This window comes from Telopea speciosissima, chromosome 2 (genome assembly GCF_018873765.1).
Source record: "Telopea speciosissima isolate NSW1024214 ecotype Mountain lineage chromosome 2, Tspe_v1, whole genome shotgun sequence".
NCBI classification, from domain to species: Eukaryota; Viridiplantae; Streptophyta; class Magnoliopsida; order Proteales; family Proteaceae; genus Telopea; species Telopea speciosissima.
This window is the reverse complement of record NC_057917.1, coordinates 31437106-31509194: the sequence shown is the minus strand read 5'-3', so window position 1 is coordinate 31509194 and position 72089 is coordinate 31437106. Positions and strand designations below refer to the sequence as shown.

The following is a 72089-nucleotide window of genomic DNA, read 5'->3' as shown; positions in this document are numbered from 1 at the left end:
AGTCGCTACGCAAGGGGGGCAAAAGAGTCTCTCTGGTGGTGGTGAGAGCATGCAAGCTCAAAATTCTTCAACTGCGGGTGTTGTCCTTACTTCTCCAAATCTGAAAACATGCAGTTTTGGATCCCAACATTGGTACGCTTGTCAAAGCATGTCGTGATGAATCTCCATGCACATAATCCTTCCTAGGACTGGTAATTGGACGTCTTCCAGAAGAGTTGGATCATCAGAATTCATGTTAAGAGTCCACTTTCGTAATATCTCATCGAGGGAGGTTGCCTTCTGTGGATGATGCATTTTACCTGCACACAATCAAAGAACTTCCTTAATAAACTGGACCAAGTCTCTTTTTTTTCTTTTTTTCTTTTTTTCTTTTTAGACTCAGGGAATAGTCAGCTCCTATTTGAAACACATGGGAGGATGCCAAATGGTAGATTTGTTTTTTATATAACAAATAGAAGTGTCAAGTGGCAAAACTAACAGAAGGGTTCTTGAATGACAGAAATGTTGGGTGGCAGAATTGGAAGAATGTCCCTGGTGGGGACTAGCTGTTGTGACCGCACTTGAGCATGCCAAGTTGCATGCATATCCTTTGGAAAGGAATCAGGTCAAACGTAGTTCATGTAAACCAAATGGCTATACGAAATAATTTTTAAGTTGATCCATATTGACAAGGCCCTTTAGGTCCTCTCCATCCAAGCCAGTGATACAAATTGCTTGCCCACCCAAGATTTCCTTCACATAATAAGGTCCGCTACAATTAGGCCTGAACTTGCCTCTTAGGTCATGAACTGGTGCTCTTTGTTCTCGAAGTACCAAACCTCCTTCTTTGATGTTGCGTGGGAGGACTCCTTTATTGGATGCCCTTGCCATTCCTATGCTGGTATTTCTTGAAGTGATCCATAGCTTTCATCCTCTTTTCATCAAGGAAGATAAGCTCATCATGTCTTGCTTGCAGCCATTCTCCTTCAAGCAACTTGCTTTCCATCAATACTTTGAGAGACGACAGGATTTCTACGGGTTATACTGCCTCCATCCCATAGACCAAGGAAAAAGGGGTTGCCAGTAGAGGTTCGAATTGAGGTTCGATGAGCCCATAATGTGTATGGGAGCTTATCTGCCCAATCCTTATGGGTATCAGCCATTTTCTGCAATATGACTTTGACATTCTTGTTAGCTGCTTTCATTGCCCCATTAGTCTGTGGTCTATAAGTCGTAGACCGATGCCTTTGGATACCATATTTGGTGCAGAACTTATCCACTTTTCCCCATAAATGTGCCCCTTGATCGGATATGAGGGCATGTGGCACTCCATATCTATGTATAATGTTCTCTTTGATGAACTTTGCTAACTTCACAGCTGTCAAGACAGCATAAGACTGCGCCTCCATCCATTTGGTGAAATAGTCAATGCCCACAAGGATGAACTAATGTCCATTGGATGCCTTTCACGTGACTTTCCCATTTATATCAATGCCCCATGTTGAAAATGGCTAAGGAGCATTTAACGAAGGGAGCTCTGTTGGAGGAATGTGAATGATATTGGCAAATATCTGGCATTTGTGACATATCCGCATGAATGACGCGCAGTCAAGTTCCATGGTTGTCTAATAATATCCCATTCTGAGGATTTTCTTGGTGAGCATCTTGGCATTCATGTGCGGCCCATAGATTCCCTGGTGGATTTCTTCCATGATGATATGGGTTGTTCCTCATCTACGTATAGTAGTTGTATACCATTGGAGGACCTTTTGTATAGTAGGTAGCCTTGAAGTACAAACTGCGTGGCGTGCTTTTGCAACCTCTTCTCTTCATAGACTGTGGAATTCGGAGGATATTTCCTTTCTCTAATGAAGTCAATGATGGGTGCAGACCATGACTTCCCATCAGTTGTCAGAACATTTACTGACTCTTCATATGCTGATCCATGCCTTCTATCGACCAAGAATGGACGAACTTGAGTATTTGGAGTGCATTCAACCATTGAAGCCAAAGTAGCTAGGGCATCGGCAAATCTGTTATTGTCCCTCGGCAAATATTCGAAGGTGATTTCATCAAAGCTCTTGACCAAGTCCTCCAAATGTTCTTGGTAAGGTTTCAGCTTTTCGTTCTTTGTCTTCCACTTCCCTTGAGTTTGACAAATCATGATCAACGAGTCCCCATAGACTCTCAGCTTCTTGATCTCTAATGCCACGGCTTGAGACCGATTGCACATGCTTCATACTCTGCAATGTTGTTGGTGCAAGGAAAATCTAGCTTGAATACAAACGACAGATAGAGATCATCTGGGGTTATCAACAATATTCCTGCCCTATATCCTCTCTGATTGGCTGTACCATCAAAGCACAATTGCCACCAGTCTTCATAGTCTTCTTCCTCCACATATACCAAATCTTCATCTGGGAATGAGTCTTCTAACAGCTGTGAATCCAACCCGGTCAACTATGCAACTAGATAGTCTGACATTGATCATCCTTTTATTGATTTCTGGTTAACATATGTTGTGTCAAATTCTGACAATATCAACAACCATCTGGCCATCCTTCCTGTCAATGCTGGCTTCTCAAAGAGATACTTAATCAGGTCCATCCTTGAGATGAGCTGAATTTTATGTGCGATCATGCAATGTCTCAGCCTCTTGGTTGCCCAAACCAAACCAGTGCATGTCTTTTCCAATGGGGTATAGCAAGTTTCATACTCCAACAATTTTTTGCTTAAGTAGTAAACCGCGTGTTATTCCTCACTCTTCTATTCTTGTTGCGCCATCATAGATCCCATTGATGTTTCACTGGCAGATAAGTACAATATCAGTGGTTCTCCCAATACTGCCGGAACAAGGATGGGTGGATTCATCAACTATTCTTTTATCCATTCGAACGCCTCCTGACACTTATCATTCCATTGCTTTGGTTCTTCTTTCTTTAGGAGCTTGAAGATAGGTTCACATATGATGATTAGCCGGGCTATGAACCGACTTATGTACTGAATTCGTCCTAAGAAACCCTAGATTTCTTTTTCTATTTTTGGTGTTGCCATTTTTATTATGGTCTTTATCTTGTCGGGATCCACTTCTATCCCTCTCTCGCTGACGAGAAATCCTAAGAGTTTTCCCGCTATTGCTCTGAACACGCACTTTTGAGGGTCAACCTTAGCTTGTACTCTTTAATTCATTCAAAAAATTTTCTCAATGCCGTAAAATGCCCCTATCGAGTGATTGACTTAACAATCATGTCACCCACATACACCTCCACTTTTTTATGTATCATGTCATAGAGAATGGCCATTGCCGCCCTTTGATATGTTGCTCATGTTGGGAATAAACCCGATGCGCAACAGAATTTGGATCGGGTCAATACTTGTAGTTCATGATCAAGAGTAGGAAAGAAACAATTTTAAAATAACATTCATGAGAGTCGCAAGTGAAACTCCTCCTATAGATAATAGGTCTTCTAACTTGTGCAAACTTGGAGATTGAAAAATTGTTCTACACTTTGAAGCTTGATCAATCATTGCAACCTTATAGAAAAACACAAAATCACCAAGGCCTCTTGAGTTCTCTAACTCAAGTCTCACACACACCACAACAAGAGAAGGGAGAGAGAGAGAAATCGTGGGAGGAGGAGAGAGCACTGCCAAAATCGTGGGAAGGCTCCTCCCTCTCCCTCTTTTATAATTTTAGAGATCCTTGGATCTCAAGTAATCCCCTTCCATCTCGGCCTTGGCTCAATCTTTCATTTTGGTGTTTTGTGAATCTTCTAATTTTTTGCAACTACAATTTGCAACTAAAGTGAAGACATAGAATCTTAAAAGGGATACAATCTTTCTAAACTATGGTTCATGAGATATTCTCATAATATCTCTTCCCATAATATAAAAAGATATTTAACCATAAATATTTTATTCTCCTATATAATGCCATGTGTCCAATAAACTCTTTTATTACATATAAGCCCTTCCACTTTCCTAATATCCCATAATGAATTATAGGGTATGTACTTTTATGCTACTAATCCTCAAATCATCATGTACGTTGATCGAGAGAATATGTGATTGCGATCGGATGGCTATAAAACTTTGAAATAAAATTCAATATATTATATATTAATTTTATATATTAAAAATAAATTTATAAAACATTTTGAATAAACACTGGATCCAGATTTCAGTCTGACCAATCACAAACTTTCTCTCTCCTACATATTCCCTGTAAACGGGTACTGGATTCCATGTTGAGAAACCCTTTGCTTACAATGCAGGATCACGAATCTAGTGTACCGGTTTATAGTCTAATTGGACATCAACCATTGGCTTACCAAAATCCGTAATGTCACACTGTAATAAATGGAATCTCTCAGGTCAAAGGGCTATCGAGTAGCGGGTAAGTATATCACATACACAACTAGTAGCAGTACATAAGATATACTTACCAGATTATCATCTATACACGTTCTCGACGTGTACCCACATCCTTGCACCGAAATCTTCATTTCTCGTGACATGCGATATGGAAATAATATAAACAGGATGTCCAATCCCATTCCTAGTTCAGACAAGTTTTAGGTAAAGACCTATGAAACATTCTTATAAGCCCAAATAAAATAATAAAATGTAAAAATTAAATTCAATAATTTAATAATTCGGATTTGATGGACACACAATTTCAACAATCTCCCACTTGTACATCAATGTCAATTGCCAACAAAAGTTACACCCATGCTCTCAATATGTTTTTCAAACACTATAGGAGCTAATCCTTTCGTCATCGCATCTGACACATTGTCAGCAATGCCAACTTTGGAAGCAGCTACATCACCTTGCTGGATTATCTCTCTAATTAGGTGATACTTCTGCTGCACATGTTTGTTCCTCTTATGAGCCCTAGGCTCCTTGGACTGTGCAATCGCCCCTATGTTATCACACAATAAAGGTATGGGGTTCTTGACTAACTCTGGAACAACCTCCAAGTCGGTAAGAAATTTCTTGAGCCAGACACCTTCCTTGGCTGCATTACCAGCTGCCAGGTACTCTACCTCGGTAGTAGAATCGGCTGTAGATTTCTGTTTGGCGCTTCTCCACACAATCGCTCCACCACCCATAAGGTAAACCATACTGGATGTAGACTTTCTATCATCCTTGTCAGTTATGAAATCTAAATCCGTATATCCAACTACTGATAACTCATCACGCCCATACACTAGAAAATAATCTTTGGTCTTTCTCAAATACTTGAGAATATTCTTGACCACAGTCAAATGCTCTTTTCCTAGATTGGATTGAAACCGACTCACTATCCCTACAGCATAGCAGATATCTGGCCTTGTACACAACATAGCGTACATCAGACTTTCCACTGCAGAGGCATAGGAAACTCTCTTCATCTCTTCAATGTCCTCTAGAGTCTTGGGGCATTGAGATTTGGAAAGTGAAATTCCATGGCGAAAAGGGACATTTCTTTTTTTGGAATTTTTCATGTTAAACCTTGCCAGTATCTTTTCTATGTATGTGGATTGTGACAAGCCTAGCGTCCTTTTCTGACGATCTCTAATAAGCTTGATCCCAAGGATATAGCTAACTTCACCTAAGTCCTTCATCAAAAAAGTGGTAGACAACCACACCTTTACGGATGAAAGAAACCCAACATCGTTCCCTATGTCATCTGCATACAATACGAGAAAACAAATCGCACTTCCACTGAACTTTTTGTAAACGCAGGGTTCATCAATGTTCTGTTCAAAGCCAAATGATTTGACTACTTGATCAAAATGGATGTTCCAACTCCTGGAAGCTTGCTTGAGTCCATAAATGGATCTCAACAACTTGCACACTTTGTTCTCTTCAACTTTTGAAGTGAACCCCTCTAGCTGTTGCATGTAGATTTCTTCATCAAGAAATCTATTTAGAAATACAGTTTGCACATCCATTTGTCAGATTTCATAATTATAGTGTGCAGCTAATGCCAACAAAATCCTGATGGATTTCATCATAGCTACTGGCAAAAAAGTCTCCTCATAGTCTATACCTTCTTGTTGAGTATAACCTTTTGCTACTAGTCTTGCCTTGAATCTCTCAACCTTTCCATCTACGCCTCTCTTCCTCTTGAAGATCCACTTACATCCAATGGGCTTTATGCCTTCTGGTGGATCCTTCAGAGTCCAGACATTATTGGAATATATTGAGTCAATTTTAAAGCACATGGCTTCCTCCTATTTGGGTGCATCTACATCTTGAAGAGCTTGTTTATATGTATCCGGATCATTATCCGATTCAGTGGTAACCATGTAGAATTCTTCTATGGTCTTAGCTTCTTCAGTAAGAAGTGTATAACGTGTGGGTGATCTTATGGTCCTCCCATTACGTCGCTGCTCCAGAACTATATCAGGTTCGATGGGGTCGATAGTTGGTTCAATTGATGGATTAGTCATTTCAGGTATAGAAGACATCTCTTTTATAACAACAGAGTTGCTTCTCTTGGCAATCAAATCTTCTTCAATGAAAGTAACATGCTTACTAACAATGACTTTCTGATTTGCGGGGTCATTGAAATTGTAACCTATTGTACCTTTTGGGTATCCCAAGAATAAGCATCTAAAAGAACGTGGCTCCAACTTACTATCTGTTTGTTGCTTGCGTACATACGCAGGACAACCCCAAACCCTGAAGTGTTTTACGCTGGGCTTACGCCCATACCTTAATTCAAATGGGGTTTTGGGTACAGTTTTAGTAGGAACCCTATTCAATATATAGATCGCAGTCTCTAGGGCATACCCCCAGAAGGATAAGGGCAACTCACTAAAGGTGAGCATAGTTCGAACCATGTCTAACAAAGTCTGGTTGCATCTCTCAGATACACCATTTTGTTGAGGTGTACCAGGATTTGATAATTGTGACATAATCCCCTCGGTCGTGAGATATGCTTTGAATTCGTCTGATAAATATTCCCCTCCTCGATCTGATCGAATGGACTTGATGCGTTTATCTAACTATTTTTCAACCTCAGCTTGAAACTCCTTGAACTTTTCAAAAGTCTCTGACTTCTAACGCATTAAGTAGATACTACCGAATCTAGAATAGTCATCAGTGAATGTCACAAAGTACTCATAACCATACCTAGCTTGGATGCTAATGGACCCACACACGTCAGTGTGAATTAATTCCAACAAATCGTCAACTCTCCTGCCTTTATTGGGAAAGGGCTTCTTAGTCATCTTTCCTTGTAGGCATAGCTCACAGGTTGGGAATGGTTTGACCTTTAGACTTTCTAACGGCCCATCCTTCACCAGCCTATTAATCCTATTTACATTGCTGTGACCTAATCTAAGATGCCATAGGTAAGTAGGACTCACTGGAGCTCTCTTTCGTTTCAAATCGATATTTGAAACCTCATTCGTTATCAAGGGTTGTTCTAGAAAATACAAATCATTTTGTAAAAATTCAGAAGCAACAAAAATATTATTATAACGAATTAAAAGTCTAGTACCAAAAGTAAATACATAACCGTCTAAAACTAACTTTGAAACGGAAATTATATTTCTTTTAAAAGAAGAAACATAGTAGCAATTCTTTAAAACTAAATATGCATAATCAAATTCTATACTATAGGTTCCAACTGCCAACACCTTGGCCTCTGCTCCAGTGCCCATCTTGAGACACACTTCATTCTTGTCTAGTCTTTTTGTCTCCTTAAACCCCTGGAACATATTGCAGACATGGACCGTAGATCCGGTATCCACAAGCCATGAGTTAGATGGTCCAATAGACATATTAGTTTCGAAAAGGATAAAAATATTTAAATTATCTTCTGAAGAGGTATCCTTGTCATCCGACTTCTTTTTCAAGGAAGCCAGGTATGCACGACAACTACGTTTCCAATGCCCCTCTTTCCCACAAAAGAAACACTTTCCTTCCTTGGGAGATTTCTTCTTATGAATTTTCTCGCTTTTTCCTTTATGGGTCTTACCCTTCTTTTTCTTTCCTTTGTTCTTGGAAGAACTTTGTTTCACCTCGGTGAGGTGCACTTCTGCCTTTTTCTTTTTAATCGCTCTCTCGGCTTCTTGTAATATATTACCCAGCTCGGTCAACTGAACATCTAACTTATTCATATTGAAGTTGAAAATAAAGGAGCTGAATAAGCCGGGATGAGATTTAAAAATGACGCTCCTCTTATACTTCAAGGAGAACTTTTCAGAACCTAAACCCTCCAATTGTTCGAACAAGTTTTGAATTTTCATCACGTGGTCCAAGACCGAAGTTCTAGGTTCCATCTTGAGACTGTGGGTCTTATCCACCAGCTCGTACTCTATGTGGGTGTCTTGTTGGCTATACAACTCCTTGATTTTAGCCATCATGTCACCCGCAGAAGATATTCCCTTGACAGACTCGACAATCGATTTGTCAATGGAATTCAAAATATATAGTTGGGTCTTTGAATCCCTTTGATGGTAGGATTTGAAGATGCCCACCCTTTCCTTTAGGTGTTCCGCGGTAAATTCAGTAGTGCCCTCAGTTCCATCCATATCAGCGGATGGTATAGTGGGAGACTCTTCTGTTAGGACAGAGTCAAGTCTCTCAACCTTGAGAAGGAGCATAATGTTACGATGCCAATCCTCATAATTTGGTCCGATCAATTTTGATTGGGTGATAAGTGACATAAGGGTGTTGTTTGTTGGGGCAGCCATGTCGAAAAGATCTATACATGTACAAGTAAGAACACAATAAATATCGTGACCATTGAATTTTGATTTTGGGCTAATTAAAACAATGATCCTTCATCTTTTTCATATCCCTCCATAATGAAAAAAAATGTATTGGAACTCACCAATCTTTGCATGTAAAATTGACCCTATCAGGGATCATCCCACATACGGTGATTGGGTGGACTATTCTGTCCGCCTCCTAGGCTTCCAATGTAATTAGCCACTTGAGTGTGATTTTCATATCCTATCGGCTGACACACACTCAAGTCATGTGTATTCCTAATGATTCGGAATCAATCATGGCATCATGAGAGATGACCCACTAACGCAGTGCCCTCCCACTATCCATGTCCATTTCCTATCCAATGGGAGAAGGTGTAGACCGTATGGTAGTGAGATCCTCATAATGTCTTATCGGCTCTACTGTGGGGACCTCATTACCTACCTCTACATCCATCATCAAAAGGGGACCATGAACAAAGATCTACCGGTTAAGACCTATCCATATCACACATGCTTTCATATTTGGAGGGTAAATGATCGCGCACAAAATACGACGCCATATATAGGAAATACAACGCATAAGGTAATATATATATAAATTGTGGTTATGGGATGGTAGGTTTAGTGAGAATAATAACGTACTATTATTCCTACTAAATCAATAATTATTTAATTAAATTTAATGTAAAAAGAACTATGCATCCAATGCATCAAGTGATGCACAATAATTAGTGCTTGCTCCATCATTTGGTATCTCTATACTTTGTTTCTATCTCCTTCTATCATCATATATTGGCCTCCATCTTTCTTTAAGATCTTCAATTCTCCATCGGTTGAACTTATATAAAATAAATAAAATTATAACCTAGTTCTTTATACACTTTCCTTGAGGAAGAAACCCCCTTGGTAAACACAACCCACCATTGGATTGTCCAAGGGGTGGAGTACATAATTTTATCAAAAAGAAAGGGGGGAGAGAGATAGAGGGGAAAAAGAGCACAACGCACATCATATTTCACATTCCACATTCCATAATTAAATACTACCATTCACATAGATTTATAAATTAAATCCATTCCCATAACCACTAGCATAAAATAAAAAACTCTCCATGATCTAGTCCAATAAGGTAATGATGCATGTGACCCCACATCAACATGTGACAAATATGGGTGAATGCAAATCACCTACTTAACCATTTAAGTGTGAGTGCATCCAAAAAACAAATTTTGAACTAAGAAAAAGTCCAATAAAATACCCAAAAAAAAAAATTTCAATTTCAAAATGGAAATAAAAATTTTTTTTTATTTAAATTTAAAAAAAAAATAAAAAACTATTTTATTTTTCTTCCCTTTTCATATCAATGATATTGTGATCAAATCAAAACATACATCATCTTATTGAAAAAATAACAACTTTATTCTAAGAACATAGAGAACCCTATTCTATCAAAATCATACTCCAACCATGAATGTACAAATAACGCTCTGATACCAATTGTTGAAAATAAATCCGATGCGCAGCAGAATTTGGATCGGGTCAATACTTGTAGTTCATGATCAAGAGTAGGGAAGAAATAATTTTAAAATAACATTCATGGTTACCTAAGAGTCGCAATTGAAACTCCTCCTATAGATAATAGATTTTCCAACTTGTGTAAACTTGGAGATTGAAAAATTGTTCAACACTTTGAAGTTTGATCAATCATTGCAACCTTTTAGAGAATACAAAAGTCACTAAGGCTTCTTGAGTTCTCTAACTCAAGTCTCACACACACCATTACAAGAGAAGGGAGAGAGAGAAATTGTGGGAGGAGGAGAGAGCACTGCCTAAATCGTGGAGAGGCTCCTCTCTCTCCCTCTTTTATAATTTTAGAGATCCTTGGACCTCAAGTAATCCCCTTCCATCTTGGCCTTGGCTCAATCTTCCATTTTAGTGTTTTGTGAATCTTCTAATTTTTTGCAACTCTAATTTGCTACTAAAGTGAAGATATAGAATCTCAAAAGGGATACAATCTTTCCAAACTATGGTTCATGAGATATTCTCATAATATCTCTTGCCATAATATAAAAAGATATTCAACCATAAATATTTTATTCTCCCATATAATGCCATGTGTCCAATAAAATCTTTTATTACACATAAACCCTTCCACTTTCCTAATATTCCATAATGAATTATAAGGTATGTACTTTAATGCTACTAATCCCCAATTCATCATGTACGTTGATCGAGACAATATGTGATTGAGTTCGGATGGCCATAAAACTTTGAAATAAAATTCAATATATTATATATTAATTTTATATATTGAAAATAAATTTATAAAATATTTTGAATAAACATTGGATCCAGATTTCTGTCCTACCAATCACAAACTCTCTCTCTCCTAGATATTCTCCGTAAACGGGTAGTAGATTCCATATTGAGAAACTCTTTGCTTACAATGCAAGATCACGAATCCAGTGTACCGGTTTATAGTTCGATTGGACATCAACCATTGGCTTACCAAAATCCGTAATGTCACACTGCAACAAATGGAATCTCTCAGGTCAAAGGGCTATCGAGTGGCGGGTAAGTATATCACACACACAACCAGTAGTAGTACATAAGATATACATACTAGTTTCTCATCTACACACGTTCTCGACGTGTACCCACATCCATGCACCGAAATCTCCATTTCTCGTGACATACGATATGGAAACCATATAAATAGAATGTCCAGTCCCATTCCCAGTTCAGACAAGTTTTAGGTAAAGACCTATGGAACATTCTTATAAGCCCAAATAAAATAATAGAATGCAAAAATTAAATTCAATAATTTAATAATTCAGGTTTGATGGACACACAATTCCAACAGCTCCAACATTCTTCTAACCAAAGGGCATAACCTTATAACAGTCAGTTCCCTATGGTGTGGTAAATGCTGTTTTTTCTCTATCCTTTGGACACATGCTGATTTGATTGTATTCGGAGAACCCATCCATGAATGATAACAAGGTGTGTTTCGCCGTGTTGTCGACCAATATGTCAATATACGGCAAAGGAAAGTCGTCTTTGGGACTGACTTTGTTGAGGTCTCGAAAATCCATGCACATTCTCACTTTCTCATCTTTCTTGGGAACGGAGACAACATTAGACAACCACTGAGGGTACTGTGTCACTTGTAGGAATCCTACATTCCATTGCTTTATGACTTCTTCCCTGATCTTCTCACTCCATGCAGGTCGCATCCTTCTGGGCTTTTGCTTGACTGGCCGTGTATCTGGATAAGTAGGTAGCTGGTGTTGCACTGTCTTCGTATGACCAAGTGAACACTTCTTGAAATTCCTTCAGCAGGGCTATCATCTAACCAATTTCCTCTTTGCTGAGCGAGGCATCAATTTTAACCATTCGGGGGCATTGTTCAGTTCCCAAATTTATAGGGCATACATCCTCTCAGACACGTTGGGCTTTTCTTTGTTTTAATTGCTTTATTAAATGATGATGTTTGAGGATATCCTCTTCATCAGAAGAAGAATAAAAAAAAATCAGATGGAGAGGAGACATACTCGGAATGGTTGATTTCATTCATGATAAGAGCAGGAATACAAGCAGACTCGACAGGCTGGAAGCTACTACCCTCCTTAATAACAACAGACTCATCGATAGACAGGACTAACTCGGAGCTAACCACTCCCTGAGACTCTATCTTACTCAACCTTTTAGAGACACTAATCTAGTTCACGATTGGCTCTTAGACAAGGTGAATTAATAGATAAGGTTTTAGCCCTTTTTCCTCCCCCGCAGAGATCACAACTATTTCAAATTGTCCTCCGATGTTCAGTTCTTCTTCAGTAGCTTTCAGTTTCATCTGTTTTACTTCGAGGTTGATCTAGTCGATGTCCTCTTGAAAGAAGACTGCAAAACCTGGCTTGAGATTTCCACTGTCGTGATCGAACCAAGGCTCAATATTTTCGCAATAAGGAAATTTGTCACCTTCTTTGACAAAATATCCATTCAAAGTCTTGAAGTTGGAGATGGTTTCTTGGCCTTCTAGCATTCTTGGCTCATGTGCTTAGGATAACTTCCTTTCTTTGGTGCTTTGTATTCTAGCCCCTGATGGTTAGTGTTGGTCGGAAAGTCCAGGAATTGTGGAATCCCTTATTAGTTCCTTCCTAATCCAAGTCCCAGAAAATATCCCATGTTGTTCATCATCTTCAGAATTATTCTGCTCCATGCGGATGGGTAACTGGATGGAATTATCTCCTTCATTTCTGAGGCCATCACACTGATTGCCCCAATCTCAAATCCTCCCATCTAGAAATCTATAGGAGCTTCCCCACCCACTTCGATGCCTGCCAAGATGTGGACAATCTCTGGATCGCAAAAGATAGTGATCATTTTTCTTTCATCGATGAATTTCATTTTTTGATACAGGCTTGAGGCTATTACTTCTACTAAATGCAGCCAAGGCCATCCCAACAGCATGTTGAATGATGCTTGGATGTCAATCACTTGACATTCCATAGTGAACAAAGTAGGTCCGACTTAGAATGCCCAGTACTTTCCTTCTTGTGTTATCATATGCTCGAATTGTCTGAGCAGAGGGCTTCATTTGGGTTAGATCCAACCCTATACAACTTGTAGTCTTGAGTGGTATGACATTGAGAGCTGACACGTTGTCAATTAGAACTTGAGGGACTCGATTCCCATTGCACTCTATTGTGTTGTACAAAGCTCGATTATGGTCCTTTCCTCCAGGCGGGAGATCATTTTTTGAGAAGCAGAGGGACTGCATAGCGTAGGTAGCCCTTACAATGTATGAGAGTTCTTCTGGACCCAGTTCTATGGGTACTTGAACCTTATTGAGTGCTTTCAGAACTGCTTCCCGATGCAACGGGGAGGCTATCAATAATCCCCAAATAGAGATGTTAGCTTATACTTTTTTCAGCTGACTCAACACCTGATTTTCTAGCTCGTGCTTGACTTGATTGGGAGCAGGCGCATAGGGCTTTTCTACAATCAATCCTTTATCTTTAAAATTCTTTCTACTTCGGGTTTTTGAAGCCTCGGGCTCTTTTCCCTTTGTGATGAGCTCGATTGGGCATAGGTCTTCATCTTCCAAGTCATTTTCAGTTATCACAAGGGTTCCCACCATGGGACTCCTCCTTCTTAGGCTAGTGACTTCAGATTCTCCTTTCAAGGCAGCAATGGTCTTTCAGGCCTTCTGTAAGATTTTGGACAAGGCTTCTTGCTTTTCTTAGAGGTGCTTGATGAGCTGGTCATGGTCTGGCCTTCGCAGTCCTACTGGTATCATCTTTTTGATCATTTCAAAGACCTCGCTAGCTGATTTTTGGAATCTCATTGCTTCGGAGAAAGATCCAAAATGCTCTTCCTCTTCTGATGAACTCTCTTCATCACTGGATATGACTAGGTGAATGTTCTCCGTGGGATCTTTCATTGGCTCTTCCATATTGATATTATAGAGGTAGAACCTATCGTGCGCTCGTGCCCATTCATGATACTCCTCACTTCCACGGTCTGGAGAAGCTGGAGGACTTCCACTCAAATCTTTTGTCAAGGTAAACACGAGTGTGACAGCATCTTCCAATTCCTTCATGACTTGAGGCAATGGCCATTTTTTATTTACTGGTTGTTGTCTCCGTAGTTCTTTTCGGTACCTTTTGTCTGAAGGCACTACTTCAAAAAGCATTTGATGAATCTTATCGACCATTCTGAGGATCCCTCTTGCTTCGAAATTAGGGACCAAGCCCTTGGTCCATTAATTTCCTTATATTGGTTGGCAGGATGTTCTACCTCCATTTCAGATGCTTCACTGGATAATTCATCGCCTGTGTCTTCATCCATTACTTCCTCTTTTAGATTTTTGTTGGACGCTTCCTCATTACTTGAATCATCTCCTTCTTCTCCACTGCTATCGACAAGGTAAATTCCCTCCATTGGGACAAAGTACGGATCTCTGGTATTGATGTTATAGATCCAAGTTTCCCATTCTTCTATCATCGTCGGGGGCCTAGAATATGGCCAGTTGTCTGAGTACAATATGGGATCTTGAGGAGGATTCCCAAAGAAATCTTTTACCAAAGCGAGATTTAACCAAGTCATGTTCCTTAACTCATGTAATGTTCTTTGGAGAAAGTCTTCTTCTGTTGGCAGCTCTATGTTCTCGCATTGTGCCGCGAAGTGTTCGTACACCATGTTTGGGAAGTGGGAAGTAGCCTTATACAGGATATCATAAGTTGTGGACATTACCTCAAGGATGTCTTGCACTTGATAGAAGATGCTCATATTCCATTTGTCAAAGTCTTCTCCTTTGACGCACCACACCCTTCTTCGATTTACTGGAGACCCTACTTCTTTGTCGCCACTTCTTCCTTCGTCTTCTTGAGGGATAGGCTGAATGAAGTTTGTTGGATCTGCTTCATCATCAACTCCGATTCTATTTATCCACTATAGGGTTCCAACGGAGATTTCATCTTCAGATTATGGCTCAAAGTCTTCTTCTTCACTATCGTCGATCCCAGCTCCCATCTGGATAAGGAAAGTGTCTCCAGATAGAGTTTCACCAATGGCTAATGCAGATACAACTTGGATCAAACTTGGTGTGACCTCTTCAATTGTTCTCATGCTGTCTTCAGACGGCCCTTCCTCAATGGGTTGAATGTGAACTGTGAAATCCTCTTCATCTCTCAAATTCTCCATATATGCTATGTGACTAATCTCATAGTCATTGAACCCAAATGCTCTCAGTTGTGCATTAGGTCCGAGGCTATCAAGTCCATTCTCTAGAAACTCAAGATCATCCGATGGTCCGAGGCTAGACCTTTCCCTCGATCAGCGTTGTTCGCCTCCTTTAAACTTTCCATTGTAGTTTGTCCTTGCACAGTAAACACATATTATCATTCTTTTCGCTCTCCTTTTCTGAGCGTGCATGCTCCGGCCACGAAATGACGTTGGCTAACTTTTGATCATCTTTTCTTTGTACATTTCCTTTAGGAAATTGCTTGTATTGGTCCTTATTTCTGCAGGGAGATCCATCTGCCATATAAGGCAGACTTTGTCCCTCCATACTATTCTCAATTCCCTTAAAGGTGCCTTCACAGGCTAGATTAGAGTGGTTGGGTCCAAGCCCATTGTCCCTTCTTCCAAAGCATTCACAGATCCCAAGACAATCTTGGGGAGTCGAGTTCATCTTCATCAAGCGAACCATTCAGGGTGGAAAATGTTTCCAGTATCTCATGCCGCTGAGGGTATAGATACTCATGAAATACTCCGTGTAGATTCTCTAGGATTATCTCCACTTTCTCTTCCTCTTTAAGAGGGGTGTGAATCCTTTCGGCTTCTTTACGGAACCTTCTGATGAAGTCGGAGAACCCTTCACTTGGCTCTTGATTTAGTGCCTCCAATTCTTTTCTTTTCTTCTTACTCTCCTCAATTTGGGCTATTAGGATAGCCCTATTGATTCGAGCGTCCATCAACTTTCGCTCTTGCTTCATAGGTTGAATCACCGTCGGGTCCTTAAAGAGAACATCCACTTGTAACATGTTTACTCCATGATCTGGTAGAGGGTTGGTAGTCACATTGGGCTGTTGACCTGTCTTCAGTTCAATTTTCCCCGCATCTATCAAGTCTTGGATTGCATGCTTGAGGTGTATGCATCTATCTGTCTGATAACCCTTTTGATTGTGGTACTAACAGTGCCACTCTAACTTACATCCTGGAGGTGGATTGGTCATGTTCATGGGTCGCAGTGATACGACATCCAACATCCCTTCCCTCTTGAGTTTGAAGAAAAGGTGAGTGGTGTCATACTACCGAAGGTAAACTATCTAGGAGGGGTTGATTGTTCAGCCTGGATTACCAAATAAGGAGCAACTATTGGTGAGATTTGCTTCTCGATGTACTGAACGGTGGTAACTGCATTCACTTCGAGGTCTTTCCCTCTTCCTTCTCTGTTTCTTTTGCTAGAATAAGATCCAAAAACTTCTTTGGTTGAAGTCTGGGCTTGTTTTCCTTTGAAGAGCTTGTCCTTAATGCGCTTCCCAATGGCTGAGTACTTTGAAGGTCTTGATATGTTGACAGTAGAGGCGATCATGGTACTCTCCATATAGGTTTTCCAATATGATTTCCACTTGTTTTGATTCATTCAGGTGATTACACATCTTGGACACCTTTTCACAGAACCTCATGATGAAGTTCGAAAATCCCTCGTCGGTTCCTTGCCTCAGGGTTTCCAACTCACGCCGGGTGATGTCCACTTTGGTGTTGTAAGAGTACTGTTTGGTGAATGCCTTCATAATTGCCGACCAAGTTTGAGTCTGGGTTTGGTCCAATTGGGTCAGCCACCTCAGAGCTGATCCTGCTAATGAGTAAAGGAATACTTGTCCCATTTGATTTTCTGTGAGATTCCATGTCACACCCCAAACCACCCCCTAGGAGGATTAGGTAGGTGACCCAAATTGCATAACGGCAATTCGCCAAATCCCACGGATTTAGAAGCAGTTAATCCATTCACAGACACACATCCATAGTATTACAACATATAACTCAGAGTGCTGCAGAGAAACTATATATACATTGAGAAATAAAAGAAGCGTAGCAGTACAGGAAATGATGTTATATACAATAGTAAGTTGAATCATTCCCTCACTCACCCCCACAAATAGAACAGTAAAAGCTAATATATGCATCAACTGAAATAAAAGAAAATATACATAGGACGAGGTAACTCGAGCCCCAAAAGAAAGTAAAAGACTAAAAGCAGGAACGGGGATAAACTCCTGTCAAAGACAAAAAGGAGTCCCCAAGATAAAAAGCATGAAGAGCACCCTTCACGGATCATCTTCAGTAGCCACTGAGAATACTCGCATCAACGACACAACCTCCGTCGGGGTCCATACCAATATCATCATAACCACCATGGCTCTCCTCCGGGTAATAAGCCTTCCCACCATAGTGACATCGACCTGCAGAATCATCTAATAGAGAAACATATATAACAGAGTGTGAGCCCCACTGAGCCCATGAATGAAACATATCATCATGCATGCATATGCAACCACAATCCATATGATCCTACATGATATGCAGATCCAATTATTTATTAGCCACCTATCAACACAACTAAGGCAAGTTAGTGCTACTACAATCCCCAATACATGTATCCCTGGTGCAGGCTTTTAACCCCTTCCCACGATACACCCATTGAGTTGTCGGAGAGGACCAGTCAGCTCTCGCATTCTTTCACCAAGGTCAACCCGACCAGCCCTCTATGATTAACCTGTGAGGCATCCGTCCCTTTTTTTCTTTTCTTTTCTTTTCTGACTTATAGCCCGGTATATAGCCCATAATCACATTTCTTTTCTTTTTCTTTTTCTCATATATATACGGTCACTCTCACAGGCATCCAACATCTTAACCCCTGTTGGTAAGGGTGCGTAGCATGGGTGATGAAACTCTAATCCCATGTCTATATGACATCGTATGAGTCAGGCGGTGTCAATCGTATCCCATTCTACAGGTTACCACAGGCCTCATTTCCAAGCCGGCTACAGCATCTAGTCTAGCATTCACAATCAGCATAGAATATTCAAACAGAATTGTCCAACAGTCAACACAGTGTTGTAATGAATTTATAAGATTTGAATTAAACATGTATCATAATATTATTATTATAAGAATTTAAATTCAGCATATTATTCATGTTACATCTACATACGCGATGACATTCCACTCACCTTGGTCTGGTCCTACAGGTTCAGTTGTTGTTTCAGTCCCGGTCAGTGTACCTCGAGCGCTGGATCAAATCCTATAGTATAAATCAGAATTGTGTTATTTAATATTCCAAACTGTTTTTGGATGTCCTAGTATTAATCTTGGCTCACTGGTCTGACTCGGTGCTCAGTATAGTATCACTTGGAATTCTCTGGGCCTTGCACTGGGCTTTAGGTCTATGTCCCGGTGCATCATCCGGAGAATGTGGTTTAGGGTTAGGTATGGTATTTTACTAGTGTAATACTTTGTACATGGTCCCGACAGTCCCACAATTCAGTCCTTTGGTCAGTAGCGTTGCTGGACCAACACAGGCAGGGTTTCCAAGCCCTGTGGGGCCCACTTGGGTACCCAAGGTGTACATAATTATGGATAGATGTGAGGAGGGGTATTTTGGTCATTTACCACCTCCTTATACTGTTCATGGTCCATTGGTGGAAGCACCCCATGGTCAGATCTGCATATCAGCCCATTTTAATTTTCTGGGCGATTCACTGGGTGATATGTGCATCGCCCAGAGCCTGTTTAGAACGTGAACAGGCTCCAGATCTTGGGTTTTGCACCACAGGCAGTGCCATGGTCGATCCCTTATGCATGTTAGGTCATTGTGGACCCCATGAGGAGTGGTTTGCAGTGGTCCACATGGATCATGACCTAGGCCTACCACTTGGCAGCCAGGAGCTGTCCAGTCTGCACAGAGAACAGTTGTCCAGCTTCAAGCCACGATTTAGGCTGCATGCATGGACAGATTTATGTGCCAAATCATGGCAGCAAGCTGTCCCTACCAAGATCCAGGCAGGAACTTGCTTGCATGCACAGATCCAAGCCCAGACTGCCTGTTCTTGGTGCAACAGTGCAGTGCAGTCTGGCACAGAGACAAGTTTCAGTCTCAGATGAACAACAGCAGTAAAAACTTCATTACAAAGCTCAGATCTTCCATGCAATTGGTTTGCATGTTGGATCTGAAGCAGTACATGGCAGCCCCCTGGTGTTCTGGGTTGTTCATGACCAGAAATGCTTCCAAACAGCAGAGATCTAAGGCGAATAACAGTGAACCAGCAAAGGCAGCAAGTAAGGACATGGCTTTTTATACCTGAACTGGTCTGAGGTTGCTGCTAGAGCTGATCTGGAGACAAGGTATGCTCTCCCCCTTCTTCTCCTTCTTCTCCTTCCTTTCTTCTTCTTTTTCCCTCTCTTTTCTTTCTTCTTTCTCTCCCACGATTTGAACAGTAGTAAGGGTCCTAAAATGAGGCTGAGACCCTCCTATTTATAGACTTTCCAAAACTAAGGCTTGTTTAGCAGCCTAGGCCCATTCCAAGAATGCATTTTTTAATCAAATTCTTGGTCATTCTGGGCATTCTGGTGGGGTCCACAAGGGTCCAAGGGTATGTGGTGGTTCCCAAGACTCCCTTCTACCTCTGGAGGATGTCCATGACCAGTATGGGTGGTCCCCACACTTCTGCTGATTAAAATACTCATTTTTACCACTCTGGGTTATTCACTAGGTGATGTGTGCATCACTTAGTGCATCACCCAGAGAATACAGCAAGACTGTATCTCACTATGCTTGCACAGGGGTTTGGCCCAAGGTTTAGGCCTTACACCTACACCTCACCCAGGGTCAAATGCACCTATTTTTAGGTGTGGGCCCCACATTTACGAGGAGAGAGATTACCTGGAGTTTATGCAGTACATTATGCTATGGGCAGTGCAACTGCAAGGGTCTGCAATCCATCTTCTGACAGGTATGTGGGAGGACATCGTCAAGGTTCTCCATTAAATTCAATCACTGGAGTGATACTCCACAGTGTGCTTGGATGCCATGTCAGGGGTTTCTGTCCTTCATTCAAATTCCCAACCAGTTAGGGGTAGGTTTGACATTCCACCACTTGGCTACTATAATAAAAATCTTCAAGTGAGCTCGGGGATCTCCTGTCCCATCGAACTTGTCAAGATTCCATTTGAAATCTTCAGGTATTCTTTCTCCAGCGAAGCAGACCATAACTTCTTCTGGTTTCTCAACACCCTTTCCTTTCATTGCCACTTCGAGCTTCTCAACTTTCTCCCTCATCTGCTTCTCCCTTTCCATTTCTGGTGGGTCCTAGTAAGAATTGATGGCTACATCCTCTTCTTCTATTATGATCCTGGGGTACACCCTAGACATTGTTGGGGTAATCCTTGGCTCTCCAGGGGTTGGTGCATTATTTGCTCGAGATTGACCTTGCATTGACTTGACCAACTACGTAACTAGCTGTTTCATCTCTGTCATGTCCCTGCTCATGCTAACCATTTACTGACTTAGTGCTTCTTCTGAAGAATTGGCCACTGGCGGATCCATGGTACTCATAATAGGGGGTAACCATGTTAGACTTTGTGTCGAGGGACTAGAAGTCAAGGGAGGTGAACCAACTAGCTTAGAAGGTGAGAATTGGTGGAGAATGGCCCAGTTCAATCAACCGCCATGATGGTTCCACACGGGTAACGAGGATTTTCTTTATTGCGAAACTATGCCTTGCAAAGGTAAAAGGGGACAAATTTAGGACTCAAGTGATTCATTATCTTTTTTTATATTTTATATTCTTTTTTGTTTACAAATAAATATATACACGCATATATATATATGTATATACAAACAAAGTGACAATTCACTTTCACTCTCCTGATTCTATTTTACTCGGGTAGTCGATGGTAAAGTTTGCACCTACGTTCAAGACTTCCCGGGAATATCCGTTGCGATCTTGTGATATGATGCAAGCTTGCCATAGATCCTTCATCGTTTAATAGTTCTCGAAGATCAAGTTTGAATTATCACAAGGAGATCTAATTGAGGACTTCTCAACGACCTACATTTTCCTAATACAGAGCACCTCTCATCAGAATTCTATCATTGTCGCATTATTTAGACAGTGTATCCTTTTTCGAGGGACAATTGAGGCTACATTTTTTGAATTACTGATCTAAATGGATATGCAACGTGCATCGAGGGACATTCAAGGGACATTCGAGGGGCATTCAAGGGACAATCGAGGGACAAATAGAATTCTTCCCCTGATCGATATTTTGCATTAAGAGAAAGTATGCTGATGGGATTTCCACTTTCGATCTCGAAAAGCTATGAGGTTAGTTTGTGGCATATCCTAGTCGTATATGGTCTAATTTCTTACATGATGCATGCAATAGGTAGGCTGATAGGACAAAACAAGGTCACCCTTGACAAGACCGATATACCTTTCGCTCGTGATAGCGAATTGCGGGTATGTGGTTCTTTTGGTATACCTGGGGAATAGATCACACGATCTCAAAGTAATCAAACTAGTGCCCTTTTTTAGTAGCAAAGTACCCCACGGCACACTAGAGAATACCATCGTCGGTAATTCTAGACCCGTACAATAAATATCAAGGGTTGTGGCTTCGACCGTGAATTACCCATGACTACACATGAGGTTCAGCGACTAACCATGGGGCTGTGTGTTCCCATAAAGTATTGTCTGTGCATAATAGTGGTGCAGGAAGCGGGTATCATCCGATCTCAGAGTACTTAGTATGATGTGCCCCACCTCCCAGGGGGTAGAGGCACAACAGGGAGTACCCTCGTCCTCTGATTTCACCTCGAACACGATGCATGATGCAGTTAGTACAACAAAAGGAGTTAGCCAAACATGTTTCAATCAATATAGTATAAAATCTTGACCATCATTCACCAATAGAGTCGCCACTGTGAGGATCCGGTCCCTTCCCTGGCGCTTGGTAGCACACGAAGGGTTTTTGATTGCTCCTCTTTTTGGGGAGGAGAAGGAATCTGTCTTCTCGGGAGTATGGTCCAATTTATCAGGGGATGGGGGTCATACAATAAAATGAAATGGAGTCGCCACCTAGGGTTAGGACCTAGGACCCATTGGTGTAGCCCTAGAAGGGCTACAAGACTTTGGTTGGTCTGGTCAGAGATTCGGGGTAAGTGGTCAGGTTACGAGAGTGGGAAGGTGTTAGGCACCCACCTCCCCCGAATAGACCGGCCTTTCTACTAGATGCTTAGTTTCGAATATTCTCCCTTATTGAATGTTCTATTCCCACATGAATGGCTAAATAATGATGGACAAATTATTTAATTAAATTAAACCATGTTGTACACTACACGAGAGTACTTGAAAGGACTACATTATACTGAAATTAAAAGTTAAAGGAAGGAACGTATACCTGTATGCTTTAAATAAATGTAATTATGCAAAACGGATGGCGTCCCCCAGCTCAGGTGGAGACAAAAGACTGACTTTGTCACTTCGTCAGATAGAGTAACGGCTTTCGGGTGTCGAATCTTACGATCTCGGATAGAATAACCGCGTTCACGGCTTTGGAAACTAGGGGCTAAAAGGCCGAACAAAGTGGCTATGCCACGGGGGGCTTCCCAAACTTGGGCAAGAAAGGGTCGTGGAAGCCGGACTTGAATAGCCCTGGACAGAGGGATGAGGCTCGAAGGCTCGAAATCGGATTGGGGAAGAGCCCCGAAACAAGGAAACAAGGAAAAATTGGAAAATTAGAGCTCTGGGGGTACTCCCTCTCCCCAAAACTTCGATCTTTCAAATGAGGGGGGTGACCCACTTTTTATAGGCAAATTTTGGGCTCGACAGTGCCACGGAAAACATGCAGGACCGCGGTAGAGCAAAAATGGGAAAAATATCGAATTTTGGGCGCCTGCAGGGCCACACGGCAAGGCCGCGGGTGTGCAGCGCCTCGTGGCAGGGCCGCAGCGCGCATGCGAGGCACTGCCAGCACCACGCGGCAGGGCCACGCTGGCCACTATGACACACTGCATCGCATAGCAGGGCCACGCACGCAGCATTGCATGGTAGGGCCACGTAGAGCCGCACAATGCAGGGTGTTGCCTTGCGGGGCTACGACCATGACGCTGTCTCATGGGAGTTGCGCGGGCAATCTAGGGCTATCTGGGGGGTTGTGCGCACGATTATACGCTTTATGGGACAAGTGGAGATGTTTTCCGATACAGTATCGATTTTGGGGACATTTCCAGTCATCTGCGTCAGATCATCGTCATCGCTTGGGGGGTGACAAAATTCAGCCTCTACACATTCACATACAACCTTGTATTCTTGAAGACATAAGGAAGGGCAGGAACAACATGTTTCTGGACCACTGCCCGACACAAGTACAATAATCACAAGTACGACCCAAATCGTGTTCCATAAGCTCTGGGTGGTATTGGTCTAGCTCGCCAGCATCAGCACAGGATAAAATGTGCACCTATTTCCACCATAACACATGTATTCATAGCTAAAAGAGTATGTACACGAGGGGTGAGCTTCACTAAGCTCAATGAGGAATGAGAACATACAAGCATACACAAACATAATGATGTGGTGCATGAATTCAAGTTCCTTTATTATCCTACACAATACAACTAAGTCATGGTTTAGGTTCTATTGCGACATATTAGATTGTATCCTCGGTCCCCTAATGATTACAATCCTAGTTACGAAGGGAGCTTGCCGATCCCCAAATGCGACCTTGGGTCACCGAGCAAACCTTAAATAAATCCCGCCGGTCCTAAAACAACCTCAATCACCCGACTCCGCACCGCCTTTGGCAATAATCACATCGTACCTCGGATGTGACATTCAAGAAAATCATCATCTAACATACCACGAAGGGCCAACCAACATGTAACCCCCAATTGGCTAGGGATTGTAGCAATCGGGTTAGTTATATATATACTAGTAAAGTTGCACGTGCAAATGCACCTGTGATCATATGTGGATGGAGAGAAGAGATGTTAGACGGCGAGGGTAGCTTGTGGAGAAATTAATTTGTAAATATGGTAAGAGGCTTCCACATGAAATAACAACACAAACGTGGTCATTCAAAAATGGACATGATTTCATAACTCTTGAATAGACTTCCTATAATAAATCATATTTTCTTCTCCCACAAGAGCGTTACAATTTAACCCTGGCGATATGGGTCTATTAATCAAATATATTAATAAAAAAAATATAAAAAAAAGATCAAATAGTAAAAAAAATATAAAGGGCAAGAGATCGTTGCTTGATTGTGTAGCACTAGCGCCACTGAGAGCACACATAAGGGCATCAACATGGTCGAGATTTTTTATTTCAGGAGGGGTTGAGCGGTAATTCCATGTGCACTCTTGTGTCTGGGGCAAGAGCCATGACCAAGCAACATTTTTTTTCCAAAATTTAAATACGATACAAACTACAAAGTCAATACAATTTAATTTGGGTATAGAAAAATGCCCCTCCCTTTTTTTAATTGATTTATAGGAAAATTTATCTAAGCATGTCTAGAAAGGAATCTCCAAGCAAATACTTCATTTATGTTACACGGAAGAGTGATATTTAGATTCTTATAATTGGATATCTAGATGAAAAGACAACGGCTAGCGCAGTTTGTTGGGACCTTGTGCCTTAAACAAAGCCTTCCTCTTCTGTAACGGATGAAAATATCCGTCCCTATGTAGTCCTTTTATGATTACGCTAGGTGCTACCTCATTTGGTTCTCGTTTCTTCTTCAGCCTTGTTGGGTGACCTGTCAAAGGCATAACCTTTGAAGCATATTGATTCGTTGTATTCTTTCGGTCTTCTATGCTTCTTATTGCTTCCCTATCTCCCTCTTTAATTCCATATTCTTGCTCAATAGACCATACACTTGTATGTGATTGCTGATGTGATTTCCCCTACAGTGGTTTCTGACCTGTACTGGCAGTTTCTCTTCAAAGGATACTATTCTTGGTTGGGTGATCCAACAATCGCTTGTGACTTCGATATGTATTCTCATAATTTAGAGGTAGTGTTACAAGACATGTGTTTAGTGGTGTCATTGAGGGGCTTCATTGATTCCTCTTGTGTATTTTGGTGTAGTTAGTTTTATTTTCCAAGGAAATATATGATATAATTATACGGCAATGAATTCTTTGTGGGGAAGAGACTGCACGTGCACGGGGGCCAATGGAAGCACAGGCAACGACATTAACAAGGCAATCATACCATCTTTCATGGGGGCGAAGAACGGTCATTTCACCCCCTCTGTGTCTAGGCATAGGGAGCACACTCCCCCACATAAAACTTTCTCCCATAATTATTTTACAAGGATAATTTTTTTTTAAAAATTGATGGCCTTTTTATTAGTTCACCCTTTGCTACAGAGATAATCTAATGTTATCAATAGCAATCTCTCTCTCTAATAAAGGAAAATAACCTCCTTCGCAATGGAAATAATTGTTGCTCTTTTACGACAAAAAAAACGTACTTAACCTTAATATAATTAGGACCCTATTTCCATAGTAAAAGCTTATCATCCATACAACCTTAGTAATTTTAAGTTGGGCCAAAGATTGTTGTCTAGTTGTGTAGTGTTTGCACCAGCACAGGGGCCAATGAGAGCACATGCAAGGGCATCAATATAAATGCAATTTTTTATTTAATGGGAGGCAGGGCAGCACTTATGCGTGCACCTATGTCTAGACGCAGGGGCCACACGACCAGGTAGTGTTCTTTTCCCTTTTTTGTTATTCTTGATTTCAAGAATGTCAAAGGTCGAGTTTGAGCAATGCATCAACAACTTTGCTTGGATCGTATATATAATATCAAAACTTCAATCCAAATACGAAAAAAAGAAACACATACATGGAAATCAACAAACTCAACTAATCTATCTTGAAGAATTCAAATAAAGCCAGTACATGTAGTATAAACTATGGGACCTTCAACATACCTCCCTCTTCATAATCCCTATTTCCTTCCAAAGCCTTTCAAGAATGGTGGTTTCAGCAATCATGGAGATAACCACGTAGGGATCCATGTTCGATGCAAACCTTCTGTCCTCAAAGTAGCCTGCAACGACAAACAATACAAAAACTCATATCAACTCTTTTATAATATTCCTTTTGATTAGTAATTATTAGTTCAAGAAAATAGGAGAAAATTCAAGTTTCATCACTCTTATAAATATTTTGTGTTCTTATCACTTGGGTAAATCAATTTGGGACTAAGTCAGATATTCCACTTCTTACCCAGATTTAAATGGGTTTGGTTTCTGTACATATCATAAGTGAAGAATATAGCATGTATAAGTCATGCACAAGAGATCATAAAACACAGCTATATCATAAAAAGACCAAAATTATGAGCTAAGAAATCCTTCTTATGAAGGAATCTTTCAAATCTAAACAGTTTCTCCACATTATCATCATTTATACTTAAAAGGACCAAATGACAAATAATCTTTTTTAGAAATAAATCAAGAATGTATTATATAATTTCAACTACTATATGGAGCATCACTTGTGTTCTTTTTAAAATGTTTTCTTGACAATACAAGGACATCACATGAAGAATCTACCTAGTCAATTTGGTCCATGGTATTTTCTGTGGATTTAGTAAAAAACCTCAACCAAACAAACACCACTTAATGGCTAGTAGTGCACAGTGAACACTGAAGAAGGCAATGTGTTAGAATTAATAAAATTATGGAGGCTTAGATTTATTGGTAAATGCTTTTAAAATTCATAATGGATGAATGATATCATGGATTAAGGGGTTCCATTTCTTTTCCCTTGATCTCATGAGAAGGGAAATATGTGGGAAAATAACAAAAAATAATGATATAACTTAGCTTCGGCCTTTTTCTTTAGAAGAACAAGTTCTACAAATTTAGTTTCTATATCAATTGAAATAATATATATTAATGTTTGTATTCAAAGTGTACATTAAAATAAAGATATCAGCATATAAATTTGAATGATCCAGAGTTGATTATAGATTCATAGGTAATGCGTATCTAATGTCAAATGCCTCAAGAGTATGCATTTTAGAGACGTTATTTTAAGTGAAAGCATTTTATGCATCCAAATAAGCAATAAAAAACCATATTTAATATCCTTTTTAGTTCATTATGGTCAATAGAAGTGATCTTCTCAATGAGATTCACACAAACAAATGCAAAAATGGACAAGTCTGGATGACCCTACAAGTAACTTAAATGACTTATTGTGGTTAATTTGCCTTGTTGCTGCAGGATTTTTCTTCAGAGTCCATATTGCTCAAACATAGAGATTTTATCAGAGAAAGCCAAGTTCTAACTTACCCAAGAGAATATATTGATGTCAGTAGTCTCATGGCGACCTGTCAATCTTCTCTTATTACCCTCTCCATAGGCCGAGATATGCTCCTTGTGACACAGACCCAGCTTCTCAATAGCCTTCTTTATCACTTCAATCCCACCATCCTTTCTCATTGACTTTATGCTGATCAAAGTGAAATTCACAAACGGAAAGGGGCAAGGACATTAATAACTTCGCAACAAAGGCTTACAATCCTTCAGCTGATTCAACGCTTGGGCGGACAACAGGAATAGCAGTGGCCCATTAGGACGAGGAGATGAAGCATAAAGCAGCAGAACCGAACCTGATAACTAAAGCAGGAGAAGAAAATACTGATAAAAAGAAAAAGAATGTTGAAATTCAGGACACAGGCCAGCAAAAGAATGAGGGATTTTTTGTGGAACCTGAAGAGGAAGACAAAAAGGAAAAGAAGAAAAAACATAGAAAACTTGAAGCTGATTTGGAGAGCGAGGATCAGCACGTTGAACCTGAAGCTGGAGAATCGAAGAAGAAGAGGAGAAAGAATACAGAAACAGAGGAAGAAGAAACTGAAGGGAGCAAGAAGAAAAAGAAGATTGACGAGTGAATGTTGGAATTAGATCTAGAGTTGGAGGGTGGCTTGCATGGCAGGCGAGCCAACAATTTTTATGTTATATCATGTAAAATGTGGTTTGTCTTTTTTCATTGCAGGTGTTAATCTTTAGGTAACTTATTTAAAAAAACAAGTGAAATTCACAAACAAAATCAAGAAAATTCACTCATAATTCAAAATTAATCTACACTTTAGAAACAAAACATTTATAGCTACCACATTCCTATACACAAAATGGAAAAAATCATTTACCAGGAGTTAGTATGTGCACCAGCACCATTCCAGTTCCCTAAATATCATATTGACAATAAGATCAGAATCAATAATAAAAGAATGGAAGCAATGCCCAAATGAAAGGTGGGTTATGGTTGGATAAAGATATGACACACAAACAGAGAGAGAAACAGATAGAAAGAGTCTCAAATAATTCAAATCAAATGACTTCTTAAGACTCTGTCAAGGTCTCAAACACAAAAACTGCCGACAAATATCAGTTCTTGAATAGGTTAAAAACTTTTAATTTTCTTAAAGTAGGAAAAGAATCTCTAGGGTGGTTGAAGAACACAAAGGCAGGGATTATCTAAGGTGTTAACATTTTAAAGAAGATAAAAGCCAAACCTTGATTGGTTTTGGGTCAGATGAAAGAAAAACTCCTGCAATTTTTGTGATCCTCTGTTTTACAAAGCAAGTAGGAAACTTAAAAAAAAAATTATAAAAAAACACAATCATTGATAAAAAGAAAACATTAATGCACTTATTTAACAATGCCTCGAGAAAGTGGCAAGCCATCCATAGTGGATCACCAGAAGAAATCCCAAGAACTGGTCCAACTTGGAATTCCTACTGTTCAGGCCAACATATACCACAGTATGCATAAATTTACACGACAAATTGAAGTTCTGAAATACAAAGCAAGTATAAGCTCCACGCATTTTATAAAGAAAAGATTAACCTGTCCAGGCATGAATTCACCATTGATTCCACTGATGCTAATTCCAGCATAGAGGCATGCTTTGTAGTGGCCATTCATAATGTCTCTTCCAAATGCTAATTCCAGCATAGAGGCATGCTTTGTAGCGGGGCATTCATAATGTCTCTCCCAGATGCTTTGTCAGCTCTGGTACCACAGTAGAAAGGTCCCTACACAATCAACAGAAGCTTATGATGGGCATTACAGTTTAATAATACCCACATGAACTGAAAACCCTTAATCCCAACTGCAAGAGGAACAGGAACACCATGTAGTTAACCTCTGCCTAACTCTAATTATATTGAACTTTATAAACTCAGAAGTTAAATTACCCTACTCATTGATTCACCCAGAAAGTTTAATGAACTAAAACTTGAGTAGCTAAACAACTTGAACTATTGTCAAAGAATAGAGTAGTAGTTCACATATTGACACCTAAGGTCCAGGGAAGCCACCAACTGGCCATCCAAGGGACCACTGAACATCGTAGGAGAGTGTACTCTTGCTCAATGCCATACCTATAAAAACCAAATAAGGCAACTGTTAGGTGCAATAGAATTTTAAACCTGGTATCAAAGTTCCATCTAATAACCATTCAGTTTTCACAAAAAATTTTCAAACCATTAGAACAGGTAGGTTCAACTGGTTCTCTATTTTGACTCTTTTTTCTGCTAATTTAAGTGTTTTGGGACCTGGTCTTGACTGGAAAAAATGGGGTTGAAGTCTGCAAGACTTGGAGTTGACACTTAGTCTACATTTGTTGCAAGAGGAAATAAAGGGAAGGGAAGTGAAATCAAATCAATACTAAAATGGAAATTTTGAATAATATTTTTTGTTATTTATTTCATAAAAAATATATCAATACTAAAGTGGAAATGTAATTGGAGCCAAAACCCAAGAGTCAATACCTAAACTACACAATCCAAATAAAAAAGATCAGTTCTCTCATTATAGCCATTTCTCGAATCTGAAATAAATCGATGAGATTGCCAAGGACAAATAACTACTTGAATATGTAGAATCAATATGAAATCAAAACGAAAGAGAACTAAAGGAAAGCAAATGTAACTCCATCAACAAATTAAGATTTTATTCTTAGTCATGAATGAAAGAGGTTTTTATTAAAGAGCATCCCAGTGCACGAGGCTCCCAATACTGCAGGAATTGGGAAGGGCAAATGTACGCAGCATTACACCCACTTTTAATACATCATGAACAAATAAAGAGAGTGGGATTTTACAAGGAACTATCCCAAAAAAAATGCAATATCCATATGTGAGAGACAAACTAAAGCATTAATCCAGTGTAGTAAGAAACAAAGCCAATGGAATTTGAATGAGAGATCTACTATGAAGCAGAGGAAATTAAATTGATAACAGGAAAAATAACATTATAAATAAGGGCCAAATAAATCACAACCGGTTCAAGTATCAGGATGACAGAGGATAAGAAAAACAACTCACAGATCTAAAAACAAGCATTCATTCTGAGTCCTATTTTTCTACTTAGCCCTCTTTTCTGCTTTGCTTCTTTTTTATTTTTTCTTCTGGTTAGCCCTCTTTTCTGCTTTGTAAGCTTCACTATGCTTTTATTTGTATCACCATTCTTATCTTGCATTGCAGTTTCTTCGTCCTTAGGTGCACCATTAGATTTTTTAGATTCCTTTGATGTTGCATTTATTACAACTTCTGAGTCAGTATACTATGCTTGAGAAATTATAAAGCACAAACAAACAGGCAAGCATGTGAGATTTTGACAAATAAATGACAACCTGTTTTGTAATAGAGTTTCCCATCTAATGTCAACAGGAAGGGCATCCACCGGATCAACTTCTAGCCCGTCTTTCTGAAGCTCTTTCTGCAAAGACTACTTTCTCAAGAAGCAATGGATTATAATCCTAGAGATAAAATGCATTCTTTGTTTTTCTCTAGTCTACAACAACCCATCACAATTCTGTTGGGATTAAGTTTATTGAAGCAGCATACCATCAATGGCAATGTACCCAAGAAGGCCTTCAAGCTAGGTCAGTACAACAATTAACAACAACACCACCTTCAAGATTTATTTTTTAATAAAATAAAAAACCCAAAAAAGTGGTGCGACCAAGGGGATGAGTTGAGAGAGAGAATCCAAAGAAGTGGTGCGATGAAGGGGAGTGAGTTGGGGGAGAGTGACATGAGAGATTACATGAAATATATAACCAAAATGAAAATGGTGGCAAATAAATTAACATAAACAAGTTCACCAAATTTATAGAAGGCTTCACGAAGTTTCCCTGATATAGTTCGCTTGTTGAGCCCTACAAGTGCAAAAACCCAACATCATTAGCATATCAGGATGGCACAACCCTTGATATCACTCAGGTTCCTTGAACAAAAAATTTAAAAATATTAGGAAAAATTTAAGTATTTATTCACTTTACATGAGAAAAAGGAAGTACCTCAAAAAAAAAAAAAATTTGATGTACTATAAAAATTCAAGGTAAAATACACAAGAGCTCGACCTTTATACATCAATATATGTTGCCATGATCAAGAAATCAATTAGAAACTTATTTGATTCAGGCAGCAAAGAAGTCGTTCATCCATTCATAATCTGATTCTACAAGTAGAACCTTGTTATTGGCAAAGGGTGTCAAAATAGATGGCATGTAGTTTGTTTGATAGTAATCTGACGAATGTTTCGAGGTTTTCTTTCCTCTCAAAAATTTGTCTACTCATAAGAGGATGAAGAATCATTTGCTAAAACACTACTTAGTCAAACATTACCTTCTCCAGAGTCCAGACCAATTTACTTGGCTAATTCCAAACAAATATGTGCTATACAATACAGTGCTAAGACATACCAGTAGCAATAGCTTCAAAATACAAAATTCATCAATACTCATGAAACACTCTGATTATAGAAACAATAGAAATACTAAGATTGAAAAGCCTTGCATCCAAATTAAATGGTTGATTTGCTGAAAGGTTGATTGTTAGATCATGTAAATCACCAGTCCAATTCATTACTGGATTTCCATCCAAATAACACTACGGAGACCAAATCCTCAATTCTGTTGTCATTACCATTGGAATAGAATTTACATTCTTACCTTTTATTAATTGTTAGTGTTTCTATTATTTACCTTCTTAACTATACAGTTCATGGAATGGCTCAGGTTAATAATTGATCAGAATTTAACACTTTTCATGAATAATCCAGTAAGAAGAACAACTACAGAATGATCCCAAAATTTGCGCAGATGGAGGTACCACAGACAAGAGAATCCAAAAATTAAAAAGGAAGTACCAGTGACAAAAAGGCTTGTTAAAGGAACTGGAGCTAAGTTAGCAGAAGCACCACTAAAGGCACTGCCAGTAGGAGGAAAGTGCCAGAGACTGCTATGCAAACACAGAAGCAGAGAAAAATCGCTTCAGTATTCCGGCTCTGACTGCCATTCCGATTCTGTTCACGTTCTCCAGCAAGACAAAAGATATATTGGCAAAATTTTAGGAGTTTTTCTTGATAAGGAAACTAAATAAGATTAGGAAAGAAATTGGGGATATTTTTAGGTAATAGCAATTGGAGATTTGGGGGTAGAGAATTTAGAAATAGAGATTGGGGCAAGGAAAAATGGAGGGATGAGGAACTAAGAGAGAATGTACATACAAAAAGATTTTGGAGAGAGAGAGAGATGGAATGAATCTAAAAAATTCAACAAGGGACTTAACAAGTTTGACTCCATATGGGAATACATATGTTGCCAGAATGAATCTCAGAAGAGTATGTAACAAGGGACATCATAATAGGATTGAAAGTTTTTAGGGGAATAAAAGCACTGGATGTGCAGCAATTTGGGTGGATCCACCCAGCTCAACCAGAAGAAGGGACATCTTTGGGGAAAAAGAAAAGGAAAAAAGTTAAAACTAAAAAAGAAGGTGAAGAAACACCAACAATGTTCTGCTTTGTCGAGATTCATAACAGAGCACATACAAGCAAGAATTCAAGCATATATAAAAAGTTCTTTTGGGTTTGGGTTAGACTACGACAAATAAGCTGAAACCATTAAAGCACTGTGTATTCTTTACAAGTAAAAGAAAGACATCGATAGGCATACAATTCAGTGATTAAGCATGACATGCCTTACAACTAAACCTCAATACAGATTCAAAATACAATAATATCTCAAGTATATAATATAATAGGATCCTAAATGGTAAAAAGTATATACCATCTCTTCCTGAGTCTAATATCATTTTGTGAGTCATTAAGCCAAGAGCTTTTGGTGCGGAATCTGCTTCTCGATGCTATTTCTCTTTGGGTGCAGCTTCATCTTTTGCATTCTGATTCAAACAAGAAAAGTAAAGCATTATAGTACATTATACATCATCGAATGCTTGAGTTAGATTAGCAACATATGAAAACTAAGAATAGAGCATGAAATCCTATAGGTCAGAATGTGTTACCTCGACTTCAGTTCTAAGAGCTGCAATTTGTTTACCTCTCCCATCCATAGTTTGATTTGCAACTTTAAGAGCAGATAGGGAAAAGGGGTAAAAATAGTGAAATTGATGCATGAGGGGAGGGGAATGGGTAAGGTTGGAGAGATGGTGGAGCCTCACTGCCCATCTTTCTATTTCAGTGACAAAATAAGTGGCTGCACCAAGTGTTTCATTCTCCCTCTCGAATACAATCCCCATAGAAGACTTAATTTCTAGACTTCCACAATTGATAGAGGATTTATAATATATACAGAAGCAAATAATTTCACCCATCAATTTTATTTCCTATAAACACTTGATAGAGAAAAAATGCAATCAATACACCCTAACTCAGAGAGAGATAATAGAAAGGAAAAGTTAAGGGGAGAGAGAGAGAGAGAGAGACGAGATATGAGAATGATTGCAGGGAGAGAGAAGAGAGAAATACCCGCATTTACTCCGGCTTATCATAAAACGTGGCTATTGCAGCTGTATGAGATAGGGTTTAGGAAGATGATAGGTAACAGAAGTTATAGAGAGACGATAGATATATTATATATGTAGTAGACAAATGAATGAATGTATTGTACCTCTTCTTTTCCTACGAAAAATGACATTGAGTTAGGAAAGGGTCAGAATGTGAAGCGTGCATATTCAGTAATGAAACTGGAAGAGAAAGGGATTGAACATTGCTACTAATCCTAGTTGCCAAGGCAGGGTATCATTCGCCTTGCTGCAGATAATCTGCAAGCCGGAGACGAAGGCGGTATACAGATAGCAATGCATGAGAGCTTCATATCACAGAAAAAAAGGATGAAGCGAGAAAGAGATGATGCTTCCAAATCCTTCCTCTGTGCCGGCACACCGCAAGAACCCTAGATTTCCAAGAAGGCGGTTCGTCCTCTGTAGATTTTAAAGGGCAAGGGTGAGGTTTTGTGAAGAATAAAGAACGAAGCAAAGAGGGGTAGAAGGTTGAGGGGGTGAGAAGGCATTGGTCGATGGAGAGAATGTACTCGTAGAATCTGAGAGGAGAGGGAAAAGATAGAGAGAGCGATACGAGGAGGAGAAGAAATAGAGTGGAGAAAGCTTGAGGGGGTGAGCGGGTCGAGGGTGTGAGAAGTGGGGAAAATAATATTTAAATATAAAAATGAAAATAAATAAAAGGGTACCAATTGTCACGCCCCCATCCTAATAAAGGGTATTTTACAAGAAAAATGGGTGACTACGACGACAGGTGTCATCACAATACTATCAGGATCACAGATACAGTGTCTCGAGCCATAGTCTATTCAATTATCAAGGCATGATAATGTCAGGGAACGTAAATCAATGGAATAAATCATTCCAATTACAAATATTGAGATTAGCGGAAGCGAAAATCAATTTAAAATCGTATAAATACAAAGTATCGATTCTCTAATGATAACATATCTTACAATTACAATATCCCGTATCCAACCAGTAAATTTCATACATTTACACATGAAGTTCATACATGAATGAAGATGAATACAGAAGTAAAGGTTTAAATCACGCCACAAGGACACCATTCTTGGGTGTACATCGACATCCAAGTCCAAGCCACCGGCTCCACTCGATTCGCATTCATAAGAGCTCATCAAGAGATTACCTACATATCAACTAAAACGGGGTTAGCTCCACAAGCTAGTGAGAGAGCAAAGGGGAATGCATATACACACAAACAAGCAATTACGAACAACTCATGATGCATGCAAATGTTAGATTCATTTTTCCACCAAGCACACAAATTCTAAGTCAAGTGTATACTACTATGATAACTCGAGAGACACTGTAGGTCACTTAACTTATCGCCACAATGAAACCTCAGTTATTACAAGGGAGTCTACACAGGTAGAAGCCATCAAACCACCCAGTGGTAGACCCCCATACCCATCACTACCCCTGACCTGGTCTCTCTCCCCCACAGGCAACTGGTACTCAGACTATCCAACACATAAACCCCTGTTGGTAAGAGTAGTAGCATAAGGGAGCAAGAATCCTAACCACAGATATACTACATGCAAGTCCTATCATCCCCAAAGGTATTCCGGGTGCATCAACGTCCCATTCCATCTAGTACCCGGGTACCAGCACGGCACGGCACATACAGGTCAGGATGACAATCACAAGTTCTATAATTAATTTCGGGGTTTCAATATCGGTACACCCGGCACCTAACCCGATACATTAGTGAACTATTAACATATCACATTCATTTCATGTTGACAATCAAAATAAATAATGCAATGCGCAAAATGCTTATAATTCATATAATAGCATGATAATGATTGTGTAATATATATATATATATATATATATATATATATATATATATATATATATATATCCAAACCCAAACAAATCACCCAAAACCTACTCACCGAACTCGGGTGTCACCCGGTGTGGTTGACATGAATCTCATCGGTGGACCTTCTATCCATCAAGTTGGGTAGCCTAAGAATGTGAGACCAAACGATAAAAGATGTATAAAGGGGTCCTATGTTATGCCCCCAAAGTTAAAGTTGAGTTTCAACAAGGACAGCACGGACGGACTCGAGCACGGAAGCAACAGGGTTAGTCCGTCCCTGACTCCGTTTAGGCCAACAGGTCAAAATATGAGGGACGGATCCATGGACGGAACATCCACCTAAATCTGTTCCTGCATCCGTTCGAACCCTAAGACATACCCGAGAGCGAATTGAACTACGGATGGAACCTCTTCATAAATCCGTCCCTGCATCTGTTTGGTCCCTGAGACATTTTCGAGAGGGAGCGGAACTACGGACAGAGGCAACAGAGTAAATCCGTTCCTGCATCTGTTCGAACCAGCTACCAGAATATACTGGACGGTCTTACGGACGGAACCACGACGGTGACTCCATTCGTGCATCCGTCGGAGTTCTTTTCGAGATTTCTTAAGGTTTTCTCCTCCATCTTGGAACCTGGAGTTCACATGGCACTCAGGGTCATGGAGGGGAGTCTTAGGCCTTCCTACGGTCACTAGAACCTAAGTTTACCTCATGGATCCATGATCACAGAAGGATCTAACTCCTATTTTGGTCCAACATAGGGTTTGGGATTTGAAAACCAGGGAATAAGCAATAAAGGTCGTAAGGTGGCTGATAAAGCCTTCAATAGAGCTTGGTTTTCACTATTAGAGTCCCATTTAAGGGCTAAGCCTCACCTTGAGTCCCAAATGGAACCCTAGGTTAGCTCTAGCTCAATAAACCTATTCAAACTCACAAACAAAGTGGAGAAGAGGGAGGTACTAAGAGATTGAACATACCTTGGTGAGTAGAGCTCCAATCCTAGCTCTAGCTAGTCTTGAAGATCCACCTCCTCCTCTCTCTTTCTTCCCTTTTTCGTCTTTTCTTCAATTCTTATCTGGACAGCGAGAGGAGGGAAGATAGGGCAGCAAAACCCCTTTGCCTTACCTTCCATCTTCTTCCTTTCCCTTCCCATTCCTCTTCCTTACTTCTTCTTCTTCCTTTCCTCTTCTCCTCCACGGTTTGGCTTGGAAGGGAAGAGATGGGAGAATCTTGGGTTGAGCCCTCTCTTTTAAAGATCAAAAGAGGCCTTAGGGCTTGTTTGCCTAGGTGTCCCTAAGACTAAGGATGGTCCTTTAGGTTTAAGTGGGCCTTAGGGTCTGTTTGGCTAAGGTCACAAATCTTATTAAGTCTCATTGGTTAGGACACATTTGGCTTAGCCTAAGGTCCTATAAAAACATGTTAGTTTTAGGGCTTGTTTGGCTCAAGCTAAATAAAAGAACCCATTATTCATTTAAGTTAAGTCTTGTAGGCCCACTTTCATGGCCCAACTAACCAAAAGAAGGTAAGGGTGGGTGTCCATCTTCTCCCGGGGACCTAATTAACGTGTTCGGAACATGGGGATGTGGGTCCCACATGAAAATACAACAAAAGGGCAAGATACAATATGGATGGATCCACGAACGGAACCAATCTGGTGAGTCCATTTATGACTCCGTTACTGTTGTCAGGGCCCAAACCTCAAGGAAAATTACGGGGCTTTGACCCGTACTTTCAGACTTCGAGGGGATACTTATAATAGAATTTAGGGTTCAAGGTCACAAGTGTTGACCATTGCCATCGTGGCATTACCCATTTAGTGAAAGTCCAATTTGACCCGGGGTATTAGGATGTATTTTAGGTGCGGGTGGTCCCCCAACCTTATAAAAATTTTGTCTTCAAAATTTGAAGTGTCCACGGATTTTAATGGGTGAGGGCTATTAAATAGCAACACCTCCTACTCAACCACTGCATTCATAGGTCCGTCAAAGCGGGGTAGTGCCTACGCAGCACGGCAGGTTAGGACTTACAATTTCTCTTTCTCACAGAGTCGCATTACCATAGGGGTGTGGTTCACAATAACCTGGGGCTCAATTGGGTTAAGAGTCGACGCTTAAAATATACTAGGAAAAATAGGACCTCAAACACTAGGTTAAGCCACAAGGAACAGAAAGTTCCTTTGATCTTCCCTAGCAGGTCAGTATTACACTCTGATCATCCTTGAGTTACAAGGTTTAACTCCATTTAGCCCTTGACACAGGGTTCATATTCTGAATGCTTTCACTTCGAATCTTTTCATTACCTAACATAACTTTAGAATGATTTGGGACATTGATGGAATCTCCTATTGTTCACTCCCAGTACGGAGGGAACGCATTTGGTGACCCATTACTCCATTCATATCTGTTGTTGGAGAAGGTCTTGTTACATCCTTTGGTTTCAGCCTTCACAACCTCATAAATTACCACTCGCTTAACCCATCAGAAAGAAATTCCATATTAGTCCTCTTTCGAGAACTAAACAATCCTTCACTAGTCTTAGTCTGAGTCATCTCTTTTAAGCAGGTCCTGCCAATTAACCTACCCGTGATCTACCCAAGCACTGTCAAATTCATTGACTACTAACCCATAATTAACTTGATTAAGGTCAGGACTCGATCTAGTTTTAACATAGTACGATTGAGACAAGGTCATATTAGCAGTACATGAAAACCATCCTAGTTAAACATTTAAGGTTTAAGGGAGGTACTTATTTGGTTTCAATCTTTCACATATACATAAGTACAAAATAAACCCAATAATTATATTCACATCCTTAAGATTGTACCCGTCAACAAGGTTAAATCATAAAGGAAGGCAAACCTTAAGTACGACATACTAGGTCATTTTAAAATTCTAAATAGGATTTGGAACTCCATCTATGGATTTAATTTAAAAGTTTGGACGGACCAAGCAAAATTCCAATTAGAGTTGTCACTAGCCTGTGAGGTTTCATGAATGGCTTTCTCTTGTACAAGATCTCCATTAGTTGTTTAGACTAAGTTATCTAAAATAACAAGCTTGATATTAGGTCGTTACCCTTCTTGCTTTGTCTGGCCACAAATATGCATTCCATACTCTCATTAAGGTTTCTACACCGTATAGGTTTGCTCCTCCTAACTAATTTAGTGTTCATTCGATCACGAGGCTTAAGGATTTTTATCCTCAAGGGTAAATCATTTTCTCTCACATAAGAGGGGAGCCACAACATATACTAATGTCTGCCATTTCTTATAGGCTTGTCCGGCTGGTGCAGGCCCTAACATTCCGACCTCAAAGCATACAATTAAGATTAACAATATCCACGAATAGATCAAACAACATGGGTGTAAGTTTAGGGTATAGGCATATAATCATCACATATAAGTGTGGCCACAAGGTCTCAAAAATTTGAGCTCGAATTCCCAAAAGAAAATGGATGAACTCATGGACAAAATCATTGCTGTGAGTCAGTTCGTGGCTCCATCGCAAAACCGACAGGACGGATTAACGGACGGATTATTTAACGTGAATCCGTTCGTTCGTTCGTTCATTCTCAGAGAGCTTAGTTTGGCAAAAATACCGAGACAAACGGAACTACGGACGGACTCACGATGGTGGATCCGTTCGATATTCCGTGCAGTCCTAGGAACGAAAAATTAAAATTTTGTGCAGGACGGAATCACGATGGTGGATCCGTTCATGCGTCCATTCACTAAATCTTATAAAAACACAGCCACGAGTTTTTCAAACTCATTTTGGCTCCAAAAGGGAAGAATAAAACCGTAGTGCTAGGGATCTCCAAGAGGCTCTCATTCGTGCCTCCCTCGCCCCTCTCTTGGTGGTTTCAAGGCTCAAGGCATCAAGGTTCAACTCCACTGCTCCAAGGTGAGGGTTCTTTCCCTACTTCTCTCTCCTTTCCCTGATTTTCTCTCCCTTCTCCCCTAGGGTTTTCGATTTTGCCCCTTTTTGTTCATTCTACTTCTTTTGTTCAAAGGGAAAAAATCATTAGGGATTTGTATGTATATGAAGGTCTTTGTTGGTTTCTCCAATCCATGTGAATACCGAAACCATGCCAAAATTTGATTGAGGCTAGGTTTTTTTTTTTGATTGAATCAAGCCCTAATCGATCAATGGCACTATTTTAGTAAATTTTGTATGCATATTGTGTTTTTAATTGAATTTAAAATTCTTTTCAAGGAATTCTAGAGATTATTTGTCAAGTTTACCATATTTAGTTGAATTATTTCAATTTGTTTCTAGGTAACAGTTGTGATAGAATTTTTTTTTCTTTCATATTCTCATTATTTTGGGAAAAACATCAAAGGCATGACTAATTCCATTCCATGCTCTAAAATTTCATGGAGAGTAATTTCATTGACATATCCTCAAGCATGTTTCCTTGTTTGTTTGGTTGTTAGTATAGGATTTGAAATTCATTCCCTTCCCTTTTACTCTATCACATTCAATCTTTGCCTCTTGTTGGGTTCTCACTTAATCAAGTTACTTGTTTGATATTTGATTGGGGGTATAGGGTAGCCAAGAGCATAGCTTGTTTCTACAAGTTACATCCCCTCATGTCCGTGCTCTATGGATTTATATATCTTATTCCTTTCTCCAAGTTAATCATACTTCCCAATGGTAATTATGTCTTGTCTAATTATTGTGTAACCTTTCTCATCCAAGAAATTCCCACATGACACATGTATTTGCACCTATAATTGTACACGCCCATCATATCTTATTTATTTAAGTTTGGCTCAATTATTATTGTCTTTTGGTGGTCTCTTGTGTATAGGAAGTATCTATGGCTCCACGTAGGTGAAATGATTTAGCCGTCGTGCCAGCTCCCTCTCTCGCCTTCAATGTTGGGCAATCTACATCAGTGGAGACCGAGGGAATTTACCGAGAGCATCTGCATGATAGAAAGATTTTGGTGGAGAGAGATACTGTGGAGGAGGAATTGATTGCCTTCAAGGTGGGCATTAGATTCGGCAAGCTGAAGTGGAGCAGTATGTTGACCCATCTAGACTTCTACTACCCCACATTAGTCAGGGAGTTTTACTCCAATTTGGTGCTAGTCAAGGACGATGCGGAGGGCGTTAGGTTAACCTCATTCGTGAAGGGGGTAACTATTGCCTTTAATGAGTGGAATTGGGGATTCTTCTGAGCATTTCTGCAAAAGGAGATAGTCTACTATTATCCAGGCAGCGACCCTAATAGATGCCTATCCTCTGCAGACCTTCAGAAGTTGTATAAGACACTTACCAATGACAAGACCGATGAAAATGCTGACCTTTCAAGGTTTGGCCCCTCTCAGCTAGTTCTCACTTTCATCGCCAAGACCAACTTGGCTCCCTCTAAAGGACACAATACTCATCCTCCTTTGATGGCAGCAGCACTGGCATATTCCCTCTATACTGGCCCGCAAACATATCTTCCTTATGTGATCATCTAACACATGGCTCATGCGGTGGCCAATCCTCATCGCAAGAACACCTTGCCATATGATAGACTGCTCACCCAGATTTTTCTCCATTTTGGGGTAGACCTCGACCACGAACCCAAGGGAACAAGCTCAGAAAGGCCTTTTGGGTTTGATGCATTACAGAGGATGGGATTGTAGTGTGACTATCACAGCTTCGGGGAGCCGGTCAGATATGGGGAGGGTGGAGGGCCCCGAGAGATTGATGATATAGAGTTCATGGGATCCAGACCACATTCTGCAAGGGCTTCTAGTGCCAGGGATGGAGGTGCATGTGATGTTCTTTTGGCAATCAGGTGGATGAATCTGAGAATGATGGAGGGGTTCGAAGAAATTAAGGGGCAGTTCTCTTCGCACAGTCAGTGCCTCAAAAGGATTGAAAAGGAATTGAACGACATCAACATTTTACTCTTTTAGGGTGGCAGCGAGAGGACTGACGATCATGATGACATGGAGGACTAGCCCGTCTCTCTTTTCAGAATCAAAAGTCGCCTTTAATTTAAACTTTCTTGACTTGACTTGGATTTGCTGGAACTCTTTTTTACTTTTGACTTGGCTTTACTTTCTTTTTCTTTTTTTTGATGAGTTTGGTTTAAAAGTCTGGTAATGGTGGAAGTGTATATTTTAAGTTGGAAAGGATACAATTACCTCCGAGGGAGGGATCTGAACAATTAGACAGATAGAACTGGCTCAGTATATTTGTATTATATATATTTGTCTATTTCCCTTAAGTTTTGGGCTTTGCTTGGATGATTATTGGTTTTTGTGGATTATTATTGCGATTGTCCATCTATCACTCACTTTGGAGCCTAACAAAATAGCATCACAGTTATCACTCAAACAACATGTACTTCAAGTCCTAGATTCCATATTCTGCCTATTATCTTCTAAGGTTCTCAATTGCACCGCAATAAGTCATCTTCTATGGCTGCACATACTTGTTTATGATCTTGAGACTTTTAATTTAGAATCTAATTGTTGAGAGTAAATCAAATGGTTATGCCAGACTGTGGTCGGTGCAGAACATCATGCTCTGTTACCAAGCTGTCACACCCCCATCCCAATAAAAGGGTATTTTATAAGAAAAGGGGTGACTGGGACAACAGATGTCATCCCAATACTACCAGGATCACAAATACAGTGTCCCCTAGCCACGGTCTATCCAATTATCAAGGCATGATAGTGTCAGGGGACGTAAACCAATGGAATAAATCATTCTAATTACAGAGATTGAGATTACTGGAAGCATAAATCAATTTAAAATCGTATAAATACAAAGTATCGATTATCTAATGAAAACATATCTTACAATTACATTATCCCATATCCATCCGATAAATTCCGTACATTATGAACATGAATGAAGATGAATACAGAAGTAAAGGTTTAAATCACACCATAAGGGCACCATTCTTGGGTGTACATCGACATCCAAGTCTAAGCCACTAACTCCACTTGATTTGCATCCATAGGAGCTCATCAAGAGATTACCTGCATATCAACTAAAAGGGGTTACGCAATGGGATTAGCTCCACAAGCTAGTGAGAGAGCAAAAGGGAATGCACATACACATAAACAAGAAATTATGAATAAGTCATGATGCATGCAAATGTTAGATTCATTTTTTCACCTAGCACATAAATTATAAGTCAAGTGTATGCTACTGTGATAACTCGGGAGACACTGTGGGTCAATTAACTTATCGCCACAATGAAACCTCAGTTATCACGAGGGAGCATACGTCGGTAGAAGCCATCAGACCATCTAGTAGCAGACTCCGATAGCCATCACTACCCCTGACCTGGCCTCTCTCCCCCATAGACAACAGGTGCTTAGACTATCCAACACATAAACCCCTGTTAGTAAGGGTCGTAGCATAAGGGAGCAAGAATCCTAACCATAGATATACCACATGCAAGTCCTATCGTCTAGAGAGGTATTCTGGGTGCATCAACGTCCCATTCCATCTAGTACCCGGGTATCAACACGGCATGGCGCATACAGGTCAAGATGACAATCACAAGTTCTATAATAAATTCTGGGATTCCAATACCGGTACACCCGGCACCATGACCCGATACATTAGTGAACTATTAACATATCACATTCATTCCATGTTCACAATAAAGATAAATAATGCAATACATAAAATGCTTATAATTCATATAATAGTATGATAATGATTGTGTAATATATATATATATATATATATATATATATATATATATATATATATATATATCCAAGCCCAAACAAATCACCTAAAACCCACTCACCGAACTCGAGTATCACCGAGTGTGGTTGACATGAATCTCACTGGTGCACCTTCTATCCATCGAGTTGGGTAGCCTAAGAATGTGAGAGCAAACGTTAAAAGATGTATAGAGGGGTCTTATGTTATGCCCCTAAAGTTAAAGTTAGTTTCAACTAAAACAGCACGGACGGACTCGCGGACGGAAGCCAAAGAGTGAGTCCATTCCTGACTCCGTTCAGGCCAACAGATCAAAATATGAGGGACAGATCCACGGATGAAACTTCCACTTGAATCTGTTCCTGCATCCATTCAAACCCTAAGACATACCCGAGAGAGAACGGAACTACGGATGGAACCTCTTTATAAATCCGTCCCTGCATCTGTTCGGTCCCTGAGACATTCCCGAGAGGGAACGGAACTACAGACGGAGACAACAGAGTAAATCCATTCTTGCATCCATTCGAACTAGCTACCAAAATACACTGGACGGTCTTACGGACAGAACCACGACGGTGACTCCGTTCGTGCATCTGTCGAAGTTCTTTCCGAGATTTCTTAAGGTTTTCTCCTCCATCTTGGAACCTAGAGTTCTTATAACACTCAGGGTCATGGAGGGGAGTCTTAGGCCTTCCTAGGGTCACTAGAACCTAAGCCTACCACATGGATCCATGATCACACAAGGATCTAACTCCTATTTTGGTCCAACATAGGGGTTGGGGTTTGAAAACCAGGGAATCAGCAACAAAGGCTATAAGGTGGCTGATAAGAGCCTTCAATAGAGCTTGGTCTTTATTATTAGAGCTCCATTTAAGGACTAAGCCTCACCTTGAGTCCCAAATGGAACCCTAGATTAGCTTTAACTCAATAAACCTATTCAAACTCACAAACAAAGTGGAGAAGAGGGAGGTACCAAGCGATAGAACATACCTTGGTGAGTGGAGCTCCAATCCTAGCTCTAGCCAGCCTTGAAGATCCACCTCCTCCTCTCTCCTTCCCTTTTTCTTTTTTTCTTCAATTCTTGTCCGGACAGCAAGAGAGGGAAGGTAGGGTAGCAAAACCCCTTTGGCTTACCTTCCATCTTCATCCTTTCCCCTCCCATTCCTCTTCCTTACTTCTTCTTCTTCTTCCTTTCCTCTTCTCCTCCCCGGTTTGGCTTGGTGGGGGAGAGAGGGGAGAATCTTGGGCTGAGCCCTCTCTTTTAAAGATCAAAAGAGGCCTTAGGGCTTGTTTGCTTAGGCGCCCCTAAGACTAAGGATGGTCCTTTAGGTTTAATTGGGCCTTACGGCCTGTTTGGCTAAGGTCACAAGCCCTTTTAAGTCTCATTGGTTAGGAACATTTGGCTTAGCCTAAGGTCCTATAAAGGCATGTTAGTTTTAGGGCTTGTTTGGCTCAAGTTAAATAAAAGAACCCATTATTCTTTTAAGTTAAGTCTTGTGGGCTTACATTCATGGCCCAACTAACCAAAAGAAGGTAAGGGTGGGAGTCCATCTTGTTCGGGGACCTAGTTATCATGTTCAGAACACGGGGACATGGATCCCACATGAAAATACAACAAAAGGGCAAGAAACAGTACGACCGGATCCATGAATGGAACCAGTCTGATGAGTCCATTCGTGACTCTGTTGTTGCTATCAGGGCCCAAACCTCAAGGAAAGTTGCGAGGCTTTGACCCGTACTTTCAGGACTTCGAGGAGATACTTATAATAGAATTTAGGGTTCAAGATTACAGGTGTTGACCATTGCGATCATGGCATTACCCGTTTAGTGAAAGTCCAATTTGACTCGGGGTATTAGGATGTATTTTGGGTGCGGGTGTAACACCAATAATTTATGAAAATGTCTAATAAAAGACATATAGATTAGTAAAAAAATATGGTATTTAAATTAAGAATGAAGGATAAAGTAGTCAAGTGAAAAAGTAGCCACGAAACATGAGTTCATGCACTTATATAATAGTAGTATGATATATATATATATATATATATATGAGGCTGAGGCCACAGTATTGAAATCATCCTCGGCCATACTGTCCTCTCGTCTCCTCTAACATATACATACACATACTATAAAGTATGACATATACGGTACCGGAACAACCTCGGTCACACCGTAACCTATTTACAATCCTAGCATGCAAGTTTTAATGCAACAGTTCGTATGGAAATTATAGTACCGGAACAACCTCGGCCACACTGTAACCCATTTCCAATTCTACAACTAATGCATATGATGCGATATGAATGTATAACAGTATGGCGATCTTGGTACCAGAACCTCCTTGGCCACACCAGATCCCGCTTCACTCACAATACACAATTTCAACATGAAACCATAAAGAATCATACATTGTTAAATTATAATTATAAAGCAAACATTATTCCAGACAACTTAGATTAACCATGCTATGCTTGTGAATACAATCCTAACTAATGAGAAACATGCCAAACCACACCCACTCATCTTATCAATGATGAAGTAGTTCAATCCGAAAATCAAAGCTCGTTAGATTCCCAATATGCCTCACCATCGTACTAAGGTTGACCTATTCATGTTTATAGTGTGTTAGACTTAATATTGGACGAATGCCCAAGGGTTTCCCAAAGAGCAAAGTACAGTACCATACTAGGAACTAGTCGATTGATGTGATCGGCTGATGTAGCCATTGGCCGGTGGTAAGACCAATGATCAACCGGTGACCTTTCCAATAGCTTGGATTTTCAGATTTTACCCACCGATCGATGTGACCGGTAGATGGAGTCATCAACCAGCGGATCCCCAGTCATTGATCAATCAGTGCTTCGACAGCTGTTCTTTAGCTCAGATGAAATCTAACACTTTGTGGGGGTCATTTCCACTCCATAGAGATTGTAGGGGATCACTCTGCCTACGCATAAAGTCATTTGCACTCCATTTCACAGGGTGAAATCTGAGATACGGTCAAATCTCCAATCTAAACCTAAAAGCTAGGGTTTGGATAGTTTTCACCCAAATTACCCCTGGAGTCGGTCGGAAACAGAAATGGGAGTGTGCAAGAAGGTGTAGAATCCTCACATAACAATACTCCAGCTGACCTCCTTGCCAGACGCTAGGTTTCAATAGAAACTTAGCCAAAAATCTTAAACCTAGGTATAGAATAATGTCATAGGAGAGAGAGAGAGAGAGAGAGAGAGAGAGAGAGAGAGAGAGAGGGAACCAAAGGCCTACCTGGGGGGTGAGGATAGTAACCGTGAAGTAACAGCCGACAGTCTAAGCTCCAAGCCCACTTCTTCCTCTTCTCCTTCTCCTTTCTCGCTTAGGTTTTGGAATTAATGAGCTTTAAAAGCTCACTCCTTATATAGGAAAAAACACTAGGGTTCGTTTACTTGCAAACCTATTCAGTCAAAATAGATTAATTCTTCGATTGGACCCTGTGAACCTTCCACCTTGACCCCATAATGGGCATGGAGTTAGAGGTAGGTCATATCATAGGTCCACACATAGTCAAGATGCAGGATTTGGGAGTCCAACATGCAGCAGTATGAATTTAGGTCGGCAAGACCCACCGATTGATGTAGCCGGCTGTTCTGGGCCTTGCCTAGGTGATTGACCGGTGGGTCAATTCCAATTCTGTTTGGGCTGGGATTTGACCGGGGCTCTCACCCATTCGCAAGGACATATCAATGGATGTTTATTTCAATTTCCACAAACTTGTTACTAGCTAGGACAACTATTGGCATATCACCTACTCATCAAGTGCAAACTAGGTCAAATTTGGACACGGGTATAACATATCCAACAAGGTCATGGTGGTAATTCCGTATGCTCCTATGGTTGGATGCAGGGACAGCACACCACACATGCCGTTCTCTTTCCCAAAAAAAAAAATTATCAATCAACAAAGCCTATATCCTATACGCTTATGGTTTTTTTTTTTCACAATGTTTTTGAATTGAGTTTGTAAGAGACATTCCAATAACCATGTCTCAAACCATCATAGAACCTGGTCAATACCAAAGCTAAGGTCACATAAATAGCAACAACCAACCCCTTTTTTCACTAACCACTACTTTCTATTGTTACTAGAAACATAGACTTTGACCCTTCTCATCAAAATTCCATTAATCCCATGTAAGTCGTAACGGTGTTCTAGTGGAATGACGACCATGACAGTGAGGAAGGTAGAAAAGGAGAAGAAGACTGATAATGCAAATTGCGATTGACTTGACAGTTTTTTTATAATGAATTTTTTCATTTTTTGATTTTAGACTAGAACCTTTCTTCCTCTTTTGTTTTGAAGGAACAGTGGAAACAGCTTCATCGATTTGGCTTCATCCATGTGTCAAATTTTGAAAGCAGCTTAAGTATTTTTTTTCTTGTATATACTTTCAGTCATACTTTTATTACTATTATATAATGCTCACTTTTTTATAAATTATATAATGTTCACTTCGCAAAGGCATGAGGTTACAATTTACCACGTGGAGGGTTCATATAGAAAATCCAAAGTCCAAACCGTTAGTTTGACCGATCACCCCTTTGATTGGTTGCATGTAAACTTCACAATCCGACTTGACCATTTATTTGGCTACCTTTGATTAGGATTTCCTTCAAGTATTTTGAACCGTGGAACTAGTGTGCTTCTTTTTCACTTTTATTAGGTAAACTTTGATTGTAATTTTTGTTATATTTAAGTGACCATTTATATTACAATTTTAAACAATAATAGGAGTTGATGTAACTCTACTTAAGGCTAAAATTAGAGTGTAAAATATGTTGCCACATGGCATTTATAACTTGTCTGTATGGTCCCAACAAATGACTTCAGTTCTACCATCCCTTTCTTTATTTTTAATACCTTAAATAAAATAAATATTCTATGAATTCCTTTTCTATAAAAATAAAGAGACGGAATTCATCCAGAAAATGAAAGGGCACATTGACGATTCGTAAGTAGAGGTATGGTTTCGACATTTCGATCGGACTATTGTCCCCATTCAATGGTTTTGTGTATGATCGGTAATTATGCAAGGGTGTATGGAAAACCTTCCAAAAATAAAATGCAATAATGTTTTTTTTTGGAGCATACCCTACTCCCCGGATAACTGTGTCTAAGATTGTCAATTTGGAGTTGGAACAAAAAACCGAAAGCGAATCAAAACCAAATTAAATTCAATCCAATTTTGATTCTTAAATATGATATTTTATTTTGGTTTAATTTGGTTAGGCTTGGTTCTAGCTCCAAACTAGCAACTGTGGGTTTGAACCAAAATCGAATAAGAATTGTATATATTAATATATTATAATAGTAACATATTATAGTTGATGAACCAAAAATACACAGGCCAATTCTGAGACGCCACATGGCCTAACACGAGGAAGAAGCTGGCCCAGGCCAGGCTACGTTAAGACCCATTCGAGGAATAGACCCAAAAAATCATCTAGGGACCAAGTCCTCCACGCGAGCCAACGAGGTCCAACTGTGACTTCACCACCAAAGTCCATGTCATCTTATCACTAAAAGATCGGAGCATGGATTTGTACCAAAAGGGCGTTATCCTAAAGAGATATAATTCTAGTTGAACTCAAACATCAAGGACCGATTGCCCAACACGTGAAGAACTCGCTTAGGGAACCTCTTCCCTACTAGGACTCTACGTCTCACAAGGAACACTTCCAAATACAACTCGACTATGTGATGATCTACCCTGCATAGCACACTCATCACCCACTAGGACTCTCCACATCGCCACACTCAACTATAAATACTCAGGTATTCTACCCCATTAACCATATTGAATTCCAGTAATTCATCTGTTGCTAAGGAAGATCTAACTTAGGCATTAGAGAGTCCTAGGCCAGAACCACACCACTCCCCCTTTGTCACTGACATCCTTTTGCAAGTTGCAGCACCCGAAGGACCCATCGGCGATTTCCTGACGTAATAGATTGGCGTCGTCTGTGGGAACGATGCTAGCCAATGTTTCTACTAGCTCGCTTTCTCAAGTACTTAATGGCACCACAGAAGAAGGTTGCTCCCTCTACCAATGCTACAAGGGAGAGGAACGAGACACCACCACCGGAGAGCTCTCAACAGAGAGCCGATCATCATGGACTTCAAGAGATGGGAAATCCAGAGAACGAGCATGCTGAGGCAGGAGAGATAAACCTCAATGAGGGGATACCCAGTGAAACCATAGCTGACCCAAACACGTGCGCAACACTGGGTCAGATTAATGACTTGCAGAGACAGATTCTCCAGGACCAAAACCTTTCTCGGGATTATTTGAGGCAACGGGTGACTTCCTGCAGGAGGGTGGTGCCACTGCGAAAGACATAACTAATTCCTCGACAAGAGCAAAACTCTAAGAGGTCACCCCCTAAAGGTGAAAGAGCGGAGAGAGCTGCGAGGCACGTAGGTTCAACCCATCCGTAAGGAGATCCTTCACATCATCCTGTGAGAACCACGGATCTGCCGATCCGATCTGAACCTGGGGCATCCTAGACGCATAGATCGGTGGAACCTAATCAGAATGGTTCGATCAGAAGATCAGTATTCCATGGGCAATTAGGAGAAAATCATACACCAAGGCCAAGTCAGACGTGCCGTGAAGAGAGTCCCTCACATTCACATTAGGGCTCATCACATCGTAACGTCTAACCCACGTCAAAACTCACCAAGGGAAGAAACAACAAGAAGGGATCGAGAACAGGTTCATAGTGAGCGCGCGACCAGGCATGATGGACGGTGACGTGATGAAGAGTTAAAAACTTTGAGAGCTAGACGAGAAGTTGGAGGAATTGAAGAAGCAGACAAAAGGTGAAACACACTCTATACCAGGCCAACACCCATTCTCGGCAGAAATCATGAGTGCACCTCTCCCCTCCCGATTCAGGCTACCAACTTTTGAACTTTACAGCGGTATCACGGACCCTAATGACCACATCAACTACTTCAACAAGATGATGACCCTATATGGGGGATCAGATATTGTCTCTTGCCGAGCATTCCTGGCATCCCTCAAGCGTGCAACCACTTCATGATTTTCAAGGCTTAAGCCTTGATCTATAAACACCTTCACAGAACTCTGCGAGTAGTTTGTCGTTCGCTTCCAAAGCAGCGTCAAGCAGTAGAAAACCATGGTCAACCTAGTGAACGTGATACAAAATCTAGGGGAGTCCTTCAGGGAGTATGTCACTAAATTTACGAAGCAATTCCTGGAGGTCAGAGACCTAGACGACCAAAATCAGCATGCAGCCCTGGCCGAGGGCATCAGAGACCTGGACCTTATCAAGGACCTAGCGCGGAACAAGAACAAGATAATAAAAGAACTATTTGAGCGGTGCAATGAGTTTGCCAACATGGCCGAAATATTACAAGCTCAGAAGAAGGTGATCGAAGCAAAACCTCAAGAGAATAAGAGATCGGTGTCGGATGATCACGGAGAGAACAAGTGACCTAAAGTCGAGGGCCGACAGGATAAAGGTGATCGTTGACCAGAAAAAATTGATTGTCACCCAGAGAAGATCGATCGAGCTGGAAGCCTTGACTACACTCCCCTGAACATCACAAGGTCGTAGATTCTCATGCAGATTCAAGATTGTGGTTTGCTCCATTAGCCTCGACCCATGCTCGTTGGACCTAAGAAGGGAACTCCAAGCAAATTTTGTCTCTTCATCAAAGACACTGGTCATGATATTGAAGATTGCATCCAATTGAAGAGAGAAATAGAATAACTTATAAGATTAGAGAACCTGAGCAGATTCGTGAAGGGAGGCCGGGACAACCGTTCGGGTCGAGGAGGCAGAGAGCATAATCAAGGAAGAGAGGAGCCACGACACGAGGAGAGGAGAACAAATCACGATAGAGACTGCCCAGAGGAAAGAAGGGATGGTTCGGGACCAAGCAATTCCAAAGGAACCCCAATCCTTACTATTTTAGGGGGACCAGGGCAAGAGTCCACAAGAAAGGCAAAAGCCCATGCTAGGATTATAGGAGTAACAGAGATGCCAAGTAAGGTAGCCGAGACAGAGATGGTAATCTCCTTCTCGGATGCTGATCTAGAAGGAGTAAGCTTACCACATGAGGATGTCCTAGTAGTGTTGGTAGAAATAGCCAACCGAGCTGTGCACAGGATGTTGGTCGACACCGGAGCATCCGTGGATGTGATCTCACTAGAGGCTTACAGACAGTTCGGGTTTAGCGATGACAAGCTTAAGCCCGAGGGAACCTATCTCCCTAACTACTCTCAAGGGAATAATAACACCAATACATCTGAAGATGAAGTTCCCAACAGAGAATGGCATTGGCGAGATCAAGGGTGACCAGAAGAAAGCCAGAGAATGTTATGCACTGTTTGTCAAGAAGAATAATGGCAATGCTCGAGGGATGGCTCTATGTATAGAGAACCTCATTAACGAATAGAGAGAAGAGATGACAGAACGAAGGGGAAAGCCGGTGGAAGATCTCATCCCATTCCCTCTTAGTAAGGGCGATCCCACCAAGATAATGCAAGTTGGATCGTTGCTAAGCGAAGAGCAGAAAAACAAACTTGGGCGATTCCTAAAGGAGAACTTGGATGTTTTCGCATGGTCGGCCTCAGACATGCCATGCATACCTCAATACATAGTCGAGCACAGACTTCACGTGGATCCAACTAAGAAGCTAGTACAACACCAAAGAAATTTTGCCCTGGATAGACAGGCTGTAATTAAAGAAGAGGTCGAGAAGCTGAACCGTTCGGGGTTCATCATGGAGGAGAAATTCCCCACTTGGCTCATGAACGTTGTGATGGTTCCAAAACCAAATGAAAAATGGAGGATGTGCATGGATTATACCGACTTGAAGAAGGGGGCCCAAAGGATGAATACCCCTACCAATGATCGACTTGCTAATCGATGCGATCGCAGGTCATGAGATGCTAAGCTTCATGGACACATACTCAAGCTACAACCAAATCCTCATGAATGAGGAGGATGAGACCTACATTGCAGTCAGGACGGATCAGGAGAACTACTGTTACTGTGTCATGCCGTTCGGGCTAAAGAACGCAGGAGCAACCTACCAAAGGATGGTCAACAAGATGTTTGAGGCATAGATTGGGTGCAATATAGAGGTGTATGTGGATGATATGCTCGTGAAAAGCGTCAAGGCCAAAGAGCATTTAGCCGACCTCAAGGAAGTGTTTGAAGTATTAAAGAAGAACCAGATGAAGTTGAACCCGGCAAAGTGCGCCTTCGGCGTGATGTCAGGAAAATTTTTGGGTTTTATGGTTTTGGTTGGAGGCATAGAAGCTAATCTGACAAAGATCTAGGCCATCCAGGAGATGTCACCACCCCGAATAGTAAGAGGTGCAAAGATTGAATGGAAGGATATCGGTCTGACAAGGTTCATGTCATGAGTTGGGGACAAATGTCTGTCGTTCTTCAATTCATTGAATAACCTGAGAAGTCCTAAAGACTTCACATGGATGAAAGAATGCTAGAGAGCCTTTGCGGAATTAAAAAAGTACTTGGAAAATCCACCATTGCTGGGGCGACTAGAACCTAATGAAGAATTACAACTCTACTTGGCCACAACCCTAGTGGCTGTATATGTAGTGTTACTGAAGGAGGAAGACAAGCAGCAGAAGCCCATCTACTACATTAGCCACATATTGATCGACGATGCAAAGACCAGGTACACCAAGATCGAGAAGATAGCCTATGTGCTCGTGTTCACGATAAGGAAGCTAAGGCCATACTTCCAAGCACATACGGTTGTAGTACTCACAAACCTACCGTTGAAGAAGGTGTTACACAAGCCAGATATATCAGGATGATTGATCACCTGGGCGGTGGAATTAAGCAAGTATGACATCAAGTTCCAACCTTAAACGAAAATCAAGGGTTAGGCCTTGGCAGATTGTATAGTTGAATGCACTTTCTCAGAGACCGAGCCAGAGGAGGTGGAACCTGAGGAGCATGATCAGGGATTATGGGAGATGTTCATAGACGGATCGAGTAACACTGCAGGGAATGGAGCTGGGTTCCTGATCACCAGGCCTGAAGGTTTTTGAATTCAATACGCACTCCGATTTATGTTCCAAGCACCTAACAACGAGGTAGAGTACGAGGCATTGCTTGTCAGACTACGAGTTGTAAGGGCCATCCAGGTCACCCACCTAGCCATTCGAAGTGATTCCCAACTCATAGTAAACCAAGTAAACGGGGAGTATGAGGCAAAGGATGAATGCATGGCATCCTACCTGACGCGAGCTCGAGATTTAGTAGCAGAGTTCAAGAAGTTTGAGATGGTTCAAGTCCCGTGGAGTGAGAACGCTGCAGTAGACACCTTATCAAGGCTAGCAAGTGACGAATTCTAGAACCTAGCCAGTATGGTATACATCGAGGTACTTCATGAACCGACATACAAGGAGAAACAAGTCAATGAGGTCAAGGAAGGACCAAACTGGATCGGCCCCATCATCAACTATCTACAGAATGATATATTGTCGGAAGATAAGCTTGAAGCTAGAAAGGTGAAAATCCAGTCATCAAAGCATACGACTATTAATGGGGTGCTATATAAGAGAGCAGTCACGACACTGCTACTTAGGTGCCTAGGACCCCAAGGGAGCTAAGTATGCCCTAGCGGAGGTGTATGAAGGAATATGCGAGAATCACATAGGGGGCGAAGTCTAGCCTATAAAATTCTATGTCAAGGATTTTACTGGCCAAAGATGCAAGAAAAGGCCATAGACTATGTTAAGGCCTACGAGCAATGTCAGTTATTCGCCCCGGTGCCTCATCAACTAGCCACACAATTGACCTCCATCCTTAGTCCTATACCATTCATAATGTGGGGGATGGACATTCTTAGTAACTTCACGACAGCATCCGGGAATTGAAAGTACTTGGTGGTAGCAATTGATTATTTCACTAAGTGGGTCGAAGCTGAGCCATTGGCAAAGATAACATAGAAAGTGATGGAGAAATTTGTTCACGACAAAGTGATCTACAGGTTCGGGGTACCAAGGATTCTTGTCATAGATAATGGGAAACAATTCAACAGTCCCACATTCAAGGCCTTCTATCAGACATATCACATCGACTTTCGACCCATTTTCGTAGCTTACCCATAGGCCAATGGCCAGGTAGAGGTAACAAATAGAACATCGCTTGCAGGGATCAAGAAGAGACTAGATGAAGCAAAAGAGAGATGGGTGGAAGAACTTCCCAGTGTTCTATGGGTGTATCGAACAACGGTAAGGACCCCCACGAGAGAAAGCCCATTTCGACTAGCATACAGGACCGAAGCTCTAGCACCGGTTGAAGTCCTAGCCTTGTCACACAGTCTTGAACTTCAACGAGCGAACATACGATGAGGGACTTCGAGCAAATTTGGGTTTCTTGGATGAGGTTCATGAGAAAGTGTTACTTAGGATCGTGGCATTTCAGCAACGAACAGCCAAGTACTATAATTCAAGGGTCAAGGAGAGGCTGTTCCACCAGGGAGACCTAGTTCTAAGAAGGGCTCAAGCGTCACAACCAAGGAAGGAAGGAAAATTATCGACAAACTAAGAAGGACCCTACATAATTTTCAAGCAGATACAACTAGGGACCTATCACTTGAAAACTCCGGGGAGTAAGCAGATAGATCGACCCTGGAACTCTAAGCACCTGAAGAAGTTCTACTAGTGAATGATCAAGTTATTACTTTCAACCACAGTTATTTTAGTTCAGTTTGCTTCATGTTTCAAAGATTTTTTGAAGTTTTTCGAAGTTGAAGATTTTAAAGTTATAATAAAAGGTCTTAGCTACATTTCTCCATTATTGATCAAGCTTGCTTAAGCACGAAGGCCTGTAGGCCACGAGGTATTCATGCCACCAAGGCCTATAGGCCACGAGGCGTTCATGCCACCAAGGCCCGTAGGCCATGAGGCATTCATACCACCAAGGCCTATAGGCCATGAGGCGTTCATGCCATCAAGGCCTGTAGGCCACGAGGCGTTCATGCTACCAAGGCTTATGGGCCACGAGGCGTTCATGCCACCAAGGCCTATAGGCCACGAGGCATTCATGCCACGAAGGCCTGTAGGCCACAAGGCGTTCATACCACCAAGGTTTGTAGGCCACAATGCGTTCATGCCACCAAGGCCTGTAGGCCACAATGCGTTCATGCCAACAAGGTCCATAGGTCACAACTAGACAATAGTAAATCACGACATGCACAAGAAAAAGGGCGAGGGCCCACCAAGGTTCAAGAAAAAGAAGATAATGTTAAAGTTTTAAAGTAACTACAAATATGTGCATCAAATTCAAAACAAGGCCCAAGTGAGTCCAAATAGTAAGTACTAAACGACAAGTCCAAGAAAAGTCATGGAACGCAGCCTCACGGCTCAAGGGGAGCGATAGTGGCAGTATCACGATCAAGAGATGATAACCTCAGAGATGAAGGAGATGTGGCTCTCGATAACTGAGGAGGAGCTATCCTCAGAAACTGGGCCACCTCAACACCTTCCTCTAGACAAGCATCAACTGCTAATACCTTGTCGGTGTCCATAACAGCAGGCCGGATATAGCTAAAAAACCCAGATAAATCATAATCGGGATCTCTCCTAAGGATGAAATCCACAGTATTATTTACGCCCATAGCGTAAACCTCATCGTTGTACTCATAAAACATGTCCTCACAAGCTCGAGACTCCTAAAACTCAGCAACAACCTGCTCACGAACATGGAGAAGATCAATCTCATGCTTCTGCCTCAAGGCTCGAAGCTCATCATTGAGTGTCCAAATCTTGGCAGACAAGTCCGAGGTCTCTGCCTCCAAAGCAGCCTTCTAGGAAGACAATACACTAATCTCCTCAGCCATCTTCCTCTCCTGGATGGCACCCTCCTTATGAGCAGCCTTCCTCTCTAGAATATCCCTCTCCAGACTCTACGTGTGCCGGGTATACTGAAGATTCTGGAAAGCATACTTCTCATAGCGTAGCACCGCTTCTACAGTGCGATAAAAGACCTACAGCAAAGACGAAGTCAACAAACCTCAATTACATAACAACATAAGAAAGGAAAGATAAAGAGGCGTGGACCCACCGAGGCCATATCTCCATAGAGAGTCTTCATCAGCTTCGAATCAGATACCTTCTGCAAAAACTCACGAGCGGAAGGAAGCCAACTCTTGTCTACCCACCCCCGAGCAATATCCTAAGTCACCATGATCGAATCCCTGTCATGGATATCCTAAGGAAGGACAAAGAGGGGAAGGGGACGGGTCCTCGCCAGCACCAGCAGAACAGGCCACCTCCTTACCCTTGGAGGAAGAGAGAGCGGCAACAACAGAAATAATAGTAGGAGAAGCGATAGCCGGATTCGATCGAGGAAGCTTGAAACAAGGGAACCCTTCCCTATACTCAGAGGGCTGGGACCACTCTTCCTCTTTGCACACACAGCTATGACCATCCCAGGCCGGGAGGTCAGGAGGTTGACAGCATCAGCATCCCCCATCACGGCAGGAATAGAGGAGCCATCCTTATGAGGATCTAAGGCCTTGGGAGCCGCCTTCAGAGCCGCCTTCTTCTTTGCGGCATTGGCGGGGAAACGATCGGGGTTGGGTCAAAGATTCACTGGCAATAGTAGCATGGAAGGAAATTAAGTCAGCATCAAGACAAACAAAAGGAAAAACAAGGTACAGGCAAAATGGGCAAAGGACCAAACCAGGAACTTACTAGGACTCAACTTCCAAAGGAATAGAAAGGCTTTCGACTCCAACTGTCAAACATCAAACCTATTACCTTTCAGGCACCAGCTGAGAGACTCAGTCTCAAAGTCATTCAGATCGAGGAAGCAGTTCACACTCTTTAGGTCAATCGCCCACCAATGGGTCCATAATGGACATCGAGGGATCGAGACAAAGAAAAATTGGCCCCTCCAGCGTTTAACTGAATTAGGCATCTTCTCGAAGAAGTCAAAACTGGTAAAGGAGCCCCCTAAGGGGGCGGTGACAAAAATGGTACCACCCATCTCCTCTCCTTGACACATAAAAATACAAGAACAAAGGAACAGTAGCAGCTCGACCTAAGCGAGCAAAGAACACAAAGAAGCCTAAGATGACCCTCCAAGAATTGGGTAATACCTGCCAGGGGTAAGATGCCAGTGGTCTACCACCAACTCGCCAAACTTAAGGATAGGGAAGTAGAGACCGTTGGGGAGGGAAATCTCATAAAGATAGATCTCATCTGCTCGGTGGGAGAAAGCTCGATTACCTTCCCCAGGGACGTGGATAATGATCTCGAAGGGGATGTGGTACAACTGATGTAAGGTTGCCAGGTCGAAAGGGGTCAAAGTACTATGGTACTGTCCCATCCTACTGGTCATATCTATAACAGGGGTAGATATCTCAGAATCATCTCCGTTAGAACGACAATCCGAACCTGGGCCCTCGTCAGAGTGGACGAGATACTAGTAGCTCCCTCCCCGTCGTCACTAAGTAAAGGCCTAGGGGAAGGCAACGGGGGGAGGGTGTCCACATCAGACTCGGATGGGGATGAGCCTAAAATAGTCTTGTCGATACCATATCCCTCATGTATAGCCTCAAAATCTGAGCTACTCGACATAGCAACGAGAAGAGAGGACTTACTCGGGCGAAGCTCCCTAACACCAAGCTAATCACCTCAAGAATAAGCTACAACATGCATGAACAAAACAACCAAGAGAGAACTTCACAAGACTAAAACAGAAGGGTATTCGCAAGGGATGCTAATGACAAACGAAGTAAAGGGAATGTACCAGGCCCGCAAGCAGAGTGAAGAAATCAAATAAAGGGCACGGCGTAAACCAAGAAGATCAAGTTATACCTGTGGGAAAAGCCAAGTTCAAGTCAGTATCAAAAAAAAAAAAAAAAAAAAGAGGAGGGGAGAAGAAGGAACAAAAGAAAAGAAGGGGATGACTGTCGAACCTGAAAGGAAGGTGAGACCCCTGGCCGCGAGGCACGAAGGATGAGACCCCAAGCTGCAAGCCGCAAAGGGAGAGACGCAAGCACGGACGCGAGCCACAAGGATGAGACAAGTCGCGATGGACAAGACGCGGAGAGGAGAGAAGCAATGGGAGAGACGCATTGGGTGAGATGCAAGGGGCGAGACACGGAGAGAGACACGATGAGCTAGACGCGATGGGTGAGACGCAAGGGGCTAGACGCGGAGAGCGACGCGATAGGCGGGACACGAGGGGCGAGACATAAAGAGTGATGTGATAGGCTAGACACGATGGGTGAGATGCGATGGGCGAGCTGCGAGGGGTAAGATGCGAAGAGCGATGCAATGGGCTAGACACGATGGGCATGAGGCGATGGGCGAGATGTAGAGAAAGACGCGGAGAGCCGAGACACGAAGAGCTGAGACGAGATGGGCAAGACGTGGTGGGCAAAAAGAAAAAAAAAATCTCTCAAAGAGGGAAAATGGCAAACACTTGGAGGGCAAGAAAAGTGAACTTGGTGAAGAATGGTGAAAGGTGGAAAAGCTCCAATGAAGAGAGAAAATAGGGAGGAGGTGAAGAAAAGGTAGAAAAAGGAAAAGAAAGCAAAAAAAGGGTATAAAAAGGTAGTAGGGAAGATTTGAACCCCTCACCTCTCCCACTTGCCAGCTTCCTACAAAAAAAAAAAAAAAAAAAAATAGCCATCTATACAAAACTCCTCCCAAGAAGCTTTATTTACAGCGAGCCCCTCACAAGATTGAAGACAATAATAAAGACACTACTCTCTCAAGCACTCCATTCTAAGAGAATGGGGGCAAGTGATGAACCAAAAATACACGGGCCAATCCCAAGATGCCACGTGGCCTAACACGAGGAAGAAGCTGGCCTAGGCCGGGCTATGTCAAGACCCATTCGAGGAATAGACCTAAAAAGTCATCCAGGGAGCAAGTCCTCCACGCGAGCCAACTAGGTCCAACTGTGACGTCACCACCAAAGTCCACGTCATCTTATCAGTAAAAGGTCGGAGCATGGATATGTACCAGAGGGGCGCTATCCTAAAGAGATATAATTCTAGTCAAACTCAAACATCAAGGACCGATTGCCCAACACGTGAAGAACATGCTTAGGGAACCTCTTCCCTACTAGGACTTTATGTCTCACAAGCAACACTTCCATATACGACTCTACTACGTGATGATCTACCCTGCGTAGCATACTCATCACCCACCAAGACTCTCCACACCGCCACACTCAACTATAAATACTCAGGTATTCTACCCCATTAACTATCTTGAATTCCAGTAATTCATCTATTGCTAAGATCTAATTTAGGCATCAGAGAGTCCTAGGCCAGAACCACACCGGTCCTCCTTTGTCACTGACATCCTTTTGCAGGTTGCAGCACCCGAAGGACCCATCGGTGATTTCTTGATGCAACAATAGTCATAGTTGTAAAACCAAGTTTTGATTTGGGCGACTCACCCAAGTCGAGTCAAATAATAACAAAACCTGGTCACGAGTCAGGCTGATTTGCCCAATGTAAAAAAATTACCAGTCTCGGACCGAGTCTATCCTAGTCATGAACAACTCGGTGCTTTTACCGAATCAAGTAAGACACACTCGGGTCTGCTCATTTTTAAGTTGTCTCTCTCTATTGTCATCGATGTCTCACTGAAATCCGTTGGAGTTGGCATAACCCAAGCTAGGTTCCCCTTCTTTGATGGTCCTCTCTCTCTTAGGTCTCACCTAAATCTTAGTCTCTGAGTAAGATCTTCCCTATACTCATTGGTTTTCCTCTTCCGTGACCTGAACGGTTGAACCTATGAACTGAACCTTCTTGTCTCCAATGCTAACCCTTTCATTGCTCTCCATTCTATTTAGGATAGTCAATGGTTGAGAAATAGTGGGATCCTCTCTCTCTCTCTCTCTCACACACACACACACACACACATATGCCTTTCTCTACAACTATAGACACCACCATCAGGCCATCACCTTCATGTAGGATCCACCCTGGGCCCACCTCTGTCCCCGTCTTTGAAGAGAAGAAGGTAAGAAAGTAAAGCTCCAATTGACCATTTTTAAGATCCCCTAAAATGCAGATCTTAGACTAAAGAAAGAACAAAAAGTTTAAAAGACACCAAAATCGAAGAAAGAGACAACCAAGGCCAAGTAAACAGTTGCAGATTATAAACCAAGTTTATTTGATGCTTCTTCATTCTTTCAAAAAAAAAAAGGTATTGCGGGGGCAAGGAGAGGAAGGATAGTGATAAGACGAGGAAAGAGAGGGCCAATTCTATTTCTATTTCTATTCTCTGGTAGTTTCTGCCTCTCCTTTACTGCTTCCAAGATTGCAGCCCCAAGCCGCCAACCTAACCATCTCTCCTTTGATGCAGCCTGTTATCACTTCCCAATGCTCAATGCTCTCCTTTCACTGATAGAGCTTCAAGTCTTAGAGAAGTGGCACGAGGAGTAACACACAGATGCACCTATGGTTGTTCAAATAACTTGCGCCCTTCTATTTTTTGGTAACTAAAATTTATTAACATTGGAACAATGTTCCAGAAGAGTCAGAATACAAAAGAAGATTTAAATAATAGGATGGGGTTTGAAACCAAATAAAGTTGTCTTGAACAGAGGCCCCAAAAGAAGTAAGGCAGTCCGCTACTAAGTTGGCTTCCCATAAGATGTGCTTGAAGTGGATATCCTCAAATTGTAGGGCGAGTTGTGAACAGTCGAAAAACATTGGAGCTACTTTCCATGACGAAGCTTGTGAGACCTTGTTTAGGATGTTGATCACCAAAAGATTGTCACTAGCTCTATAATCAATTTCTAGATATTCAACGAAATGGCCATCAAGATAGCTTTACGAATAGCGAGAGCTTCAGTGACAAGGGTAAAATTCCAATCAATACCAATTGCGAAACAACAAATAAATGAGGCTTCCGAACTGCGACAAACACCACCAATACCAACTCTGCCCGGGTTACCTTTGCTAATTCCATATACGTTGAACTTAACATAAGGAATGAGCAGGGGCATCCACTTGATAAGTCTATGAGTCTGAAGAACCTTTGTCTGAAGAAGAGGAATATAATCTTTAGCTTCATTAATAGCTCTCCCAATGATGATCTCAAGCCTAAAGAATTGCTTCCTGAATATGAGGTCCCAGTAGCCCGTTCAAATCTGCCAGATGATGTTGCAGAAATAAGCCATCATAATGTTGCTGTCCCTATCATTCCTTTACAAGTTCTTAATGAAGAAGAGAATGATGGCAATAAAGCGTTGATCAATAAAATGATGGTAAAGCCCTGCTTGCCGCCATAAATGTTGGATGATGGGGCATTCTAAGAACAGATGGTTGGTTGGTTGATTCTGGATCTGAGGCAAGAAACAAATAGGATTTAAATTCATTCCCCTATTAATAAGAAGATCTGATAGGGGGAGTTTCAAATGAAGTATCTTCCTTATAAGATGTTGAACCTTAGGAGCTGTTGGAAGGTGTCAAATCTTCAACCATACTGAAGTCGGCTGATGGTCAAACCATTGATAACAATACTATAAGCCGATGCCACTGAGAAACAACCATTAGATGTAGCTGCCCATATGATCTTGTCTTGGGTAGGAAAGATGGGGATTGGGATAGATGAAATCCTACGTGCAATATCTGGGGGCCACCAATGGAACACCATATCTTTGATCCATGAACTGTTTGTTGTATCTATGAAATGAGCGACTGATGTTGGTGCATTGCTCGGTAAAGGTAATGGAGCTGCCGAAGGAGGAGAGTTTGGGATTCAATAATTCAGCCATGGATTAACATTCAGACCATTATCGATTCTATAGAAAAGCCCTTTTTTAGAAGGTCCATGTTAGAACATATTGCCTACCAACCCCAAGAAGTTGTAGAAGGGCAAACCACATTTAGAAAGAAAGAGGATGGGAAGTACTTTTCTTTCATTAATTGACCCCAAAGAGATGAAGATGGATTGAGAAGTTCCCATCCTTTCTTGGCAAGAAGAGCTTGATTCATATGAGCAGAGAGTTTGATGTTGAGACCACCAAATCTCTTGGAAAGACAGATTGAACTCCAAGATACAATTGGGACCATTTTGGAAGTTCCATTAGACCAGTAAAAGTCCCTACTAATCGAAGAGAAAAATTTTAGAATGAAATATAAATAAGTTAAAATAGGAGGTAACTATTTTAATTGGATATCCGATTACCGATTAAAATGCATACAGTTTATTTTAAGGGAGGTGGTTTTCTGTCTGGGAGTGTGCCATCCGCATACTCTCATGTATCTATCTCTCTTCTTCTGAAAACAAGGGGGTAGAGGTGTCTTTTCACATAAAGAGGAGAGATAGACTCATGGGAGTGTTGGCGTAGGCCACACTCCCAGACAGAGTTCTTTTTCCTTTCTTTTAATTAGATAGCATTCATGGACCAAATAATACGAATGTAACTAATCTGACCGATATTATATATAGGAGTAGTAGGGAATGTCGGGGGAATTTGGTTATGTAACTCTTTTTAGTTATGACTTGGACTAAACAAAGTTCTAAGAGTGGGCATTTTAGCCATGGTTTCAAAAATAGGAATCGGATTGGTCGAATCAATCTATTTGTATCAAAATTAATACTGATTAATTTGGACTATTCATACTGATTCTCACCAATTCCTATCAATTGCCAGCCGATTTGACTGATTCCTACTGATTTGAGTCAATAATCGGCACTAGACAATTCCATTACCCATTCCAAAATTTGAAACCCTGATTGTATATGTGATTCTCTAAGCTAAAATTAGTAAATCAAAATTGCTCATTATGAAAACTACTATCCTAAAATGACCCAACTCCATCAAAAAGGACAAACAGCTACTCCAAAGATTTTAAGTAATTTAGTATTGGATTGGTCGTATTAACTGATTTGTATTGATAAATTAGAATGTGTTAATCAAATATGGGCTTGAGGCCCGGTCTAGGCAGGTCCAACCCACGAGCATGGGAGAGAGCCAACCACTTAAGTGCTGACTCTCTCCCCCCCCTCTTTCTCTTGGACGATTCCTAGAGGTAGTCTACAAGGGGAAGGGAGTTTTAGGTTTTTAGGTTATAAATAGATAACCTCCTTAACCCTAAGACTAGGCTATTATTCAACTAATTTTCAATTTCTCCCTGCTCTTCAAGTGTTTGTGTTCTCTGTGGGATTCTATCTCTTTCCAGGGATTTGTGGTATGGAGTTCTCTATGGAGAAGGCTATTATGATCATGGAGATTTGTTCGTGTGCTCGTAACCATAAGCTTGGCTTTTGATCCTTCTTCTGTTACGTTTCTGTACATAATCAGGTATGATCCAAACCTGAGTTTATGTGATCTAATAATGGCATCAGAGCTATTTGTTTATGGCTCGCCTATATGGGGAAGAGATTATTATTTTTTGGATTATGGAATTAGGGTTTTTTGGTTTGGAAGGAGCATGAGGCTGCCCATGGCACGCAGCTCATGTCTCTCCCATATTTCTCTCTCTTTCCCTCTCTCTCCTTCCTTTTCTCTCTTTCTTTCTTCCCCATGATGCGCAGCCCTTGGCACACGCCCATGGCAGCAGTAGGCCACGGCCAACAGCTACCGCAAGCGTGTGCAAGATGCACGCTAGCCGCGCATAGTAGCAGTAGCAGTAGCAGTGGGTCGTGGCCTATGACTGCCGCGGCTATGTGTAGCAGGCCACAGGTCATTGGCATGGTGCAGCAGCCGCTGGCCTAGCCAGCAGCTACTGCAAACAGGGAAATAAAAAGATAAAATGGAGAAGAAAGAAAATAAAGGGGAAGAAGAAGAAGAAAAAAAAGATGGTGTAATGATTATGCAATCATTAGGCAATCATTAAGATGGTGTAATGTGGGTAGCCTAAAGGGTTTAAAACCCTACGGTTAATTTTTAAAAAAAAAAAAAAACTTGCAACCGTACTTTGTTGGCGACACTCTTCGTGGGCAGAATTATTTTTTATTAAACCGTGACTTTAGGGTTTTGACAAGAAGATGGGTGGAGAGAAATCTCTTCACCGACATTCTTGTTTTTCCCTAAATTGGAGATTATTATATGTTTGTGGATTCGATTTTATTTGTTTTTATTTGCCCTTAAGTTTTATCTTTGCTTTAATGTGTTTGTAAATTTAAATTGATAATTTTACCCTCCCATGGCGATATTTACTTTATTTGACTCACACCATATGGGTAAGAGGTCAAACCCCATCCCATGCAGCCCATGTGAGTATATTTTGTATTTTATGGGACGGAATGTTGGTACTTGTCTAAGGGATATGTTTTTTTGATGTATGTGAGATTGAGTTGATACCTGGACATGATACAAAGTGCAGTGCACCCTAGTAGTGATGTAGTTGGATTCTTGAATATAAAGACCTGGTTGTAATTTTATTTTAATTTTTGAGAAGCAATGTAAAGAGAGGCTAATGCACTGCATATCATGACTTTGTATCGACTCGGCATAGCACTTCAAGTACCAATCTAGATCTCTTGTGTGAGTCCCTTATGCACCCGATGTATGGCGCATTAAATTGTGATTTGGAGATGACCTTTCCTCCTATTTTTGTTTGAAATCAATTAAAGTTATACGTTTCCAAACCTGCACATTATGAGATTTGATTATGAGCCTAGAGAAGTTTTTGGTCTCACCGTGTAGAAGAGGGAACCATTAATTTTAATTAGGGTTTCTTTGAACAAAATTATTTTGTGAATGTATACTAAATGTCCCCCCTTACACATTGTAGTGATGGCTACCAAGAGCATTGTTGCTGACTTTAACCAAAGCAAAAAGTTGGATGGAACCAACTATGACATGTGGCATCGTAAGATAAAGTTCTTACTTAATGAACAAGACTACCTTGAACACCTGACCTCTGAGATGGCTAAACCCGATGAGGCTACTACCACCTGTCATCGTCAAGAAAAGGAAGCCTATGAGGCTTGGTTTAAAAGAGACCATAGTACTCGCTTTATTATGCTAAGCTTGATCCATGATGATCTCATTGGCCAGTATGAAAAGTGCAAAATTACCAAGTCCATGTGGGATCTGGTTAAGTTAGAATGTAGCAGTACATCAACTACAAGGCTATGGGCCATGACCTTGAAGTTTGAGATGTACTGTAAGGACCCCAATCACAACATGATTGAACACCTTAGGGTTGTGAAAGATATGATACGAAAGTTAGATGTTGCTGGGGTACACCTTACCGATGAGCAGCAAGTTCAAGCCGTCATTAGGATATTACCTGATTCCTGAGCCCAATTGAAGGTAGTTCTCACACATAACGATAGTGTCAAAACTTTCAATGACATTGACGCTCATGTAGAGCTAGAGGTGGAGCGCCTAGAGGCGATCCAATCACATGCCCTTGTCGCCCAAGCGGGGTAGCGCAAGACTTCTAGGTCTAAGCATAAGAGACAAAGGAATACAAGGAATCAGGGACAGGCTCAGAACGCTGCACCAAGTGGAGGCAAATCTGCCAAATGTAAACGTGGCAAGCGAGGTGGAAAAAGAGACATTACCAACTCAAGTGCTATAACTGCCAGAAGATGGGGCACTTCGATCGTGATTGAACTAAAGCAAAGAAGGTACCATTTCTATCCCTTCCTCCATGTAATTTTATCTGTACACATGTTTTGGTTGCCCAAACCTGATTTGACTAGATTATGGATACAGGAGCAACAAGACACATAACGCATGATCGATGGGGGTTCATAGATTATAGAAAGATTCCGGATGGCACCCAAAACATCTACATGGAAAATGGCACCAGTGAAGCAGTTCGAGGAGTTGGTACCTATCAGCTCACGTTGCGCATTGGATAAATCTTGCTTCTTCATGATGTGCTATATGCACTGAAAATCCAACATAATCTACTTTCTGTTACTGCACTTTTGACTTTAGTTATTCATTTATTTTGATGGTGATACTTTTGAGATACTTTTGGATGGTAGTTCTTTTGGACAATGCAAATTTGAGAATGGTTTTATTAAATTAGACTTAATAACTCCTGTGGTTGCTTCTTCATCTTTTGTAGTTAATACTGATGTTTATTCAGAATCAATTGCATGGCATGCTAGACTAGGACACATAGGTTGAGATAGGATGGGATGGTTAGCTAGAGAAGGCCTTCTTGGCCCACTCGCTAAAATCAATCTACCGACATGTGAGCCCTATTTAGCTGGTAAGGCCCACTGGAAGCCTTTTGGAAAGGCAATCCGGGTAACCCATACCCTAGAGCTTATCTATTCGAACATCTGAGGACCGATGAATGTGAAGGCACGTCATGATGCTTCTTATTTCCTTACCATCATAGATGATTATTTGCGATATGGTTATGTCTTTTTGATCGCTCATCGCTACGAAGCATTAGATTGCTTCAAATGCTTTGTAGTAGAGGTTGAGAATTAATAAGGCAAGAGCTTAAAAACTCGACACACTAACCAAGGATGCAAATATCTATCAGATCAATTCAAAGAACTGTGTGAGGAATAAGGAATCACCAGACAATTAACTATTCCTTACACTCCGCAGTAAAATGGTGTAGTAGAGCGAAGGAATATGACACTTCTAGATATGGTTAGATCGATGAGAGCGCATGCCAACCTCCGAATATCTTTCTAGGGGGATGCTTTATGGACCGTTGTCTACATCCTTTACTGTATACCCTCACAGTCAGTTCCTTCCACTCCCTATGAATTGTGGAAAGGCACGAAACCCACTTTGGAGCATATGTGACCATGGGGATGTGCGGGATATGTTCATAGTACCTCCCATAAGTTTGGAAAACTTGGCTCTAGAGCTAAAAAAATATCTTTATAAGATCTTCCAATACCTCAAAGGCTATATAATGTACGGTGAACATCAAGATGGAGGAATGACCGAGACTGAGTCTTGCGATGTTGATTTTCTTAAGACCAATTCCCTAGTATTAGAGACGCTGACAAAGATCTTGATCTCTTTGAGATAGAGACTGATGAAAATGTTTCACCTACTCGTGGTGAAGGTGGGGAATTAATAACTCATCATGAGATCACCAGAGAGGGTGAGAGTGATCATCAGCCAAGTGGGAGTACGCCACTAGTGAAAGCGTACAACCCAAAGGATAAGATCCCTTTGGGCGTAGGAGTGCACGTGGACATGTTCCTTATTGTTGTATTGAGATTGAAGGGGACGCCCTCATTTGCGTTCCAAGGGATGAGGATGACCCGACCTCAATAAGTGAGGCACTCTCCTCTCCAACAAGGAAATGTAGCAAGCTTCTATAGAAGATGAATTAAGTTCTATGAGTAAGAACCAAGTCTGGGAGTTAGTTGACCTTCCGCCTGGACTCAAAGCCATCGAGAACAAATGGGTCCTAAAGGTCAAGTGCAAGGTAGATGGTTCAATTAACAAGTATAAAGCATGCCTTATGGCGAAGGGATATACCCAAAGAGAGGGTGTAGACTACGATGAGACGTTCTCCCTTGTGGTGAGAATTGCCTCTATACGCCTCATTCTAGCCATTGTCGTAAAGTTGGATTTGGAACTCTACCAAATGGACGTTAAAGCTGCTTATTTCAATGGAGAACTGGACGAGGAGATCTTTATGGCTCAACCCATGGGTTTTAAGGAGGGACAAAAGCATAAAGTATGTCGTCTCAAACATTCCATCTATGGCCTTAAGCAATCGTCCAGGCAGTGGTACATTAGATTTCACCATGCCATTACCTCTGCAGGTTTTGAAATGATTGAAGAAGACCACTAGGCGTATGTTAAACGGTCCAAGGAAGGTTTCCTTATCCTATCCTTATATGTTGATGACATCTTGCTGGCTGGGAATGACATTGAGTTGATTATCGCCACTAAAGAGTGGTTGTCCTCTATTTTTTAGATGAAGGACATAGGTGAGGCCAACTTTGTGTTGGACGTAAAGATTATGAGGAACCGCACTAGGAGACTTCTTAGTTTGTCTCAATAGACTTATATAAAGAAAGTCTTGGAGCGATTCCATATGAATAACTTGAAACCCATAGACACTCCAATGGACAAGGTATGCACTTTGAGCCTAGACCAGTGCCCTAAGACTGATGAAGAGAAACCAAATGTCCAAAATACCCTATGCAGCACAGTAGATAGTCTGATGTATGCGATGATGTCCACACGTCCAGATATATGCTTTGTTGTTGGCATGGTTAGCCATTACCAAAGTAACCCAGGACTAGTCCATTGGCAGGCAGTAAAGAGAATCCTTCGATACCTATGTTGAACTACAAACCTCTCGCTCACCTTCAGTGGTTCAGACTTGAGACTGAGAGGCTATAGTGATGCTGATTGGGCTAGTAATATAGATGAGTGCAAATCCACTTCAGGGTAAGCATTTGTCCTAGGAGGCGCAGCTGTTACTTGGAGTAGCAAGATTTTCCAAGCAAATATCATCAAAAGAGCAATGAGATCAAGCAAATATCATTAACTTTTGGAGACTACGCTCCTTACAACCTGATTTTTACAAGGGATCCGTCCGCTATTTATAAGCGTTTGCGGACTTAACAGATTCTAAAATCCGAACATACAAACCACACAAAGCAAACAATTTATAGACACGTACTGACTTTTGTGACTCAAAAGTCATAAAGCAAATAGTATAAACTCAAAAGTCTTAAAGCAAATAGTACAGACTCAAAAGTCTTAAAGCAAATAGTACAATAAGATAAGAAGACATCACACTCCTAAGGTGAGTAGGATAGTTGGTGGGACTAATCCGAGTCAGAGGAAATTAGTCGGTCTTGGAGATAAGCATCAACTTCATGCTCTGCATGGTGCATCATAATATGGTCGATGATAGGATGATGGAGATGGGTGGAATTGACATCCCAAGCCATGTGAGTGGTATTGATGAGGATGGACGGTATGGTGGCGGGGTCTACCTGGTTTTCGGTGCACATAGTAAGCATGAACCGATGCCAACTTTCTCTAGTAGCATCTGTGTCATCGCAATGAGGGAAGAGGTCAACATCAGAGGTGCCAATAATGGAGAAGAAAGGACTATAGGCAATCAGATGATGATCTAGGACAGGAGGGGTCACAAGAGCAGGGTAAATATGATCTACTGGTCGATGGAAAAGGATTGAGACATAGAACTGGTCATGGGGTAAATGGGATAGGAGATCAATCTAGTGGGGGATAGGTGCAAATAGTCTAAGGAATCTGGAAAAATGAGATGGGACTACCAGACGGAAATGGATGTTTGTTCTGGCTGGGGCATGGAAAATGGTAGAGGTCTGCCAGAGATAGTGAAGGAGGGCATGAACAGAGAAATTCATGGTTATCTTATAAACAACCAAAAGGTGCCAAAAGAAGACTACAAATTCCTTTTCAAAGCTAAAAAAGTGGGTGATTGTGAATGGGGTAAGGTAAGGGTAGTTTGGGTGACAGACTTGCCAATTATAGGTAAGACCATAGTTATGGACTAAGACTACAAGGAGGGACTGGTAAGTCTGAGTGCCGTAAGTGACCATGGCTCTTCCTGAGATATCAGAATAAATTTCAGGGGGAAGAGTAGGCAACAGAGCCGTAAGGTCTGTTACAGGAGGTGGCTGAGAAGGGCCGGGGTCATGGGGATTTGACCTAGAGGATGAAGGTTTGGATGATGGCCAAAGGGGCATACATAAAATAGGGATAGGAACATTGGTTCGTGAAAGGAAATCTACAAGAATATTCTCCTTTCCTTTGATGTGCTTGACTCTGAAAGACCATTGAGAAAACCAATCTGCCCATCTTAAGAGCTTCGGTTCAGGAAGAACCTTTTGCTTGAACTGGAGCATACGAGGGAAAGAGGACATATCCATTTTATTTAGAATGTGTGGCCGATGAGATAAAATTGGAACTTTTCGATACCTCGTCGGACTGCCAAAATTTCTTTAAAAGTGGAGTGTTAATGTTGCTCAGCAGGCTTAAATTGGGAACTTCGATATCCGTAAACTTTGCGAGTTCCATTGGGAAGTTCTTCAAGTAAAACTGCAGCCCATTGGTCATCACTAGCATTAGTCTGTAAGATCCGTAGACCGTCAAACGGGATCTAAAGAGAAGGGACCTGTTGGGCAATGTGTTTGAGGGTTTGCACAGCCTGGGTGTGATCGTTTGACCATGGAGGAGGATTTTTCTTGAGGAGTTTGTTCAAGGATCCAGTGAACTGAGTTTGCCGGGGGATTAACTCAGTTATATAGTTGATGATGCCGAGGAACTGTTGTAACTGAGAAATAGTGAATGGTCCATCAGAGAACTATAAGAGGGATTTACCAATGTGGGGTTGAAGCTCATATTTGCCTTGGTTAATGACGACGCCAAGGAAATTAATGCTTGAGACAACTATTTCCATTTTCTTTGCAGAGAGCATGATTCCATGCTGGATGGTGAGATCAAAAAACTGGGAGAGAAGTTGCTGGTGCTTTGCTTCTGTCTTGGAGAAGAGAAGGATATCATCAATGTAGATGAGGGCTTGCTTTTGGATTGGGGCATAAATGTTCATCATTGCTTTCTGAAAGAGGGATGGAGCAACCTTGAGACCAAAAGGCATAACATTCCATTGGAAGTGAGATCCAGGAATACAAAATCCGGTTTTGGGGCGATCCTATGGATGAATGCCTAGCTGCCAAAATCCTACCTTAAGATCAAATTTACTGAAAATTCTAGCATGTGCTAGCTAGAGCATAAGAGCTGGTCTTGTAGGAAGAGGAAACTTATCATCAGCTAAGAATGCATCGAGAGGCTGGTAATTAATGACAAGTCTAAGTTTTCCTTGGGTTTGTTCAGCACACTTATTAACATAGAAAGCTTCACATGCCCATGGGGATGAAGTTGGTGCAATGAGGCCTTGGGCTTGGAGGAGACTGACTTCTTCTTGGGCAAGTGCAAGATGTTCTAGATTCATTCCTGCATGACTGGTTTTGGTGGGATTAGCATCTTCATTTTTTTTTGAAGGGAAGCTTAATGAAGAACTGGGGATTCTGCCATAATGGATGGTCACACTTAGTAAGGAACTCAGTGTGAGAATCAGCACAGCATTGGGAGATCAACTGTTGTTTGATATCTGCAAAAGGAACAGTTAGAAAAAGGTTGGGGACAGTAGTCCAGGGGAGGAAATGCTTTTTATATGTTAGACCTCGGGCACTCCATTGGAGAGATGGAAATTTACAAATGAGGTCGAATCCAATAAAAGCATCACGGCCAGGGAGGGAAGATCCTAAAACCTGATGGCGAACTGTCAGGGTAGGGAAGATCTTAAAGGTAACTGAAGATTTGGAAATAAGGTCCACAGCAAAAGTTTTACCATCTGTGGCAGTAAAATATTGCTTATAGGATTTCCAACAACTGGGGGGTAACACATGTGGGGCTAAAATGGTCATGGTAGCTCCTGTGTCAAAGTATCCTATGA

General features: G+C 41.2%; 2 protein-coding genes and 1 pseudogene across 2 annotated transcripts; all 3 read right to left on the bottom strand.

Annotated features, from left to right (window-relative positions):
* Nucleotides 1–1651: 1651 nt before the first annotated feature.
* On the bottom strand, nucleotides 1652–2212 carry LOC122650642. Its single transcript, XM_043844039.1, has one exon. The coding sequence runs from the start codon at nucleotides 2210–2212 to the stop codon at nucleotides 1652–1654; it is 561 nt and encodes a 186-aa protein (XP_043699974.1).
* Nucleotides 2213–26164: 23952 nt separating this feature from the next.
* Nucleotides 26165–36536, bottom strand: LOC122650641 (annotated as a pseudogene).
* An 18976-nt stretch (nucleotides 36537–55512) lies between these two features.
* Nucleotides 55513–55860, bottom strand: LOC122650640 (S-antigen protein-like). The gene has a single exon (XM_043844038.1). It carries the CDS (start codon nucleotides 55858–55860, stop codon nucleotides 55513–55515), a length of 348 nt encoding a protein of 115 aa, XP_043699973.1.
* Between the last annotated feature and the right edge of the window lie 16229 nt (nucleotides 55861–72089).

Bases quoted from the DNA above. Each gene is read 5' to 3' on its own strand.
- LOC122650640 (XM_043844038.1), bottom strand. From the start codon at position 55,860: ATGGACCTTGTTGGCATGAACGCATTGTGGCCTACAGGCCTTGGTGGC.
- LOC122650642 (XM_043844039.1), bottom strand. From the start codon at position 2,212: ATGTGCAATCGGTCTCAAGCCGTGGCATTAGAGATCAAGAAGCTGAGA.